The following is a 60,948-nucleotide window of genomic DNA, read 5'->3' as shown; positions in this document are numbered from 1 at the left end:
GAGAAATTGTTTCACTTTCTCCATAAATCAAGCACAAATTTTTAAATTGTTCTTCAGTCAGATCTGGTTTCGCATTTTCCTCATAATATACCTCTCATGCATTAAGCTTTCACAAGCTTTTGTATACTACCACAAACGAAATCTTCGAATGATGAAAAGCCATTTTAACCACTGAAGCAGCAAGAATTTCGTTACCCTAATGTTCAAAATTTAAAAGAAAATTATGATTTACAAACATGTTATAAAATAATTTCTAAATCACCTAATTATTCACTTTAGCCTTACACTTCTCCACAATATGAACACCTTTTTAACTTGCAATAAATTTGGCAGCATATTATGCAGGGAAAAATACGGTAAAGAGAATAAAAAATTGGCAACCAATTAAAAAAAAAAAGGTAAATTCAAAAAAGGTCATTAAAATTTTCTAGCATAAAAGCATGGGCCTATTTGGTAAGAATATATAAATATACATTTTTGTTTTGCAATCCATAAAATAGTGGGTCCCACACTTGAAATTATTGTTTGGCTAATATTTTCTAAATACAGTTTTAAAAAAACTGTATTATATTTTCCTGGTTTAAAACAAGATTTTGAAAACGGCTAAGGAGGTGTTTTCATAATACATAAAATGTTTTTAATGACATAATTGTAAATAATTTTTTCTTTTTTGTAATTTTTTTTTTTAAGTAATCCTAAAAATAGAAATGGTCTCCCAAACAATTATTTTTTGTTTTTAGTATTTTGAAAATTGTTCTTAAAAGTGGAAGCCAAACACGTATAATATAAAAGTATTATTTGAAAACTATTTTTAAGTTCAATTTTTTGAAAAATATTTTTATACTGTTTTGAAAACAAAAACAAAAATCCTTCTACCAATCCGGCCCTATAATAAACAGCTTTATCGATTTATAGGTCTAACTGACCTTGTTGTCTAATTCTTCAATTTTATCACGAACAACTTTCAGTGATGGTAGATCATCCTTTATAAGCACACCCGCTTTAACACAAATCTCCATCAACCAAGCAGCATTTTCTTTCTCATCCTTAAGAATCTTCAAAACCACTTCTTCTTTTCTAGTCTCGCATAGACCAACCATTGTGCTGACTATTGCACTAGGGTAGTTCATCTGCCCTTCATCCTAGGTTTCCTTTGCCCTCACAAACAACTTGGTTTGCAATCAACCCTCTATTTTCAAGACTCTTCACCCCATATGCGATGTATTTCCCTTCCATTCCCTATCCCTTATACCAGTTGCATTTGTAGTTGTTAAAAATTATCTGTACTGCCTTTTTCTATCCTTTTCCTCAAAAATAAGAACAAAAGCTAAGACCCCATCCCACATTCCTACCACTGCTCCTCTCATATTACGTCTGATACAAGGCACAACAGCCTAGGTACCACTCTAATAGAAGTAGTGTCAAACCATGCTAACTGGCAACAAAATTCTCTCTCACTATGCTTGTGGCTCTCATGTATGGTTCTCTTTTTTTTTTTTGCTAAGCCTCATGTATGGTTCTCAATAGCACAAAGAAGATGATCTATTCTTTCTAAAGTAGAGTTGTCTCAGATTTGTCTCTAATCAATATCAACATTCTCTCTTAGCTATTACTAATGACCAAGAGTCCCCAAATGCAACTACTCCTTCAAGCAAACTTCAGCCATTCCTAACCGCAAAACCTACATTCTAAATCATGCTTACTTTAAACTCAATTCAAATGAACAAATTTTCTGACCCTGTTTTGATTCATGATTTCATACCTTATTATTTTGAACAGTTCAACCCACTTATAGGTGTGTTATTTCAACAACAGAGTACGAATTTAAAACCATCCAGAAAGCCATTATACAGGTTGTACTAAGTTCATAAATGGCCATATTTGCAAAAAAAAAAAATTAAAAAAAAAAAAAAACACTTGCATGTGCAAGAAATCCACAATATTTTGTCATTCAGGTTTCATAAATAAATAATCCACAAAAAAAAAAAAAAAAAAAAAACCAGAACAGAGAAGCAGATTCAGGCTTACATTGAATCTTGAGTTTGAATAGCAACAAAGAAGCAGAGATTAGATGGGAAGAATCACCGTATATAATGGGACTTTGGTCTTGGTGTGCTCAAGAAAGACTCTCGTGGTGAATTCTTCAAATTACATAATTTATATGGAACTTAAATTTATTACTCTCAAATTTTATGTTATTTTTCCACGCGTAAATTAAAAATTTCTTCATTTGTGAAACCAAACAAGGACATAAATAAATTCCACACTCCAAATTCTGGCTACAAAGGCTCTACCCAAAGTCCAAACACATAGTTAGAATCCATTCTATTTGATTCCTTTATAAACTCCTGAACATAGAGTAAACGACTAAGGAATTATGCAAACCATTAAATTTCTTTCCAAAATGAAAATAATTTGCACGATTGACAACTTTCCAGAGAACTAGAAATTATATTTCATCAATTATTTCATAAAAGCAAATTAACCTAGGCAAATATCAGTTTTGACGATTCCAATGTGAACGACAGAAGTACCATTACATGATTGTCATGCCACACTGGCTAGAAAATAAAGAAATGAACATAAAAAATTTAAAGAATCAAATTCACCTCTAAAGCTCAGGTCCAGCTTTCAATCCACAAGAGAGGATATTCATCTTATGCCACAGCAGGCATGTCCTTAATCCATGGGTCCAATGGCTTCCCAATTGAGTACACAATGAATCCTATCTCCCTCAGCTTCTTGACATTCACAATGTTTCTACCATCAAATACAAATGCAGGTTTCTGCATATTATCAAAAATCCTTTGGTAATCAAGGGTCTTGAACTCATCCCACTCGGTTAGAATGCAGATTGCATGAGCATCCCTTGCAGCCTCATAAGCGTCCCAAACTATGCTCACTTTCTTCACAGTACCAGGGCTCACTGGCCGGAGATGAACTGGATGATCCCAATCAAACTTGTCCATCGAGAGATCCCTTTGGATCTGATCCATGGTGACTTGTGGATCATAAATGCTCAACCGTGCTCTATCTCTCAACAGCTCTTTGCACACATCAATTGCTGGCGTTTCCCTTGTATCCCCAGTATCCTTCTTAAAGGCAAACCCAAGTATGGCAATCTTTTTACCAGAAACTGTGTTGAACATTGAAGAGACAACCCTGTTCACAAACCGCTTCTTTTGGTAGTCATTCACCTTAATGACTTGTTTCCAGTAGTTGGCAACTTCAGGTAGGCCATTGCACTCACAAATATAGACCAAGTTGAGTATGTCTTTTTGAAAGCAAGATCCACCAAAACCAACACTAGCATTAAGGAACTTGGATCCAATTCTGGTGTCCTTACCAACAGCATGGGAAACCTGTGAAACATCTGCCCCAGTTGCCTCACAGAGAGCTGACATAGCATTGACAGATGAAATCCTCTGGGCCAAGAAAGCATTGGCAGCTAACTTGGAGAGCTCTGCTGACCAGAGATTGGTTGTGATGATCCTGTCTTCAGGCACCCAATGCGCATATACATCTTTCAATGTTTGAATTGCCTTTTGGCCATCAGGGGTTTCTTTCCCTCCAATGAGAACCCGATCAGGGTTAAAGAGGTCCTGAATAGCTGTTCCCTCAGCAAGAAATTCCGGGTTTGAGAGAATTTGATAGTTGATGCCCTTGCTATTGAAAGAGAGGATCTTTTCAATTGCCTCGGCTGTTTTCACTGGGACTGTTGACTTCTCAACGACAATCTTGTTGGATGTTGAAACATCAGCAATCATCCTGGCTGCACTCTCCCAATATGTCAGGTCTGCAGCTCTGCCAGCTCCAAGGCCCTGAGTTTTGGTTGGGGTGTTAACTGAAACAAAAATGATGTCTGCCTCTGCAACATTTTTTTCCACATCAGTGCTGAAAAAAAGGTTCTTTCCTCTGCACTGCTTCACTATATCTTCAAGACCCGGCTCATAAATGGGGAGCTGTTCACTGTTCCAGGCCGTGATACGAGAGACAGAGATGTCAACAACAACCACTTGAATTGAGGGGCACTTGAGGGCAATGACTGCCATGGTAGGACCTCCAACATACCCAGCTCCAATGCAGCAAATCTTCACCATTTTCTTAGGTTAAAATCCTGAGGGGGCAAAAAATCATGCATCATATATAATACATCAAACTAAGCTCTCTTTTTTTTGTTGCAGAAACTAATTTTTTGCACATATACAGACATGTAATGCAAAGCAGGTCAAATATTACACTTGTTCTATTCACAGTCAACTACATTGATGTCCCATCACCATTGCTAAAATGCTACCTAGTTTGATTCAACAGCAACTGAATTATAGAATATGGGTTAGAACCTATTAACTATCACAGAAGGTTGAGTCATATATGTCCATGTTACAAGTGAAACCAAAGCAAGCATATTTGGATCTGAACAGGAACTGAAAGAAAGGACTAGAACTTAACGGTTGGTTACTGCCCAAAACAAGATAAAATATAACATTTAATCACTTTGCCCTTCCAAAGTCAAATCTTATGTGAAGTTTTACAATAAGAAAGTGAACATACTAATATATTGCCTATGTTTCATGGTTTTTTTTTTTGGGAAGAGGGGGGGGGGGGGTGGTGGGGATCTGAACCAGGAGGTAAAAAAAGGGCATGACAATAAATCTTAGAAAGCCCTTCTTAGGCTACTAGTCTTGTATCAAAATAAATTCCCAATGGTCACAACAAACACAACCCGGCAAAACTTTAATTACCAGACTCATTAACAAGAAGAAAAAGAAAAATTCTGCAGCAAACACTCAGAAATAATAAGAATAATAAAGCATTCGACCAAACCTTAAACAAGTGTACAAGTGTGTATCATGTACTAAAAGGGTTGGAACTTTTGTTCTGATAGAACAAAAAGTACCTTAATTATATAAACTCCAATATGAAAGAAGCTGAAGAAGGGAACATATGTACTAGAATACTATTCAGAGTAGAAGAGTGAGACAAGGAAATAAGGACACCAATACCTCCTTAAATACTTCAAGCCTATACTAAAAACCAAAGCTAAGTCAGATTTAAAATACTTCAAGTCTATACTACAAACCAAAGCTAAGTCAGATTTAAAATGTGGACTGGAACGTTCAACACGTTTCCAAACACACCTTCAAATAACAAACAAGGGAAGTTTAGTTCCAGCCACCCACCATTTAAGACTTTTATATATATCAAATCATTATCAATATCTTTACAAATCCATTTATTAAAAAAGGTACGTATGTGTATAGTAAAACCCAGATTTGAAATAAGGATAAGCACAAAAACAAAATATTTTCAGAAAGAAAATATTCTGAAAATATTGAGTTTTCAGGATAAAATTATTAAGAGATATACTACAAAAATGAGTTTTGTGCAAAACCCAATTCTCACAAAAAGCCAAAAACTAATTTTTATATTAATAAAACACAAGGTACGCACACGACATTTTCTTAGGCGGTACTTTTTCATGTGATGTGACATGTGAGGCTTTAACTAATCACCAAAAATTTAACAATTATGGGTGCTATTGGATAATTAGTTTAATTGATAAAGTTCTCTTTTAAATTAGAGATTTGAATTTCAAATCCTATGTATATCAAAAAGAAATTATTAATGTCTTAGCTTGATAATAAACTCTGTTAGTTGAAATTCTTCAATCTCTTAATAAAAAATGTAACAATTCTAGTATACAAAACGTTTCATGGCCCAGAAACAACGTGCTTGGTGGAGTTGAAAAGGTGATTGAGTGGGATCAAAGCCATGGGCTTAGTGCTTATATAACTATAAATTAAATAAAAAAAGTGGCTGTTAAAGAGCTTGATTTAAAAGGAACAAGTGAAAGTTAACGTGTTGATACCTTAGAAAATGCCCACAAATCAGCAGCAAAAGAGTTTGATGGAATGGAAAGCGTGAAGTATACTAAAAGAGAGAGAGAGAGAGAGAGAGGTAGTTTGCTTAGAACCAAATTGCAAGCTTCTTTAAACTGTGATTAGGAATATATAATGTTGGTTAGGAAACTAAAAAAAATTAATTCGGTTAAAATGGGAGGTCTAGAATCATTAGAGAATTGCTATGTTCGCAACATTTTCATAGCATTTTCACAACAAATTTTAAGTGGTTCATTAAAAAATAAAAAAATAAAAACAAATCTTAGGTGGTAAATTATTACTGGTTTTAATTTTAACCCACTACTTAAATTACTTTTTTGTTTATCAATAATAATCGGTAACAACTTGCCATTTAAAATTTGTTATGAAATTATAGCAAACATAGCATTTCTCTTATTATTCAGCGTATTCATTGTACTTGCTTTTGAATGCACCTCACATATATGGCAGGTAATTTGTTTTTTATTTTTATTAAAATGCAAATATAGTAGGTTACTTATGTAGGATTCATATGGTGTGATATGTACATAACTCTTAATAAATAAATAAATACGTAAATAACCAATCTTTTACCCCCCCCCCCAAAAAAACTCACCAATATAAAAACTAGGACTATCCAACACACCCGACGACCCGCCCGCACCCGACCCGCGTTCACCCAATTTGATTGCTTCGGTGGTCGGACGCGAGTCCCCAACTCCAAAACCCGACGTCGGACAGGTCGGTTTTGAGTCCCCTCCTTCAAAACCCGTGAAACCCGACCTGCCTGACGACTTCAAATTTTGGCGAATTCTCCAGCGATTCCAACGAGTTTTCAGCTTGATTTGGCAAATTTCGATGGCCAAAACAATCAAATCTGGCATAGATACACCAGATCTGGCGATTCTCGGCACGATTTGGGGGAAAAATCCTCAAATTTAACGAAATTTTTACCGGATCTTGGCCGTGTATTCCGTTGATTTAGGCGATTCTCGGTTTTTTCGTCGATTTCTTTCCATTGATTTAGGCAATTCTCGGTGTTTTCCGTCAGGTTTTGGCCTCACCCGAAACCGATGCCACTCGCCGGCAAAACCGACCAGTGAAACCCGACCCTCTTAACGGGTCGGTTGCAGGTTGGGCACAAACCCGACCCACCCGACCCGTGGACACCCCTGATAAAAACAAAGAATTATTTTTTCAATGCAAATATAGTAGGTTTCCATGTTTTTTTGCTTTTTTTTTAATGCAAATATAGTAGGTTACTTATATAGGAATCTTATTGTGTGACATGTACACCACTCTTAATGAATAAATAAAAATGTAAATGAGAAATAGCCCATCTTTTACCCAAAAACCAAAAAAAAAAACAAAAAAACAAAAAAAAGAATAGTTATTTTTTTTTAATGCAAATATAGTAGGATACCTATATAGGGATCATATTGTGTGATATGTATAAAACTCTTAATGAATAATAAATAAATATAAATGTGTAAATAACCCATCTTCTTACCCTTAAAAAAAAATAAAAAAAATCAAAGAATTCACCAGGATCAAATAAAAGAATAGGGTCTATAATATAGCCAAGATTAAATTAAATTTTGTAAATTTAATCTTGACCTGAAGATGCAACGGTTTAATAGGCAATCAATCACTGGAGCACACGAGTGGAAAAGAGGGAAAGTGGTATACTGTGTGCCGCGTGGTCCAATTGAATTACATCTTGAGGTTGACTTTGTTATATATTTTATTGTCAAGTGAAAAATCCTTAGGTAGTTTCGGAGTATAATGAAATGGTGTTCTCTCCTCTCACATTCATAGTGGACCCCACTATGAATTTAATGAGCAGACTCCACCATGAATGTGAGAGGAGGAAGCACCATTTTCCGTACTCCGAGAGTACCTAAGAATTACTCTTGTCAAGCTGTGTTCCTTGCTTTGGAAGTATGTCCATTAAAGTGTGGTGGTTTGACATACATTCATGTGCTTTGTACTTCTCTGCAAATGACATATATGCAATATTCTTATGCTTCCAAACATGTTCTTATGCAATATTTAATTTTTCCTTTGTCGCATGGAAACTCATCACTCACTAGGTCAAACTTCAATTTTATGGTTTTTAATATGTGACTACTTTTTTAAAGAAAAAGAGAACAACAAAGGATTAATCACTATAGTCAGTGCTTTGCTTAACAGGAAAAAAAGATGACAACACAGTCATTATTAGCATTATAAGTATAAACTTTTTTTATCCCACTTTTTTTTATTTCATTTTATACTTAGCTAAATAGTAAAATGCTATTTTAGAGTTGCAATTTGTGTTAGTGGGTTTGTCTTTTGTTGTGTTGTGGGTCAATCCGTACCCGACTTATTTAATAATAGTAATATTAAAAAAGCCTTTAACCCTAACATAACATGTTTATTAAGAAGGTTGACACAATATGACTCACGTAGCATACTTAATAAACATTTTTGGTTTGTTTAACTCAAACACAACCTATTTCAACCCATTTTACAGTATTAACATATTTTTATAATTTATAATCATTTAAATAATTATAATTATAAATAAATATATTCTACATAAATTATATTTCATAATAACATCAACTAAAAGTACTAATATAGTAATATTATATAATCTAAAATTTAAAAGTTACTTTTTTTATATAATGAAGTTCCACCCAAATTTTAAAGAGAGGTGCTACATCCACAATATTTTTACAACAAATTATAGGTGATTAGTTACTATTGGTTCAAATTTGAATCTAACACTAAGATTACTTTTTTGCCCCAACAATAACAACCAGTAATAACCTACCACTTATGATTTGTTGTAAAAATGTTGTGGACACATCATTCCTCAATTTTAAAATACACAATCTAAACTAAGTCATTTCAAGTTGATTTGCAAGTAACTCAACATGAAATAATTGCATTAATTAATATGAATCCACTTACACTAAACACTAACTCGTAAAAACCATATCGTGTCAAATATTATCACCTCGCAATTACGTATATGATTTTTGTCAATTTTAAATTCAAGTTGTTTTATAAGTAAAGGTTAAAAAATATGTGATAAATTGCAATTAATGGAGTATAAAAAAATTTATAGAATGCTTCGAGAGTACAATAAATGCATACTCTCTCTTCTCACATGTTTTTTTTTAAGCGCTCCTCTCACATAAATAGTAGGTCTCACAATGAATTTAATTAGTAAGATCCACTATTATGTAAGAGAAATGAGTACACAATTAGTATACTTCTAGACATTCTATAATTAGTTAATCACCCTGTAAAGTGGAATAAATAATTTTTATTTATCATAGCAATGAAAAGCCCACCTACCCCCTTTATTCCCCTCTAACAAAATTAAATTGGAACAAATAATTTTGGCTAAAATGCAAAATTGATCCTCTAAGTTTCACCCTTTGTCATTTCTATCATCCAAGTTTTAGTTTTGTCATTTCAGTTTTCTAAGTTTTAAGTTTTATCAATGCAGTCCTTCGTTAGTATTTTATTAAGTGACACCGTTTTGGTTAACGACGTTGTTTTGGATTTTTTAATTTAAAAAAAATTGAAAAATGTTAATTACAAAAGGGGGAAAAAAACTACTAAGGGCTCAAGGAACGACATCGTTCTCCTGGCCACTGAAAGTCAAAAACTATCTCCACCCCCACTGAGAGAGAGAGAGAGAGAGAGAGAGAGAGAGCTCTAAAATTATTTCTTGGAGAGATCTTCTGGATGATCCGAAACAATGGTGGGAAAATTGTGATAGTAAGCACGGTGGATTGGTGTGGACACCTCTCTTCATGTGATTGATTTTTTTGTTTACAGGCAAATCCAAAGAGTCCTGATTTCAAACATAAGGTTGGTATTCACTCTGTGACTTACTGATGCACCAAGTTGAATTTTTTCAGAACTTGATAGAGTGAAATTTGATGTGTAAACTTAAAAATCAAAACAAGTGAAGCAACATAGAGGTGAGAACGGAGACTTTTGGCTTGGCAAGAAGACAAAAAAAGAAGAGAGGTGCTACGTCCACAACATTTTTACAACAAATCATAGGTGATTAGTTATTATTGGTTCAAATTTGAACTTAACACTAAGATTACTTTTTTGCCTCAACAATAACAACCAGTAACAACCTGCCACTTAAAATTTGTTGTAAAAATGTTGTGGACATACCATTTCTCAAAAAAGAATCACTTGTTTTAAATAATAAAAGTGATAGTATGTATCTCTTCATCATTCTTTCAATGCTTTCATGAAAAATCATGAATTTGGGAGTTTATATGGATAACCATGAATTTGGAAGTTGAATCATAATACCGAGTACTATCTAGATTTTGACATTCAGTGGCTAGGGGAACCGCGTCGTTCCCTGAGCTTAGGTTTTTTTTTTTTTTTTGTGATTAACATTTTTTAGTTTTTTTAAATTAAGATATTAATAAAAATCCAAAACAATATCTTTTTGGCAAGTAAATAGCAGCACTTAACAGAATAATAATAACAAATGATAGAATTGACAGAACTTGAAACTTAGAGGACTGAAATGACAAAACTGAAACTTAGATGACTAAAATAACAAAAAGTGAAACTTAGAAGATCAGTTTTGCATTTTAACCAAGAATTTTTATTTATCATATAAATGAAAAGCCCACCTAGTCCCTTTATTCCCCTCTGACAAAATTAAATTGGTCTTTAGGATGAGTAAGTATTAAATCTCAAATATATGACCATTCTATTGTTTGGTCAAGTTCTAATATATTGTAAGTAAAAAGAATTAGAAACTTCAAGAGTTGTTCCTTAAATAATAATTAAAAAAAAATCCTCAAGAATTCTTAGTAATTCAGTACCAAAAAAAACTCTACGAGTATTTTTATGGTAACGTTCAAGTATTGTACCCTCCTGTCTGATTTAGAACAGCACTAGCAAAGTGCCTCTTTTGGCCTTGTTTGTCACGCCAAATATAGCCTTTAGTTAACTCTCACAATGTCCCTTAATTAAAACACGGCAGATCATATCAAATTGAAGCGTAGAAAACAAGGCAAAATTCTTGTTGAGCGTGCACCTAACCGTTACTTACAAGGCATCTCCATACATAAAATAGGAACACATTCAAACCAATACAACCCCAATATGAGAGGCTTCAAACCAAATATACTACCTGTCTACTTCCATGCAACTCCTAATGGAGAAACAGGCATCATCAATGACCCCTCAAACTCATGCCCAGTTCCGGACACTGAGCCCTATCAAGAAGCTTAAGCTGAGCTCCACGCATGATGGCAGCACCCTATATGACTCGTTCGAGCTACACGCTATAACCCATCAGCTCAACAAGGCTATTCAAGCCTCAAATGTGTCTTCTCCACCATACCTGTGCCACCTAAAAAATTCTCCCTTCTACCGCCAACAGCTAGGCCATATATACAAAGAAAATGCACAGACATCACGGAGAGCTTCATCTTCGCTACCTGCTCATGCAGTCCTTGACAAAAGGATGAGCACGGCAGAAACGAATAAGGGTTCAGGAGGATTTGTAACACAGCTCTGGAAGAAGGTTAAACAAGGATTGCTAAGGAATAAGCAGAAAAAGGATCATTGACATGGATCATAATGAACCAACTCTTTATTTGCCAGTTTCTGAGCTCGTTAGCTGGAAGATTAACCAAACTTTGCAGTCAACTATTGTACATAATGCAACTGAAAGAAAATCCAGCTTGTATAGCGTTGCTCATGGATAAATTTGTGCAGACTTTGTATTTATTTTCAGCCAGGCAAACTTAGCATGTAAAAAGAACTATTCAATCAAGTTACTCGTGTTTCAGGCCAGTATTTATAACAGTATTCAATTAATGAACCACCTACTCTTACAGATAGAAATCAGAAAGTAAGGTTATGGATTCAAAATCCAATTAATGTAAATGTGTACCTTACCAACCAAAAATATTAACTTGAATTTCTAGCCATGTAAATAGAGGACCAAATGCAAGTTACAACTTTCAACACCCGCAAGCCTCTAGCTCAGAGGCTGGATCCATAGGCAAGGTCCTGCACTTGAGAAAAAAACTGTCAGTTTGATCAATACACAACTTAATATCCTTTTTCTTAACATTCAGGGCATATTTAACATCAATAGTTCCTCTACATCCACGGCCAAGATACATTAGTACCTTCTCTTGTAAAGAGAACCAGCACAATAAAGAACTGCCCTACAATCTTAAACAGGCCAAGCTTAAATTCAACCCAGAAGAGTACAGAACATTGAATGCAAATTCTCATCTTATATTAGTCAAACACAAGAATTTTGTGAAGATGATTCTGAATACTCTTTCTATTGATATTACATAAGGTTTCAGTTAGAAGCAAACACAATAAAGAGCTGCCTTCCATTTTAAACAGGCCAAGCTTAAATTCAAACCAGAAGAGTGCAGAGCATTGAATTCTAATTCACATTGTATCTTAGTCAAAACCCAAAACTTTTGTGAAGATGATTCAAAATGCTTCTTTCTATTGATATTAAATAAGGTTTCATTACAAGCATGCTTCACATAGAAGCAGTACAGAACCACAAGATATGACACCTGAGAAATGGATACAAGTGGTTTCAAAAATACATGTAAATATTTTAATTAGTAAAAAGAACTACTGCAACCAAAACCTTAACCACTAACTGGAGGAACTAGTGAGCGTTTGGATTGGTTGTTTTGCCCAATCTGCATGTTCACCTTTTTTTAGTGAGTCCCGGTGGTACTGTTCACGTACCACCAAGCTCAATTTTTCACAGATTTCTAGGTAAATTTAAGTCCCATTGCGCTTCAGACGATCTGGCTAATTAGATATACTTCTTCTATTAGAAAGGCGAACCCATAGGCCTGTTTTAGCGCGTTTCCAAAGGTAAGCGGTTATAGGTTGACTTTGTCACTTTCTTCGCATCCATAGCGAGTGGACCTAAGGTACAGTTACGACTGGGAGATAGCAAGACTCCCTGAAGAGTTTAAACTAAGGATTGAAAGTAGCTAAATCGCCTGTATAACAGATCTACGAATAGCCAACGCCTCTAACAACGTATTTAAGGGGGTTAGGGCGGTTCCTTAGGCACCTTCACATCTACATCTACTTATAACAAGCACGTACACTATTCACACCTTTAAAAATTATTTTGCTACAATGTTTTCAGCAATAAGTTTTCAGTTTTCAGCAAATAAGCGATATCCAAATACATCCCTAGTAAAAAAAACTCTAGGACAGCCTCAGTGCCATTTCTTGTAGAAGAGATCGCTTCTGTGAAGCATTGATGACATGATTTGTCTCAGCATTCTCAAGCACATCAGTGATTATGGCAGCCGCATGACCAAGAGGTTCCTCAGCCACCCTTTTCAACATGAAGGCCTGCAGAGTCCAAAGTAATTAGAAAACAATCAAATTATAAAGAGGATTAAAAGTAGTAAAAAGAAAAGTTTCAGACAAACGTTTTTGCAAAATAGAAACCAAGAAATGATTTGGGCATCAAATAACAACATAGTGAGAAAACAACAGGAAACCTTTGAAATCAACAGAACCGGAATTGATTAGAGCAAAAATTGGAGAACAATATTCTAACAATTACAGGAATTTTTTTGTTTATTTCTTCCCCCCACCCCTTTTTTTTTCTCTAATGATAAGTACATAATAACCACCAAATTTGTACAAGGAGATTATTGCATAGATTTCTGGTGCACCAAAAAAACAATTGTGGGTTAAGTCTTATTATCTCACAAGATCAGATAATCCAATTTAGTATGTTAGCCATCAGCTTTTTGTTTAGCCTTTTAGCTTATTCACTTAAGCATAGGTTTTTGAAACCTAACTTTTTCTGGGTACAAACATAACCCACTTCTAGCAAAAAGCCAAATAAGCTGGTGCTGACATGACAGACATGTAGATGAAACTCTCAGCAACTTGATAGTCAAACAATTTCAATTAATTGATAAAATCATGGAAAAAATGAAGTGTTGTGACAGCGGATGTGCTGATACTAGTTTGTTGGAATTTGGGACTAGCATGAGCATATGGAACATGGTTCAGCCAATTCCATACCTACATCGGCGGGTAACATCAACTAAATCCATCATCAATATATGAATTACACTCTCAACCAAATCTCACTAACATATTCTCACAAACAACTCAAAACCTCTCACAGACACAAACATCCAAAAGCTATAAAAAACACAAATTAACCAAATCCCAATACACCCAAAACAAACTTGAACTTACTCACAAACTTGACACACTCACAAGTCCAAAGCCCCTTATCAAAAAAAGGTCCACAAAGCACCAAAAACCTATTGGCACTCTCACTCAAACAATAGATAAAACTCTTAATTCACACGCATGGGTGTTCTTAAACACCAAAAGAAATACCAAAAAATTCTTTGAAGAAACCACACCATCTTCTTCTTTGAGCATTCCCCTCCTCATGTGAGAATAACCACTTGGCCAAAGCCATCAAACCTTTTAGTACAATACCCATATATAAAGCTCTTAGCTATAACTCTTACTACCTATCAAAATAAAGCTCTAATTCCTATTACCTATCAAAATAAAGCTCTAATTCCTATTCCTTAGTGAACAAGAAATACAACATTACTTCTTTGACAACAAATAAACTTTCCTCCACACCAAGGAAACCCAAATAGATAACCAAGTCAAAATAGGAATTTAAGATGATATCCAACATAAAGGGGTAACAAAAATCCAAATATTGCAAAGATAATAAAAATACGTAGTGTAATAGAGGTGTGGGGGGAAGGGGGACCTGGCCATGATGGGATATTTTCAATGTACATGGAGGCTGAATCCAAGGCTCCCCATCAATTTGAACAGGCAATTCAGCCAAGAGCTGTATCTTAATCATTTGCCCTTGTGCAAGTCTTCGAGCACGAGAAAGGCCAACCTGTTTACAAAAACAAAGCTGTTCAGAGGCATTTCACAAGCTCAAAATCGAAAGTAGCACCAAGATTCCAGATCCAAATAGAGGCAAAAAAAATTGTCTACCCTATGATTTAGAAAAAAATGGAAAATCAATACTGCCAAATAGAGCATAAACTTCTGTATCTCTGCCAAAAGGGCATTGGCTTCACCTCCGGATTAAATATTTTATAACCAATTGCTTTATGTCTTCACCACCATGATGAAGCGTGTTACTCTAGGGCTACTTAACTTTCCTTAAATTCCAAACTAAACCCTCATGCTGCACCAGCTAGAGAATAAAAAGAATACAGATCCCCCTAATCCAGAAAGAAATTCAAATTTGACAAGAATACATCAAGTACATATATATGGGTGAAATTCCCTCCAAAAAAAAAAAGTACATATATACAACTTTTTCACATCAACAGAATTATTGAATTACTCAAAAGTAGAAAATAGAAGTGTACACATCAGTAAGAGAATGATGAAGAAACCGCTTTACCTGAAGCTTCCCAAGGTGCCATGTCCCTGAGATGCTCACAACCTCAAGTACCCTATCATGCATAGATTGTGGATCAAAATTATCATAAGTTTCATCCTCATTTTGCCACAGATCTACACCACCCATGTAACTTCCAATGTTTGCAACAAGTACACCTTCTGCGTCCTGCAAATATTCAATATAATCATATAATTTGTAGGAGTAATAGGATACATTTTGAGAACAGTAAAAATTCAGGATTGAAAATTATTTCAATGATGATTTTGCACCAAAATCTTTAGTTCATAGGGGGAGAAACAAAGAAATCCAGCAATAAATGTCTATAAAGAAACCTCAGATATATAAAAATGTATCAAAAGAAAAGGGGCAAGAAAGAGGGTGAAAGAAGTAATACAGGCAAGGCGGATGGGATAAAAAAAAATGTTAAAAAATCTAATATTTTTCCAAGTTTTATATAGCAAAAGAGAAGTTGGATGAGGAGGAGGAGATAAGTGCATATTCTCATCTATAGTAATCATTTACAGTTAGAGAAAACAGAAAATTTTGAGACATTTGTAAAAATTTCAGGGTCACTTAGTCACAAGCGAAGGGGAAAAAGCACATCAATTGTTTCTAATTCAGAATACTTGAAGAAAGACAAAAAAGAAAACAGCAGAGTTAAGAGAAATTCACAAGGATTACAATTGCATTTGGTGAAAATTTTACCCCTACGGTTCCCTTTTTATTTTTATTTTTTTATTGTACTCATATTTCACTAACCCACAACCAAACCTTGGAGGGAGTTCCGTTTAAGTTAGATCTCATTGGCAACAGTACCCAGAATTTATAAAATCCATCAGTGTGTGTATGTATATTAATAATTTAATATATCATAAATACTCCAAATTCACCAATAATGATAAAGACTGTCCAAAAACCTAAAAGCCCAACCAGTGGTGACAATTTCTTTGAAAGCAAATGGCATTTCTACAAGCATATAATTACTATTACTCACCTCAGGGACCTCCACCTCAACCCCATCCACTTCAACACGAACTTGCCAAGGGAAATCCTCAAATGTCCTATCCATTATGTTCCTGGCACCCTCTCTAGCGTAAAGAACTTTATTCATAAACTGCACATATATTTTACACATATTTTACTCATTTCCGTAAGTCAAAATTATCAATCAGAAGAAGATAAAATCATCCAAACAACAAATAATAATTGTGAGAAGATAGTCTGCGTACGCAAAAGTTTTTATCACCCCCCTCCCCCCCACTCCTTTTTTTTCTTTCTTTTGTTTGGGGAGAGGGAGTCAGGAGCTCAACAACAAAAAGTTCATTAAAATACAAAAAGACTTGGCAATTAGATTTGTGCCTAGACTTTTTTATTATTATATATAAGTAGATTTGTGCCTAGTCATGACATGTCAACAACCTTTTTAGCAATTAGATCTGTTTCTATGCATATGTCAACAAAATTTTGGAAGTTTGAAATTATGATATTTCGTAGACAATTTAGCTAGCATAATGGGCTCTATTTCTCCATATAATTTCAAAAATAAGTGGCGTGTTAAGCATAATGATTCCCGTCTTTATGCATATGGAAAGAAACTTCGCACCAGCTTACAAGAACTAATAATATAGACTGCAACTTAGATGATCTAGCACAAATATTCGTTATCTTTAACAACTGCTAGTAACCATATAAATACATATTTTCTCTCTTTTTAATATAGATAAATTACACATGCATCTAATAGGTTTTCAACCCATGGAAATGCTATTTAAGATAGAGCTCATATGTGTTATTTTCTCACTCATTCCCTAAATATATCATCATGAAATTTCAAGTAAATTATTTAATGTAATAAAATATCTCAGATGCAAATCATGACAACTAGAAAAGCATATACCTTTCCATCCATAAGGAAGTTTAGGGTCAGTTATAAGCAAACAACTATTTGGATTCAGGAGAACTCCATGTAATGTCTAGTATATTCCAAATGGGAAGTTCATATGCCAAGTATTCAAGACTTATCATAATTGAAGTTTAAGTTACCTGATTATAGAACTTCTCTGGATTCTCTTCTCGCAGATTATGAATGTCCAGAGCAACCTTTGCATCGCACCCAACTCCTGTAATCAATGCATGCTGAATTGGTTACCAAATGCATGAGTATATGCATCGTAGAACACTCACCCAGGGGGGGATAAGATATAATGGAAATAAATCATACGAAGCAGGTAGTAGAAGCTGAATGTGATTGGACCCACCCTGAAGTTGTATGCCAATATATATATATATATATATAAAATCTACCCAACCATTTTATACCCAGCCAAAATATCCACAGGTCCATTGGATTGGTCACTTTGTAATACTCAAAAGAAAAATTAGGGTGATACCATGGTCAAGTTTGAAACTCAGAATATACCAAGTAACCCAACAAAATTACATACATTATCAATACATAGCATAAACAGAGAAAGATCATAGTTTGTTTTCCTTGTTCGTTTTTAAGAATTGGAGTTAATTCAAACCAATTGATTTTTTGCCCAACTGAACCAAGTGAATTTAGAAACCAATACTTGGCAGGAGCAGGATGAAAGGTGAGAATTGAAAATTTTCATTTAATAATTGAGTAATCTCAAGTTAATCATGTGTAACTTCAAGTAAAACATTGCACTGAAAATGCCTACAGCAGGCCAATACCATTTATGAACTAGAATTTATGATCTGCTTTAAGGGAACCTTTTTTCTACTAATAAGTATACACAGTAACTGAAAAAAAAAAAAAACTAAACTCACATACCAAGATAGTTGTTCATAAATTTATGTGGTTGGAGTTGTTTTCCTTGTTGATTTAACACTGCCACCTTCCACCGGTCAAGAATGGTTACTGCAGCATGTTCAATGTGGTGCAACACTGTGCAAAGGCCTCCTTGTCTCTCCACTGATCCCAAACCACCTCCCCAGGATAGGACCCTGGCAAGATCATTTCCTGTCCCAGCAGGAAGAATAGCAACTGGAGGAGGAGAAACAAAATTTTGCTTGTCTATGGCATTTAAAACCCAACCAACAGTGCCATCTCCTCCGCATACAAGAACTCTAAAGTGAGGTACTTTTCTAAATAAATAAAGACCCATCTCTGGACCCTGTGTTGAGCTCAACTCAAAAACCTAAAGAGATGCACCAGGAAAATCCTGGTAAAAATCAAATGGCAAAATAATAATAATAATAATAATAATAACAACAACAACAAAAAATAAATAAATAAGTTGTACAGATAAGAGAGAGCACAAACATGATCCAAGTTGATAACATTTCAACACTGATAGTTTAAGGTTGCATGCTACACCAAAGATGCTGACCATATTATGAATTTTTCAATTGCCTCCCACTGACTAAAAGGAAGTCAGTCCACAAAGAAAATAACAAATAAATGCCCTGTTAAATGAGCTTGCTTAATTCCATCCAGTTGGCACCATAAGTGATGATTATGACCAAACTATAATGTATTTCGACAAAGGTAATATCAAGGTATAAACCCCCTACAATTACACTTACAAAAAGTCACATCATGCCACCTCAAATGGGGAATATTAATTAATCTTTCAGACATCATCCCCTGGTCCAAAATCCCATTATTTCAACAAAAATGTCAATTCAACAGAAACAAGGGGCAGATTCCATAGTTTTATATATTGTAATAATTTAATAAGTTGATTCAAGTTACACCTGGTGTAATTTTAAACAACGTTACATAGCTTAATTTTTATTTTACTTTTTTATTGAAATGTGGATTTTGAAAAATCCATTGTTGAATTACATTTTCATCTTATACCCTCCATGCTTGTAAAATTTCAAAATGATCAAATCTCTATAAATAGGTCATCTATCAAATGTTTAAATTTTAAAGTTTTGCATTTTAAAACTATGCATAAAAGATGAGTTTATGAATCAAATAATAACACATCCGATTGGCGTGCGTGTAAAGAAAATATAATCCAATGGTGAGATTGTCAAAATATTAGATCAAAAAAAAGTTATGAAGTGGTGTAACATTGAACCCAACTCTAATTTAATATACTTCAAAGTTAATGTATTGTATATTCACCATGCTACAAAGTACCTTGTGCGCCATTCTCTGAGTGTACTGGAATATTACAACTGCTTTACAATAAAAGGAAAGAAAAGGGATACACATTCCACTAAGAATATCCTAAAACTTTTCAAAAACCATGATCTCAACCAAAAGCATTAAGATGATACTTCCAATTCTACTTGTTCAGGAAGATGAAGAAAAAAGTTGACACATCTCCCAAAAAGTAATAACCCAAGGAACTGTGTGATAGAGAAATCAAACCTGTACAGGATTCAAAAGTAGATTCAAACGTTGCCTAAGTGAATCCCCACGCTGAGCCCCGCTCTTTTTGTTGATGAAAACTAACAAGGGCCTTGCATCTGAAGACAGATCAATTATCTCATATCTCTGTTTCATCCTCAATGACTGAGTCTCATCCTTCTGATTCAATGACGAACTTCTTTTGAAACTGGGCTTCCGATCCAGTTTGCTATCTACATCACCATTTTGATGTTGAACCTCCACATTCATGCTACCATTACAGTTTTCCTCTATTCCATTAGAACCATTAACCATTTGGTGAGTATCAGCTGTACTTTCTGTGGACATGTCTCCTGTACTACCACTATTTCCAGTGTCAATAGAAGATTCATTTCCATTCTTGTACTTCTTGCTCTGACTCCGGATACTTGCACGAACTGAAGATGCAAGCTCATTGGCTCCATGAGTAATTGAGCTCAAAAATCCACCTGAGGATAACTCCTTAACATGGAGAGGTGATAATATCAATCTTTTGAATGGGCCTAAATCACAAACATCACCTGTTTCATTAGACATATTACTGTGGCAATCAACATGTACCAGTCGTTGACACCACAAGCAACACCATATAGGGGATCCACCCAGGAAAGACCCACTACATTGTTCCTCACAATAGCTACAGAAAGAAGTTTCATCAGGTTGATCTGTGGTCTCTGTCCATCGAACAGCCCATTGGTGCACGACATGCTCATATCCAATCATGGATATACATTTGCAATCCTTATGGGCGCTAGAGGAGCAGCTTAGATGTGCTGCCACACCACAAATGTGACAACGGTGAATAAAACTATCAGAAGCCACCATGGGGCCAAGAGTTTGCGACGGGGACATGGACTTCAAGCACACACAACAATTTAAATTTTTTCCGCGAGACACAGATTCTAGAATCCAAGTATGAGGAGCTACAGGAACTTTGTGTCTTGCCTTTGGATTTTTCTTTGACCTGGCTATGGCTTTTGTCCAACTTAGATTGATGTTTCTCCTCCATTGGAAAGCTGTATAGGCTATAGTCAAAATTCCAACTAGGGCAGCAATAAAACAAGATACAATGAAAAACCTATCTGTAGGATTCTTGTTGCCCCAAATGGGAAGTAACATCTCAATATCTCTATACTCATCCATTCCTTACAATACAACTTTTACCTATTCTATATACACAGATATGGGCGGCAACCACCACACCAATGACAACAACAACCAAATTCAATCAATACAACAACCTAAATATATATCCTCCAATATGGTACTATCATTTACAATATCTCAAACCCACTTCCAAACCCAACTTACCGGTAACCAAACCACTGAAAGTGCCAATAAGAGTAACTATTTGTTGAAAATATGTTACTCAATGCAATTACTCCACCCTGTCAATCCCAAGGTCTTAACTGAAAAATCTTACACGTTGATCAGAATTTGGGGCCAAATCTAACATCCAAATACCTGTAGAACACAATAATAACTTTCAAATGACAGCTTCAAAAATATTAATACACCGTAGTTACAAAATTTCTTTGTTTTTAAAATTTATGTCAATAATCTTTCATAATTTGCAAGAACTTCTTAGACTCAAAGCAATAAGTACTCACTGTTGCAGCTTCACTAGTAATAGCATTGCAATATACATCTCATACAAAATTAGAGAATCACAAGCACATATATATAAAAACTAACCACTAAAAAAATAAGCTTCAAAATATGCGAATTTTCAATTACATACATAAAATTATGACCAAAATTTACCTTAGTTAACAAAATTCCTTTTTTTTTTTTTGGTTGAAATTTATGTCAATAATCTTTAATAATCTACAAGACTGGAACACAAAGCAATTAGTGCTCACAGTCACAGCTTCATTAGTATTACAATACATATACAAAATTAGAAAATTAAGTTGCACATAAATATAAAAACTAACCACAAATTTTTTTTTTTTTTTAAATATGTGAAATTTCAATCACAATTAAGAAAATTGCAACCAAAAAAAGAGCCCCATTTGGTTTCTAAGAAAAAAAAGGTTAAAATTTTAATCGCTTGGATTACACAAAACCGCCATTCCAAACCGCACAGTACATTAAGCAAAGTCAAGAGCAAACACAGCACTTTCAAACTCAAAAAACTTTCACTTTTACTTTCTTTTCTCCGCTCTTCAACAAACAAAAACCAAACAGAAAATTTGAAGAAAAAAAAATTAAAAAAATTCACAACATACTATTATATCAAACAACAATGGCATTCATTAATCAACAAAAAAAAAATTTAAAAAAAAAAAAACTTTAGAAAGAAGAAAACTTACAGTGAGAGTGGGTGTGATAGATCGATCTGATGAAGAAGAACAACCCTAGTTTTGATGATCTTTGAATTATAAAGAGAAAGCAGTGAAAACCTTATAAAAAGCCATATAGACAAAGAGAATCAAAAAGCTAAATTTTAAAAACCTCTACAGCTTTTCAAATTTCGAAATCATGAAAAAAGAATTAAAAAAATATTTTAATTATTTCTCTTTTTCTTTTCTTTTTTCAATTAATTATTTTTTTAAAATTTTTTTGGGGAGATTCTGAATGTGTGTGTGAGAGAGAGAGAGAGAGTGTTCAGTGCGCCGTGCGCGACGAAGGCATAGATACGAATCTATTTGGGTTGGCGATGACACGTGGCGGGGAGTGATGGCAATTAGGTGGCAAGTTTTTTTTGTGTGGAACCCAATGTCTCGCTTTTACGGTGGCCTGTTGGATACTGACAGCTCACCGGGTTCAGACACGTGGGACTTTATTAGGCGTATCGTATTATGGGGGTGGGGTACATGTCTTTTTAGAGAATTTGTAGCAACTTTTCTAGAAATTACCTCTTTTTTTTGTTTTTTTTTTTCTGTCTGTTTGGCTTTAATTTAAAAAGTTAGTTTATTTTACTATTTTATTTTTTTTTAATACTATTTATGAGCCTATTGCACTTTTTGCTCCTATTTATGAGTTCTTTTATACTCTTTCAACTAATTTTTACCTTTATTTACAGTACTTTCAGTAAAAAAAAAAAATAATAATTTCAGTAAAATAAGCGAATTTCAAACATACCCTTAATATAATTACTTAATTTTTCTATTTTACATGTATTATTTATTTTAGATTTTATTTTATTTGTAATAATCATTTTTTGTTCATTTATTATTATTATCTTCATAAGGAGAGAGAGAGAGAGAGAGAGAGAGAGAGAGAGAGAATTTAGTGAGATGTGAGAGCAATAGAAGAGAGAAAATAAAATAAAATATTGAAATACATTGTGAGCAATGATATTGTATATATCCACTGTAATACCTCAATTTTGTTTTTATGATTATCACTGCAACTTGTCATTTTTAATATAGAGTTAAGATATTATATGTGTGTGCACAGTAAGATAGGAGTAGACAATTTTGTGGTGCTGCAAATATGTGAGAAAATTAAAGTTTTAGTGCAATTAGTGTGGCAATTAAAATAATAAATAAATAAATAAAAGAGAAAGATGTTTTATGGACTTCTTGGAGACTAAAGAGATAAGCTCAATTGGGTTTTAAACTCCAACTCACTACCTCACCAAGCCCACATCTTTGATGCGTTAAAATATAAGGTGGACGAAAAGATAAATTAGGATTTTCATAAGAAGGGTTTCATCACTAAGGAGGCTAGAAGTTGTATTTTTCCTTGAAGTTAATCGAAGAGGCAACCAATTGTTCCAAGCATGATTTTTCATCTATTAGAAACAAAGAATTTTGAAGAGTTAGAATTTGATCTTGGAAACATTAGTGATATGTAGATTTGTTTCAAAGGGATATTTTTTTCCTAGAACTGTTGTTTACACTTTTAGGTTAGTGTTTACGGACTTCATTCTTGAATTGAGCCACGAAATTACAAGTTCTAATCTATTATTATGGCTTATGTTTTTCTTTCAGATATGTACACACACATATATATATATATATATATAATAAGTCAATGATATTGCCCACCGTTTTTCATTGAGCTTATATGTTGTTAAACCCATTGGGAGACATATTTGTACATATATTAAATCTTAGAATTGGCCTGTCTGTGTATGGCTTTCACGTTGTCCACTGTGGGTCCCTAGAACAAGTGAATGTTGCCTCATGTTTTCTTTCGGATTTGTATATATTAAGTCCTTTTAGTTTTGCCACGTTTTCTTTGGTTATATATATTAGGATGGTTTAACGTTTTTTTTGGAGTTTTATATTAAATGCTAGGTCAATGATATTTTGGCTAGTGCCTTCCTCATGGCAATATGAGTTTCGATTAATGCAAGGGAATATTATTGGTTAGAATATCATTGGTTAGAGAAACTTTAATTTAGTGTTAAAAGTATTATTAGTTTAGCAAAGTATTTTCCTTGTGAGTCAGTTTGTATAATTCGATAAATTTCATACTTTGTTGAGGATATTAAGTAATTTCCATGATTGATTATATGTCATATTTAAGTGTGTTATGAGGCTTTTTGGAGGTTGTTTCAGCTGGACTTTCAGAGTAATTTAAGTGCTATAAGTAATTATGCATAATATACACAAATTTTGTTATGTCGGTTCTTAGAAATTAAAGGTTTTCCAAAATTATATTTTTAAGCTTACGTTTTCTAAAATTTATCAAAAACATTTTTATATCATTGAAAGAGAAACTTCGACTTTAAAAAAAATGTTTTAAAAAGAAATTTCGAATTTTAAATAACGTTTTGAATGTCTGAATCTCATTTAAAAGATAATTTCTAAACTAAACTATTTTCCAAAAAGAATTGAGGTTCAAAGTAGGTTTTTTAAAAAGGTTCTTATTCTTTAAATTTGTTAAAACTAAGTGATTTCAAAGTCATATTCTTATTTTCCAAATGGTATTTAAAATGATTTTTTAGCAAATTGAATTTTTAGATTTACTCAAGAATTGTAAATATGTATATAAACTTCTTAGTTCCTATTCGTTCCCTAAGAGAGCCAAGCATCTTTTGATTTATGTTTCAATTTGATGTTGTGATATTCGACATGTCTTTATTGTTGGAATAATTGTTAATATTAAGAAAATTATTCTATGTTGTATAAACTTTGCTTTTTGTGACATGTGACTCAAAATAAGTGTTTTTAGAATTGATTAGGTATATGTGTAAGCCTGCTCACAGGGTTGTATGTGAGAATAGGTGTTGATCCCTCACCAACAAGGGTTACATGTTGGTATCCGCTTATAGGATTGTATGTAAGAATATGTGATATGTATATATGTGATACTATGCTCTGATTAATTATCTGTATGTGTTTTCGAATGATTTTAAGGTGAGATTACATATGTATTAAGTGATTCTTTATATGTTTTAGAATAATTATATTTGATATCATTGAGTAAGTTTGTGAAAAATCAAAATACTCGTGCTTTGCTTGACTTTATCTTGTTGTGTATTGTGTATAATTGCTTACTGGATGTGTGGCTTATCCCATTAATTATAATTTTCAGATTAAGGCTTAGTTGGGGAACAAAACCTTTGGATTGTTTCGTAAGGTGCAACGTAGAGTGTGGGAGTTTCTAGGCGAAGTCAATAATACTTGAAGTTCTAAATGATTATTAGTTATTTTTATTCCGCTTTAGATCTCATAGTATTTTGAAGATTATTCTAAATTGTGGATTTTAATATTGTAAAAGATTTATTAAGAGCATTGTTTATTTGGAGTTTTATTGAACCATGTTTAAATTATTTATGTTTATTAAGTTATGTAAGATTAGAAAGTTAGTCATGCATCTAAATTCATAATCCATGGATTTGGGTCATGACATCCATGGTTTACTATAGCAACCATGTTTTTTTGCAAAACTTTACATTGTTTAAGGTGGATGAATTTTGAGTTTTGTTAGTTAAAATGTGATCTTATTCTATTGTACAAGCACTAATGCGAGTACTCTATTATCCAAAGTAGGGTTGTCCAGTGACCTGAAACCCGCCTGCCCAAACCCACCCGAACTGAAGGTCAACATGTGGCTTTGAAGTCAGTTAGCAGTCGGTCACGGGTTGCAATACAAATAATTGAATAATTCAGTTCGGATTCGAGTTTAAAAATATTTCACCCAAATAACCCTAACCGACCGAATTATTTATACAAACTTACAAAGAAAAGATGATTTGACATGCCCAGACTGTCAACCCACACGTTTTGGTATCAGACTGAGAAAGGGGAAACGTGTTTGACCAGCATATGAGTGTATCATCTCATCAAACATCAATAAACAAAAGTTACTTTGTTAACACAAATTCCCAATATACAAATCAACGTTAAACTTAAATTAAAATTCAAAATCAACAGTGTTGATGAGAGTGGAAGTTGAACACTCAATGATTTGATTGATTGCAGTGGCACAAGTACCTAATTTCTAAATCAATGGTTATAATCCAAAATCAAGACCTAATCTAACGGTGACAATTACATATCAAAGATCTGATATCTCTCACCATCTCTAATGTGTCTTTCACTTTAGAGTTCAGATTGCAAAATTCGTGGGTCATGGCTTCACCTTCACGCTTCCTCCCCTCTTCACCCTTCCTCACCTTTTCACTTCTTCAGTTTAAAGCTTTACACTTTAGTCAATCTCAAACTTTTAGAGTCTCAGTTCTCTTGGCTTTCTCAAACTCTCTCAAACCTTTACTTCTCTATTTGGTTGGATCTTCAATTCTCTCTAAATCAATTCTCCACATCCAAACCCTAGCCGCCTCCAATGCCGTAGTCCACTCCTCTCTTCGTCTCCAGTGCCTAGTCGCTGCCGCCGCTGTCCACTTTGTTCTCCCTCCAAACCGCTGGTGTTTGTCCTCATTCCGCCGGTGTGTTGTCCTCACCCTGCCGGTGTTTGTCCTCACCCCGTAGGTAATTTTTCTCTATTTCTCATCTTTCTTTTGTTGTTAGTCTCGTTTGTTTCATTTGTTATGGAAATCAAATGTTAAAATCAAATATACCCTAAGATTTATAATATGAAACCCTAACTTAAAAAAAAAAAAAAACCTTGAACCCCTAACTATTTTACTTTTGTTTATTTTTTTTAATCAATTTTAATCTTATTTTAATTTTATACAGGATTGAAAGCTAACTCCAAGTAGAGTTTTTTGCCTTCAAGTTTGAATCTCATACACTCACGGTATTCTTTAAGGTATGGTTTTTGCTTTCCTTTATGTTTAGTGTATAAGTTGAGATTTTTTTTTCTTTTTATGTTTGAGTTGCTGCTTGATAAGGATAATAGACCAATCTTGTGTAATCTTTTATGTAAATCATATATTATGTTTGGTTGTAATAATCAATTGTAAATCATATATTCTGTGTTTAGTTTTTAAATCATATATAATGTGTTAGTGTTTAGTGATTAATCTGCTATGTAAATCATATATTATGTTAGTGTTTAGTGTTTAATCTACAATATAAATCATGTATTATGTTTGTGTTTAGTGTTTAATCTGTTATGTAAATCATAAATTATGTTAGTGTTTAATGTTTAATCTTCTATGTAAATGATGTATTATGTTTGTGTTTAGTGTTTAATATGCTATATAAATCATATATAATGTTAGTGTTTAATCTGCTATGTAAATCGTGTATTATGCTTGTGTTTAGAGTTTAAGTTTAGATTTTTTTTTTCCCCTGTTCGAGTTGATGCTTGTTAAGGATAATAGACCAATATGGTTATGCTATATAAATCATATATTGTGTTTAGTATTTAGTGTTTAATCTGCAATGTAAATCATGTATTATGCTTATGTTTAGTGTTTAATCTGCTATGTAAATCATTTATTATGTTAGTGTATAGTGTATAGTGTTTAATCTTTTATAAAAATGATGTATTATGTTTGTGTTTAGTGTTTAATCTGCTATATAAATCATATATTATGTTAGTGTTTAACATGCTATATAAATCATATATTATGTTAGTGTTTAATCTGCTATGTAAATCATGTATTATACTTGTGTTTAGAGTTTAAGTTTAGATTTTCTTTTTCTTTTTCTGTTTGAGTTAATTCTCGTGAAGGATAGTAGACTAATATGGTTCTGCAATATAAATCATATATTATGTTTGTGTTCAGTGTTTAGTGTTTAATCTGCAATGAAAATCATGTATTATGTTTGTGTTTAGTGTTTAATCTACTATGTAAATCATATATTATGTTAGTGTTTAGTGTTTAATCTTCAATGTAAATGATGTATTATGTTTGTGTTTAGTGTTTAATCTGCTATATAAATCATATATTATGTTAGTGTTTAATCTGCTATGTAAATCATGTATTATGCTTGAGTTTAGAGTTTAAGTTTAGATTTTTCTTTGTCTTTTTCTGTTTGAGTTAATGCTTGTTAAGGATAATAGACCAGTATGGTTTTGCTATATAAATCATATATTAAGTTTGCGTTCAGTGTTTGTTATTATTAATATTTGTTATTGTTTAATCAATTCTGAGCATCACTGTTTTGGCTTTTATTATTAAATAAAATTTCAAGCTTATGTTGTTTGTATTTGGTTTTTTTTTTTTTTTTTGGTTTTGTTTTGTTTTGTGTTTTGTGTTTTTTTTTGCATAAGTAGGATGCTGTTTTTCCTTTTTGGTTTGTGTGGTTATTATTATTAAAGCTATTAATTATCCTTGTTATTCTAGTTTGCTAATACGTATCTTTGATTTTTTTAGGTCATGGAAACCTCCACTAATGAACCCTCTGTCTAAACATCAGTTGCTACACAAGCTGATGGTGCTATTCCCACTCAAGTCAAAGCTTCTGCTACTATCCAAGCTGAAATAGCTACTGCTGCTGAGTTGCCCCCAGTTCCACCATGCAAAGTGAGTATGACAATTCCTGTTAGTGTTGTGTTTATCTCTTCAATTTAATAATATTCAGCGTATTATTCAGTTTCTCGTTGTGTTGTTTCCATTATTTTTGTGTTTACGCCAACACTAAGGCTAAAGGAAATGAATAATGAGTTAAATATCATACCTGATCATCTCGATCTATTTCCTCCACGGCTTGATCATCTCAATCTATCTCCTTGGCTTGATCATCTCGAACTATCTCTTCTACGACCTCCACGACCTGATCATCTTGAACTATCTTCTCAACGACTTGATCATCTCAAACTATCTCCTCCATGAGGTGCATGAAAAGAGAGCAAGAGAGTGTGTAAGAGCATCCCCATTAGCTCGTACATTTTTTTTTTCTATTTTAGCATAAGAACATAATTTTTCTATTTTACATACTCATTTTTTAAAACACCACACATCAAATTATCTATTTTACACTACATTTCATTAAAATATCAATTTTTCTTTATTTTTTTAATTGTTTCCCTTTTTTCACACACAACAACCATCATTCATTTTCTTTCTTCATCCTCAAGATACATAAAGAAAGAATTAACAACTAAATGCAAATGAATAGTGTTAGTGTAAATTTATACGGATTAATATGGATCATTTTTAGGAAAAACTGTTTAAATTCTTAAAAAAAAAAAATTTCTATCATATCTGTACTAATGTGAATGCTTTAAAAGGAAAGAAAAGCAAGGGAGTTGAAAGACAATGGTAAAAGAGAACTTGTAAACATATAAATGCATGAAGTTACACATGAAGAGACTCATTAGAGGAATGGTAAAATTAGCAGGACAAAAGGTACGGACAAAATAAATGTGAATATAGTATTTTTATGGAAAGTTCAAGTTATAAGTCAACACTACAAGCGAAAAGACCTGTTACAACAAGTACTATTGCAACAACAAAAATAATTTGGGTAATATATATATATATACACACACACACACACTATTGCATCTGTGGATTGTTTTTTGTTGTAATAGTAAGTTAAATTTATTACATCAATTTAATATTGTTGCAAGAATTACCTTGATACATATAAATGCATTGTTGTAAAAGCTAAACCTTATTTTATGTTGAAATACGTTGTTGCAATAAGTAACCACTTATTTGACATCAAAATATATTGTTGTAATAGATGAAAAAAGTGTTGCATCAATTTAAGATTGTTGCAAGAATTATCTTGTTACATCTAAATGTGTTGTTGTAATAACTAAACCTTATTTTATGTTGACATATGTTGTTGCTATAAGTAACCACTTATTTTACATCATTATATTTTATTGCAACGGGATTTTGTGTTGCATAAACCTACTGTCTTGGAGCTTATTACAACGGCTTACAACAACTTTTTTGTTGTTGCAATAACACCTTATTACAATGAATTTGTAGTTATTACAACAATTTTTCCCGTTGTAATATGCCTTTTTTCTTGTAGTGATATCCCACTCTCAAGTCGAAAAAGAGGAAGGTTAGGATGCAAATCAATCGTGTACCAATCAAAGAGAGAGAGAGAGAGAGAGAGAGAGAGAGTTCTTTGTGTTTTAAATCTAGCTCTGAATCGTATCATAATTTGTGGTTTCATGTGTATCCCAAATTTTATAATATATATTCTATTGAGTGAATATCTCAAGTTTAATACGTGGCTTTCATTTTTTGTATCATATTCCCTGATCTTATCCCATTAAAAAGCATATATAAACAAATTTTCTTGCGTGAATACATGGAGACTTTGTAGCATCTAGTAGGTTGAAGAGGTTCAATGTATAATTAGTATCATCTCCACGGATTCTATTAGACAAATTGATGGAATTGTGAGGCGTTTATTTTTATTTTTTGGTTTCCAATAGTGTTCTTCAAAGTTTTCAACTAGAGACTAATCACTATTCACGCCGGGTGGACCCACGAAGGGGTAAAACACTGGCCCAAGAAATTCTTTTTAAAGTGTAGGTAGCAAGACTCGAACTAGGAAGTATACCCAATTAAGTCCAGTACAAACAGTTTGAGAATGAGAGCCTAACCAACTCGACCAACCCCTGAGTTATTATAAGGTGTTTATGAACATTGAATTTGATGAAAGAATTATTATTTATTTATTTATTATTAATTTTAATCAAGACAAAGTATGGCAATTATGTGAGCAATAAATACCTAAGCCAGCTGCAAAAGCCAAAATACAAAAAACAACTTTACAGCCCACACGAAGAACAAGAAGCTGCAAAAGCAGCAAGCACAAGGTACAAAGCCAGAGAACTAGCTACGACCAGCCAAAGCTAATCCCACAACTCAAACTACAATAAAACTAAAAATAAAAATAAATTCCCCACAGGTCTAGCATAATGGAAAAAAAAAAAGATTTAGCTTTAACCGGTAACATAATGAAAGGATTGTCAAAAAAATAAAATAAAATAAAGGATTCTATTTTTCAATTCTCCACAGGTCTCTTTGGCATTTTTGACAAACATTTTGACTATTCTCTTCTTTAAGTTTTTAACATTCCACGGCCTCTCCGTCTCTCTACCAAAGACTACTCTCTTTTGACAAACATCTCCATTGCTCTTCATATCTTTCTTTGCCTTTGCCATGGAGAGTGAAGCAAATTGAAGCCCATTATTTTCAAGCAAAAGATGGTATGAACTACATCATCCAAAATGTCGACGATGTGAGGGATGTTGAAGCACTTGTCATAATATAAACATGGATTAGAAATCATCTTGACAATCGATGAGAGTTTTGCTTTGTGGTCTCTGTAGTCACGCAAATAACAACCTGTCTGATATTTTGGAATAACGATCTGTCTGATATTTTGGAATTATAATTGGAAGGGTCCCTATAGTCACACAAGTAGAGGATGTGAGGACTGAGAATCCGTTTATATTATTCTATTAGGCAACCTTTTGAGTTGGGTAACTGCTATTCAAGGATTATAATCCACATGTACTTTTTTTTTTTTTTTTTAATATAGAAAAAAGGAGCCATGCACTTCTGTGACAAGAACCTTGAACAACAATTTGCTACTATTTATAAACCTTGCACTTTTTAACACTATTTATAAGTCCACTGTACTATTTCAACTAATTTTTACCTTTATTTACAGTACTTTTAATAATAATTTTTCAGTTTCAACAAAAGAAGCATTATCCAAACACACCCTTCAAGTCATAATTTTAGTTCAAAAAAGTGTGTAACAATCATTTCCCAAAATGTAATTGGACAAACCACTTAAAAAACCACAAACTACATCCTTGTATAAAAAGAACGGTATTTTAGTTTTGAATAAAAGCTAAATCAAATTTCAAAGACAATTAGCCAAACAATTCACCCATAAAGCCTCAAGCCACAACACTGCCAACGGGGTTCTATGGCCTATCTAATTCGTGTATTTCTTACTAGCAGCACATGAGTGTTGGAATGTGGTTTGTAATTATATATTAGGACAAGCACAAGACAATTATATAGCACTGGAAGCAAGCCAAAATATAAGCCATTTAATGATTAATAATATCAAAAAATAGGTTTAGCAATAGGACAACAAAGTGAAAACAACCAGCATAGTGAACTCTCCTAGAAGCCATGTTCATCAAAAAAGTATTGAAGCCAAATCAGAAAATAAAAAAAATAACAATGTCTTCTTATATCAACTTCAAACAACTACATTCTAAAGTTCTCTAGTATCTTTTAATCCTCAGCACGCCTGCATTAATCTCTCTAAAGGGCAACTGCAATCCGTCCAGCAACTTGGTCAAGATCTCGCTGACCAGTGGATGTGATCTTCCTCCCACTGGCATACAAGAATAGAAATAGTTTTAAGTATCAAGTATATGAGCTGTTGAGTTGATGAAAAATTGTCATCACATAATATCTCAAAAGTTGGCAAAGTAATTTATCAAACAATATTTGACAGAATCATGTAAATAAAATTCATTCAGAATCTATTGTCGAAGAAAATTTGTTGTTCTAAAAACTGATTCGCACACTGAGAACAGTAAAACAAACTGAGATTCATTCCAGAAAGAATTCTTTTATGTGAAGCTAGAAACCCAAGATAGGATTTCCCTAATTTCCTTGGTTAAACAAAAATAAGTTCTCTTGGTGCTTCAGATTTGCTTTGAGCAAAAATATTGAAAGGAAATGTTGCCATGTTTAAGTCATTTGGAGAAAAGAAGCCTTTTCTGCACAAAATTACATTTTTCATTGAGAAAAAAAAAAAACCTTTTTTTGGATATATTTTACCTTGGTAAATGGAGCTTGATATTTTGTTACAAGGAAAAGAACCATATCAGAGGAGTAAATGAGGCAAAAAACAAAAAGAAAAAAAGAGAGGGGTTGGGTGTTGAAAATCATACATTAAATCAAGAAAAAAGAGTCATCCATTCATTTTTTTATTTGTTAATCATGAAACCAAAATGATGCCGGGGATACTCACCCCTTTGTGTCAATCTCAACAATATTCATTTTCTGCAATTGCTGAAGTATGTGACGAGCAATAGCACCACTGCTTTTACAGAAATGAGGTGGACGACTGCCATTCCTCTTGCTTCCTCCATAGATCCTTCTGAAGGCACCAACACCAAGACCCCCCCTCAAGTAGATCTTCCTTGCCATGGAAGCTGCAGTGAAAATTTGGTTAAGAAGATGCAACCACAATACACAGTTATACTATAAATGTAAATGTGCCCACCAGCTCTAATGTAGTACCAATCAGGGTCGTATGGAGCAAGCTCCTTAAATGTTGCAGTCTTGACAAGATCAGTCCATTCAGGGAGTTCGACCTATAATTAACCAAGGAGATGGAGAATGGAAACATGAGAATACCAACGCCACCGCCTACTAATATACAAAAAAAATCCAGAGCCTAGCCATGATTGATAAGTCAAATAACAGGCTTCAGCAGATAACCAAGGCATGAGGCAGCAAAAGGGCACTAGCCCAATTCAAGTGAGGTTCCAAAATCTAGATATAGTTATTATACATACAGAACTTAAATCATATGTATTTAATGTATTGAAATACTATAATCAAGTGTTTTTGACACGTGTTGCATGAAGAAATTAGGTTTATTAATTTCTATCAAAATAGGCTTAACACAGTTTAGACTCTATTAATTATTCTAGCAATAGGTTTTGCAACAAGTTTCTATAAATTAATTGATCTAACAACAAGTTTCACAACAAGCTTCTGTTAATCAACTAGTTTTAACAATAGGAAATAAGCATAGCAGCATGGCTCAAAATTGTTGCTTATATCCTAGTCCAGCAACAGATCAGCAAAAGACATGAAACAGCAACCAGACCAATAAACTAAAAAAGTGTTGCTCCACCGTTCTTTACAATTTAAACTGCATTTCCATACCATGAAAAACCAAAAAACATCAACAATGTTCATAATTTTTATTGCCTCAAAAGTGAATCAAAGTTCCAAAATGCCATCTTTGAATCAAATCCAAAAATGGGTACTTGGGTTTCCTTGAAATAACACATTTTCAAATTTTTTCTTTTTCAATTTTAACAATCACATAAAAACTAATGTCATTGCCCAAAACATAACCATATTCTCAGAACACCAAAAAAGAAAAAACCCACCCATTCAACTCAAATCATTAACAACATTATTCCTTGAAAAATTACACACGTAAAAAAAAAAAACCACATATAAGTGTTAAGTTTCAGGTTCATAGAAAAATAAGTGTTTATGAATATAGAGAGAGTGCGAGAGAGATGTATATACATGGCCAGAGCGTTTGAGGTGAGCGGCATAGGCCTTGACGAACTCGTGGGGGGACACGTCTTTCACGTTTCTCGCAGTCTCCATTTTCTGCTGCTTCTGGGTCTTGCTGCTGCTGCTGCTGCTGCTGCTGCTGCGGCGTGCCTCCTACAACTCTGCAAGATGTGAGCGTTTGAGAGAGAGAGAGAGAGAGGAAGGAAGAACTTGAGGTTTTACACATTAGGGTTTTAATGTTTCAATGAGGACTACGATATTACTTATTTGTCCCCCAACTTAAACCCTATATTCCATTTATGCCCTCACTTCTCTTTCTCTTTAAACCCAAAAATAAAATAAAAAGGATAATTACAATCTTCTTATGAGAAACTTGAAAGATTTTTTTTTTTCACATTCGATTTACCAAATTTTATAAACTTGAATTTTGACTCTTGGCTTCCACTCTACAAGAATTTTGTACCTATGAAGAGATTATTATAATAAGGATGCACAGTGATAGAATTTGTTAAATTAATATTAAATATAGTTCTTCTCAAAAAGAAAATTTTAAAAATAGTGTACACTCGCTTGCTCTTTGCTTAAGGGTAGGTTTCAAAATAATTCTCCATTTCATAATTAAAATGAATAGTTTTAAAATTTTAATTAAAGTGTATTTTAAAATATTAAGTATGAATTTTGCTTATTATTATTATTTCTTTTTACCATAAATTATGGAGAGATTTGTCATTGCAAGTGTTTGGAGTTTGATAAATTTAGAATATTTCAATACTAATATAAATAAAAAGAGGATGTTAATTTCTTTGAACCTGAAGGGAGAAAGGTATTATTCTCTTCAGTTTTAGGGTATAGTATCATTCCCCCAAACCTGTCATATGGTAAGGTTATACATAAGTAAATATATTTTTATGTTACTTATGTATCATTCACTCTTTGACAGATTTAGTTAACCTGGATGGCCTTTAAGAATTACCATCTTTAAGAATTACCCTTATGTAAGTGCACAATTGCACCTGGACCCAAAGACAATCACGGGCTCAGGCCCAATGAGCCTTAAACAATAAAATTTGTAGAGTGTGGGCTTGAAACCTAGGTTAGAAGTACTGGGAGCTTGATAACAGGCTTTTATGAACAAACACAAGTAAATAACGAACGATAATGACAAATGGATCTCCTCGGACTCGAGCCGAGGACTACTTCTTTATTATTTCTCTTTCTTCCTTCAAGATTACAATTTCTTAATTTCTTTCTTAGTTTTTCGATCCCCCTTTTCTTTGGCCTTTACCCCCCTTTTATACTTCCCTCCCTGATACCTTTTGAACAGTGACTAAAAGTTTCCACCTCACTGTTCAGGGGTCACCTCCCCATTAATGCGGCCAGGGAGGTAGGTGCAGAGCCTTTAATGCGGAGGTGGCAGCCTTTACTCTTGATATTTTCTTTAATACTGGTGCATCTAAAAGATTCAGGATGTCCCCTTTTAACCACTAGTCTTTCCAGAGTTGTGCCCTGACCTTTATAATGAAATCTTGAGTTCTCTTGGATCTGTCCGAGGTGAAACTCTCCCTCGGCTGTATCCTCGGACCCTCGGCGTATGGGCCAACTCATAGAGTTTAATCCTGGAGCAGGTCGACCCTCCATGTTACAGCCCAAAGGCCCATATGCCCACTTGGGTCCTTTTACTCCCCAGACCTTACATCTTTCACCTCAAGAAAATACAAAAACAACTTTATTACTTTCTCATATTTTTTAATGGTATTTCTTTCAATACCAAAGAATAAAAAACTTTCAAAGATAGAAGTTGAATAATACGTAAAGTTCATTTTATAGTTTAATAATTGGCAAAACTACACTATTGGTCCCTGAAGTTTACCCTATGTGCACAATTAGTCTCTCAAGTTTGAAGTGAGCACAATTAGTTTCTTAAGTTTTAAAACTGAGTTGTATTGGTCCTTTTACTAACTGTTGTTAACGGTGTTACTTATGTGGCTAATGGAATAATGACTTGACATTTTTTTAATGATGTGACATGTTTTTAATTAAAAAAAATTACAAACTAAATTTAAGAACTAAGAACCCACAACGTAGTTTCAAAAAAAAAAAAAAGAACTTATAACCGCCGCCACCTGAAATCCCATGCCCTTGCCGCTGCCGCCAGTAATAGCCCAAGTTGTAGCTGCCGCCGACGACAGCCGTACCCATGTTTTTTTAAAAAATTAGTACAACAAAAATGAAGCCAAAATTATAAAAAATAAAAAAATAAAAAAAGGTGAACAAAACAGTAATATTAGAAATACCCAAAAAGCTAAATCCAAAGAATTTGAAAGAATGATAAGGAAAACACAGATTAAGAACAAAGCCAAGATCAGAAAAAAGAAAAGAAAAGAAAAAAATAGTACCAACATCGTAGACCACGTTATCGCTGAGAAACTTCTTGTCAACAAGTCCACCGAACACGACCACCTTCGATTTGTTTTTGTTTTAGATTTTATTGTATTATGAAGGTTACTTTTGGATTACTCTTTACAGAATATTAGTTAAGCAATGCTAAATAAGTCCTTTTTTTTTTTTTTTTTTGAAACTACGTTGTGGGTTCTTAGTTCTTACAATAGATAGAAAGTAATTTTTTTAATTTACCTGTGAATATTTTTTCCCACATGTAAATTTAGTTTGTAATTTTTTTAATTAAAAACATGTCACATCATTAAAAAAATGCCAAGTCATTGTTTCGTTAGCCACATAAGTAACACCGTTAACAGTAGTTAGTAAAAGAACCAATACAACTCAGTTTTAAAACTTAAGGGACTAATTGTGCTCATTTCAAACTTGAGGGACTAATTGTGCACACAAGGTAAACTTCAGGGACCAATAATATAGTTTCGCCTTAATAATTAATTCTAATAATCTTCTAGTTCAATAATTCCATAGAAGAGGGAAAAGCAAGTGTGTATGCATGTTCTACATGAAACATTATGCACGTTCTACATGAAACATTAAATAAGTTAATTAAATCACCTTTTCATACAAATAAAAATAAAAAGTTAATTAAATCACCAATAAATGTAAGTGTGCATTGGATTACCTTTTTGCTGAAATTTGAAATAATAATATAATTGTACTTAATTTTTTTTTTTGGGATTAAAAGGAAACTTCATTAAACCAACAAACAAAGGGGGAAGGAGGGATACTTAAAAAAAATTAAGTTTTAAAAAGTTATACATAAGTAAATAAGTTAAAAATTAAACAAAAATGAGGAGTCAAACTCAATCTAAAAATATATAGAGATTTAAAGTAACATGTTATGTAAAAAAAAAGAAAAAAAAAGAAATAAAGAAATAAACTCTATAATTAAACTAGGGGTAAAAAAAACCTACTTAATGTTTGACATTGGAAACATTTAAATTTGAGTATTACATGTTAAGTTAACGAGTAATGTCATTAATATTTTCATCTTTGATATAGAAAATATAATACAACTTTAGTATACAAATATAATAGTATACTTTGAAAATGAGTCAATTAAAAAAAATTAAAAATAAAAATTTAACATAGAGGATTGGGAATTGGTTGAGCCAATATATCTAACTGATCAAACTAAAACAAATTACTATTCCTATTACCCATACCCTTCATGTGGGTTCGAGTAGGTAATCAAGGCCAAGTCCAATTTGCTAGGTTTAATGATCATCCTACATAGGCACTACAATGGTTTGTAATTGTTAGGAATCAATAATAAGTATCTTATGAGACTGTCTTACTATTCCTATTACCCATACCCTTCATGTGGGTTCAAGTAGGTAATCAAGGCCAAGTCCAATTAGCTAGGTTTAATGATCATCCTACATAGGCACTACAATGGTTTGTAATCATTAGGAATCAATAATAAGTATCTTATGAGATTGTCTTATAAAGCGTCTCTCTCATATTTAGTGAGCCTCACACACTTATGAAACTCACATGTTGTAAGAGAAACGCTCTAGGAGACAGTCTCATAAATAAAATTTTGGAAAAAAATGTACAAGAAGTATAGACTAGTACACAAGGAACTAACACAACTACACAAGTGGGGAATTTTCAGGTGCACCATCAAATGGATTGAGTTATAACTTTACCTTAGCTCTTAATATCTAGTAGTTTTAAGCTGTAAGCCCTTAACCAAAAAAGAATTAAAGAAAAAAAGAAAAAAAAGGAGCCCTTCAAACTTGGTTAGTTTTAACTTTTAAACCCATGGAGTTGTCTGAGTTGGTTAGGCTCTCGATCTCAAGGTGCTTGTACTGGGTTCGATTAGGTGTGCTCCCTAGTTCGAGTCCTGCTACCTGCACTTTGAAAACAATTTCCTAGGCTAGCGCTTTACCCCTTCGTGGGCCCACCCGGTGCAAACAATGATTAGTCTCTGATTGAAAGTCTTGAGGGGAAACCAAAAAAAAAAAAGTTTTAACTTTTAACTATTTTGAACTATACCAGATCTCAAACCTGACGAAAAAAATCTCTTTTAATTTTAATATATATATATATGTATTACTTTATTAAGCAAAAAAAAAAAAAAAAAACTATAGTCTCCACTTTTTGACATTTTTTTGAATGTTGATGACTCACATGTCCAACAAATTGTGTCTATAAGTCATTTTGGTCTCCCCCTAACAAACAAACCTTAGGCCCATTCTTTACCAAAAATAAAACATAGGCCCATTAGACAAAACCCAAAATGCCATATGAAAGGAAACAAGTAGCTACGCATAAATCGATGCAATTGGGTCAGTGGCTTTTTCGATCTTGGAACTTCTTGGCCTTCAATCGGGTTTTTCATTCTCGTTTATGTGACCCCATGAGGTTGGGAGGAACCTTTGGACAAAAGTATAGATTAATAGAATAGAGAGCTACAATGGCTCTACAAGCATGGAGAGCTACTATAGTAATTGCAAGTTTTGACTACCCATAAGTTAGTTTGTTGCTATTCTCGAAAAATAATAAAAGTTGGAGTCTGTTGGAGCTGTGATTTTGAGGTTGACTCTCCAAAATTTGGATTCAAAGAGGGTTTATCTCATATGATAGAAATGTTAACAAAGGTCTAGCTAAATTTTTTGCTAGAAAGTCACTTTTCTATTTTAATGGCTTATTTTTTTGGAATTCACTATTCAACAAACTCTTTATATTTTTTCTTTGTTTTACCTATGTTTTAAAAAATTTCTAACTGCCACACCTTCTCTCTCTTACTCTCTCCTTCGCCACACTACCACCACCATGGCTAACCCCACCACAACCACTCCCAACAGTGGCGGCTTCAGGAATTTTTTCCAAGGTGTTCCTAAAATTTTTTCCTAGGAATTTTTTTTGGATACATGGTTTTCTTATCAAATATTTGTCCATAATTCTAGCAAAAGAATAAATAATAATTTGTTTGTCTTTTATAAACTATAATTTGTTATATTGTTGTTTCATTAATTATAAAATTATTAATTGTTGTTTAGCCTAACAAAGTAATAAAATTTAATTTGTTTGTCTTTTATAATGTATTGGTTAATTAAATTATTAATTATTGTTTATTAGTTGCTTCCTCCAATTAATTATTGGTTAATTAAATGATTGTTTATTAATTATTAGTTGCACTAGCACACAGCCACACACCCATGTGCATTTACCCCGGCTTCATGCCCCTATTCACCCCCCCCCCAATTCAACAGACAAGCCCCAATGCCCTATGACACCAATCACAAGACTAGAGCCAATCAGATAAAGCCAATTGATTGTATTTCACCAAAAGACACCAACACTAACACTAAAAGACAATTAATTTATCTCACCACACCAACATCAACACCAATGGATAACTCCAAAAAAAGGGCAAATATTAATAAAAATTTATAAAGTAAACTAAGCAAAAGGCAAAAGCAGACAAATGACAATCACATTTATCAGTTCAAAGTCTTAGAGAGAGAGAGAGAGAGAGAGAGAGAGAGAGAGAGAGAGAGAGAGAGAGAGTCTGAGTCAGTGATTTCATAATATCATTTTTTTCACTTTCATTCTTCCCTCTTCAAATAAAGAGCAGAGAGACTGAGACTGAGTCATAGAGATGAAATACTTGAGGGGCGGCGCTGTTGGGCACAGTGGCAAGGCGAGGAACTGAGGAAGACTGATTGGGCAGGCGGGGCAGCACGTCGAGATGTAGCTTCCGTTTGAATGGGAGATCAAGTTTGAGCCAGCCCGATATGGCGATCTCCTACTTTGTCGTCCATTCCGTTGGTTGTTGCGTCTATGAAGTGTGAAGTGTTTGAGGCATGATTTGATTTCAGTATATTAGGTTAGGTTCTTCTTCTTTTCTTTTTCTTTTTTTAAAATTTTATTCCGAGAATTTGTGGGTTATTGCCTTATTGGGTTTGCTACCATCTGTTGGGCTTGTCATCCGTTGTTTTTTTTTTTGAGAATCCGTGGGCTTGCCGCTTGCTCTGTTACATTTTTTTTTTTCTCTTGAAAGTAGAAAAAATAATTTTTTTTAGGGTGTTCCTAACTTTGATTGAGGGTGTTCCTAATTTTTTTTAAAGGGTAAACAAATAAAGAAATTTCAGTTCAAGGTGTTCCTAGGAACACCTTGAAATGGACGTGGCGTCGCCACTGACTCCCACAACTCAACCCTTCAAAATCATTAGTTGAAGTCGTTAGATCCAGTTATTGTTGGCCTCCACAACTCAACCTCCCCATTTTTCTTCGGATTCGAGACTACCATCACCATAAAAAGCACCATTGCACAATTCTCACCTCCTTCATTAGATATTATTGACTTCAACCAAAAAGAATGGCTCATATTTCTATTTCGCATCCTCGTTTGGGCTTGACTACCTTATGGCCAGTTTGGATGGAGGGTGAATAAAGAAGAGTAGAGTAGATTTGATCAGAATTTGAGTGAGAAGTTAGTTGTGGAATTGTTAAAGAGAAGTCGACATAATGAGATCGAAAGATTTGGGAAAAATTTAAGAGGGAGATTTGTCACTCGGGAATAAATACATATTGGTGAGAAATAATTTAGCTTTGCTACAATACCTAACATTGTTGTTGAGTATTGTAACTTTTGAATGCCAAGTTAATTGTGAATGGTCTTGTAATTGATTGGATTTTTTTGGCCTAATGTACACAATTATGTCAAAATTGTCGATTGATTTTTCTTTCACATAATGCCTCTACAATATATACCTATTTTTTCTTAAAATATAGTCACTCTTGATATTTGTACCACTTAGAGTGTATATATATATATATATATATATATATATATATATATATATAGCCAAATCAGAGAGAAATTTTTTATTTGAAACCCTAGAGATTAAAAAAAAAACCCTAAAATGACTAATAATACACCGAGTGGTATAGAAAACTTTGAACAAAATTTAATCATAATTCTAGAAGAAATCAATCAAGTTTATCAGTTTTAGTCCTACAGTTAAAAGATTTTTTTTTAAACCTACAGTTAAAACTTAAAACACTTCTTGGATAAATTATAATATTTGGATATTCTATTTCACTTAGAAATCCACCTCCATCCAAGAAATGAAAGTTTACTTTTTTGAATGAGTAAAAAAAAGTGATATTGTAGTTTTTTTATAAAAAAAATTATACACTACAAAAAATCTGTACTATTGTGGCAGGTGCAAAAATTGCCGCTATATATCACATATTGCGGCGTTTTTTTGAACCGCTGTGGTAGTTCTAATATTTTACGGTGCACTACAGTGGCGGTACATAGAACCACCGCAATATATGTGTTTTAGCGGTGTTTACTTAGATATAGCAGCGCACCAAAAACCTGTCGCAATAAATATAGCATTTTACGAGGATACTATAGTGACGGTATCGAAAACCGCCGCAATATGTAAGTTGTAGCAGCACTTTTTCTTAGTTATAGTGTGGGGTTGGACTGCTGCAATAGACCTTTAAATTTCTCTCTTCCCCAAAAATTTCCCTCTGCTTTTTTTTTTTTGCCTTCCCACTTAGGTTTTCAATTCAGCGTCGTTAGCCCCAAAACCTCACTCTCTCAAAATCTCTTCACTCACAAAACCAAGATTCAACTCTCACAAAACCAATATTGATTAAATTTTGATTGTGCATTTCTCTAAATTCAACTGTTTAATTGTGACCATAATTTACCAGAATGAACCTTTCATTACACTCTTTAAATCCAACGGTTAGATTTCATATCTAAGTATGGCATGTGATGGACATGTGTTGTGTACCTATATGGCTATATATATTCTCTCAATCTGACCATCCAATTGGTCTCAAATTTCACCAGCATCAATATGTCACCATACTCTTCAATCCTAATGATCAAGATTTGAATATGAAGTCCAGTGATATCGGGACCATCTGTTAAGTTTGATCGGGTTTGTCCAACTTTGACTAAATTTCGACCACACATTTCTCTAAATCCAATCGTTTGATTGTGACTATAAGTTACTAGAATTAACCTTTCATTTTACTCTTCAAATCTAACGGATAGGTTTCAAATCTAAGTATGGTGCATGATAGATATGTGCTGTGTACTTGTATGGTTATGTTTACTTAATTTGACTATCTAATTGGTCTCACATTTCACCAATACCAGTATGTCACCATACTCTTCAATCATATTGATCAAGATTTGAATATGAATTTCACCAAGTCCAGTGGTCTTGGGACCATCTATTAAGTTTGACCGAGTTTGACTAACTTTGACTAAACTTTGACCGCGTCTTTCTCTAAATCCAACCGTTTGATTGTGACCATAATTTACCAGAATTAACCTTTCATTACACCCGTCAAATCCAACGGTTAGATTGCAAATCTAAATATGGTGTGTGATGGACATGTGTTGTGTATAGGGTTGTAGCTAATTCGGTTCGGTTGGTTTTTTTTAACTGGCCAACCGAAATCGAAATTTTTGTTTGTAAAATTCTCAACTGAAATCGACTGAAATAGTTGAAACTCAATCGGTTTCGGTTTGTTTCGATTTCAGTCGGTTTTTCGGTCGGTGTTCGGTTTTTGCTCCTGGAGTTTGGGCTAGTTGGGCCTTTGGTTTTTTTTTTCCAAATTTTTTTTGTTTAGGCTTTTTTTTTTTATTTAAAAAATGTAGTATTCAAACCAATTGTTTTATGGCCCTTTTATGCTCTAATTAAGCCTTTTTTAGAAACCTGTTTTGGGCCTTTTTTAGGAACCAGTTGTGGCCCAGATTCAGGCCTTCTCTATTTTGGCCAATGGCCATCTTTGGACCTTTTTAGCTTTTTGGTTTGGCCCTTTTGGCCCAGATTTGGGCCTTTCCTATTTTGGCCATTTTAGGGGCTTTTTACACATCCATAAGTACAAATAAGAAAAAATCACAACCTGCTTTGCATTTTACATATTTTATAACTTGCTTTTACTTAACATAAATCTAGAAATACACATTATAGCAGATTCATAAAAAAAAAAAAATCACAACCTGTTACAGATTCATAAATCCAAAAATACAACACATATAGTAGATTCATAAATCACAACCTGTCATAAATTCATAACTTGCTTTAGAGCTTCTATTATACTCATTAAAATACACATCACATATTCATAAATCCAAAAATAACCTGTCAACATGATATAACCTGTCAACAATACATTTGCACAAGCACAACCTGTCAACACAATTTCATAAATCCAGAAATAATCTAGAGCAAAAAATTGCTCTAGTGCTCAAAGCCTCAAACTAATTTGCAACTTGTTACCATCAAATACAAACAAGATTAACAAATAAATTGTACGAGTCAAAATAAAATAACTAGTTTAGATTTCATTATTTCATTAATAATATGTCAATGTCCATGATTGTCCTTATATCAATACCTACATAATAGCATTATAGCCAAAGACTGAAAATAAATTGGCCATATGTCAATGTCAATGCCAACATATACTATTTATATTTAATATTTGGCCAAAGACTCAAAATAAACTGGCCATATGTCATTACCTATTGTCTAATATCATATATTGTCTATGTATAGGCCACTGTCAAAACACAAAATAAAAGCCCATATCTATATGTAGGCCACTGTCTACTAGTGTCTAATAGCAAAAAAATGCAAATATCAATATGTCAAGTTGCTGTCAGAATAGAAACTAACAAAACCCTATGTCATCAATACCACCCGTCCAAAGAGCAAAGAACAATCTTCAACCATCAACTTCAATAGGTGTTGGTGTGGACATGCCTAGTTCCAATGTTAATGCAGCATCATTCACGTGTTCTATAAACAAAAAATGAAAAAAAAAAAAAAAACATAAAAGTCACTTGTACAATAAAACAATAAATATGCCAAGAATCCAAGATATTCTATTTTTTTTTAATAAAGAAAGAAGTAGACATGTAAAATGTACAATAAAACAATAAATATGCAAAGAATCCAAGACATTCAGCTTTTTTTTAATAATAATAGAAATGCAGAATTTTTTTAATAAATAAAGAAATAGAAATTCATATTTTTTTTAATATAACAAATAATAGTCATACCTCCATCAAGCTTTTCAAACTCCTCAATATCATCCATGGCAGCATGAAGGCAGATTGTAGCCGATGAAGGACGGAGCCAGTTTTGACCACAAATGAGGGCTTCCACTATAAATGGAGACAATGAACTCCGGAAAGGATCAAGGACATGACCAGCAGTACTAATGGCAGATTCTGAGGCCACTGTGGATACCAGAATTGCAAGAACATGTCGTGCAACTCTTGAAAGCACACGGTATCGTGGAGAATTAACTTTCCACTAAGCCAAAATATCAAAATTATTATCAAAGACATCTTTACAACTCTATAACAAGTATTTATCAACCTCTGATTTGGTATTTGAAGAATCAATACCCTTCAAGTGCTTTTTAAATCCCATCATCCTCATTGCCTTCACATCAACCACACTAGAACATCTCCCTCCATTAATCCACTTGGTTTTTGACCTTAGGCTTGTGCAGCAGCACTAGTACTACTACTCCTTACTTGATTTTGAGTATAAGCATTATACAAATCCACCAAAATAGCCTTTACTCTTTTTGCCATATCAACAACCTTTTGGTTCTCATACAAAGTACCAAAATAGTACTCAAGATACCTCATCTTGTATCAAGGATCAAGAACTAACCCTACATACAACAAGTGATTTATATTATCAAAGTTCCCCTAATACTTTTCAAATTTGTTCTTCATGTAATCAGTCATTTTTCTCAACAAATAACTATCTTTTTCATACTCCAAGTCAATCGTGTCATGAATTGACATGAGCTCCAAAAAGAAAGAATTGCTAGTGACATAATTAGCACCTGAAAATCGCAAGGTTGCATCATAGAAAATTTTAAGAAATTTCGAAAAGATCCTAATTTTTTCCCATTCCACACCATCCATTCCCCAAGCAACCTCATGTCTATCATTTCCTTCTTGCTTTGCCTCCTCTCTAATTGTCATAGATAATTTGGATCTTCTTCCTCCAATCTTTCAAAAGCCTTTTGATACTTTTCGGCCTTCTCCAACATAATATAGGTGTAGTTCCACCTAGTGGGCACATCTAAACACAACTGACTTTTAAAGTCAACTTTCTTCTTCTCCGCACATAACTTAAATGTGCTTTGTCTTTGTGGAGATTGAAGGAAAAATTCTGGTTTTGTATCTCATACAAAACACATAGCGGAAGCAACAAACAAGGATCTATTTCGTTCATGATTGATAATGTGCACTATGTAAATTTCAGAATTTAAGAATAAGATGGCGTACCTTGGTGTGGAGAAATTCAAAACAAAGATTAGAAGTACCTGGGAACACTTTTAATCTTCACTCCAATTCCACTTTACGCCCAAGATGTGTGGTCTCTCAATCAGTTTTTCAAAGGGAGAATGAAAGTGTGTCTTACACTCTCTCATACACCGTTTCTTATTTCTTTTCTTTCTCACTAATAAAAATTCTGTATGTTTCTCCCTTTATAACTAACTGATTATCTAATTGGGTTGGCCTATTGGGCCTTTTCAATTGGTGTTTAGTGTGTGGCTTGGAGTGGGACAAAAAAGGACCAATAAGACACTAGCTCCAATGGGCCTTGGGCTTTTCCGTCAACTCTTGACAAGTCCAAAGTTACCATTAATTATATTTAATACTACTATATAAATATAATTGCACTCTAGGCCTTATTAATAAATTATATCCCAAGACTTTATTATACACGTAACCCCTTCATAAAATATTCGTAGTAACACAAAGTCATAAATGTAGACTGTCACTTTGTAAATTACTACATCTTATCCTTGAGTACCCGGTTTAATTCTTTAAAGTTATTCATTATATATTTATGAAATCCAATTTCATAAATATATACTTTAGTAATTTCTTACTAAAGTGGTTAGGCATAACTCTCTGAATAACTGAACCCATTAAACTTATCTCAAGGGAATATTTTATATCTCCATCAAGAAATTATGAATTCCATCTTGAGAATATATGTTCCATCAACACTAAATGTGGCTGCCCAACATACTGAAGTTTTGACCGTCACTTTAGATCTCACTCCTAATATATCAAAGTAACCTACACCTCATGATCAGGTCCATTATTCTCTCAGGATTAAGAGTTCATGCAAATAGAAGTCGTGAGATTTATTATTCATTTGACAGTCGTTAGGAGAATAACAAATCTCACAGCGGTCCTGTTCAATATGTCTTAACTCTTAAAACATATCAACATATCAACTAGAAGTCTCCACTTCCATGATCAAGACAAATCATCTTAGTTGATACGTTATAGTCTTCACAGATGAAATGCCCAATTTCATCATCGACTACGAACTATAAATTCTGAGTTTACAAAGAACTTGTGATTTACATCTTCTGTGACTTTTCACATTAATCACATACAATGTATCTCATGGACTATATGATAATGTCCCATATTCATGTTACCATTATTTTAAATAATAATAAAATAATTTTATCAATCACAATATTAAGTCATACATAATGTCATACATAATATCATACATAATATCACACAATAGGATTTAAGGGCACTAATCCTAACAGAGATGATCTTACTATCGCACAAATTTCCTCACCTTCACTATTGTCTTATCCATTTCAATTAACCATTCATGAACAATTAAGTTCAAGATATGAGCACTACACCTCACATGCAAGTATTTATGCCCTAAAATTGTTGCCTTCCTATGCTTAGTTTTTTTTTTTGAATAAAAGAAATTAGTCCACTATTAGAGGCAGCATTATCAACTGTAATAGTTAGAATCTTGTCTATCCCCCAATCAAGTAAACACATCTCAATTGCCTTCCCAAGTGTTTCACCTTTTAAATTTTTCACTAAACAAAAACGAAGAATCCTCTTGTGTATTTTCCAATCACTATCTATAAAATGGGTAGTGAGACCCATGTAATTCAAATTTTGAACTGATGTCCATGTATCTATGGTAAGGCAGACCCGCTGCTCTTTTAGGGCTTCTTTCAACTTTTGTTTCTCATCTAAAAACACCCTAGAGCAAGTTTTGGCAATTGTTGTGCGGCAAGGGATTGGATTGAACCTAGGTTGGGTAACAAACATTAACTTCCTAATACCAAAACCCTCCACAAACCTAAAAGACAGCTCATCTAAAATAATCATCTCTGCCAATGCTTTCTTACATTCCTCAAAATTAAACACCCAAGACATAAGTTTACCACTACTTTCTCCTTTTTCTTAGGTTTGAATGCTAGAATTGATTGATTTTTTTTTTGGTCTTCCCTATAGGGATATTTAAAACATTGTGATTGTATGTGAGTTCTCATGGTTGTAGTGTCATTTAACTTAGTGTCACAAGCATAGGTTGTGCCACAGTAGGTACAAGCTGCCCTAGGTTTTCCCCCCTTCAATAACTGTGAAATGACCCCAAACAATAGATCTTCTTTTTCCAGTATTACCTACATTTGGTGGGAATGGGGATTTGCCTTTGTCTTCATGCACATTGGTTGCCCCTTGACTCGCTTCATTGTCTTGACCCTTAGGATTTCTCTTGTCTCATTCATCTACAATATAGAATAAAACACAATAAGTCAGCAACTATAAAAATTTTATGCCAAAATGAGTCTAGTCTACAATAAAAAAAAAAAATACAGTAACAATAACACAATAAAAGTGAGCAAAAAAAAAAAAAAAGAATGAAAAGGACTCTTCACTCTACTCTAGTATACAATAACACAACAAGTCAACAAGAAAGAAAGAAAAAAAAGGAATGAGAAGGACTCTAGTATATAACAACAAGCCGACAATAAACACATCAATAAGATAATAATAAACACATCAACATCAAGGCAATAATAAACAGATACCCCAACATCACAGTCAACTATTAAAAAATACACCAACATCATAGTTAAGCACATGGGGTTATTGATTTTCAAATCTGTAACATTAATAAGAAAATAACAACTTAACATCACAGTCATAGATCCACAACATGTCAACAACAATAAAAAAAAAAATATCAACAATAAATAAATAAAAAAGCAGCTAACTTTATATATTCGAACTCAAAGGTAATCAGCTAACTTTAATAAAGAAACCAACCAGCACAAGCAGCTAAGCACATGGGTTATCGATTTTTTCAAAACCCTAACTTTCTTCGTATATAAAACTTGAAGAAAAAAATATACATCTTGATCTTATGTTGTTACTACAAAACAGAGATTCAGTCTTTTAAAAACCCTAACTTTATTGATTTAGTATTAAACAAAACCCAAAATACAAAATAGAGAGAGGGATATCGAGATTTTCAACGAGCACATGAGACAAAGGTGATCAGCTGAGCTAACTTTATTAGAGAAACCAACTAGCACAAGAAGCCAAGCACATGGATTATCGATTTTTTCAAAACCCTAACTTTATTTGCATATAAAACATTAAAACTTGAAAAAATAAACATCTTGATCTTATGTTGTTAGTATGTTACTACAAAATAGAGATTCACTATTTTCAAAACCCAAAACACAAAAAAGAGAAAGGGTCAGAGGGTATCGAGATTTTCAAAAGAGAGACTCACTGTGAGATGAGAAGTCGATGATCAAGCCAATATGGGGAGAGCGGAGTGTGGAGGCGGCGGCAGAGGGAGATTCGGCATGAGAGGTAGGGACTCTGGAGTGGAGGTTGTCTGAAGTCTGAACGTGAGAAAGAGTGGAAAGTGTGGGGTATGTAGGGAGGGTTTTCCAACTTTTGATTTTATAGTCTAATTAGTTTTAGTTTAATTAGTTTAATTAGATATTTACTTAGTTTAATTATAGGTGATTAATCTAATGGGTTTTAAAATGCCATGTTTAAAAATATAAAATGAAAACATTGAAAAGCTATTAAGCTAGGCCAGATCATTTGATGACAGAACAAAAAAAAGGCCTAATTGTGAATTGTTTTAAAATAAAATGATGGAGGTCCAACACAAAATTGCCAAAGCATGTTTGACTCAAATATTTACAAATTTTATATTATATATTTAATATAAAATAAAATATAATAATATATTTCAGTTTGAATTGGTCGGTTTGGTGCATTAAAATTTGCCACCGAAAACCGAACCAAAGTTTTCAGTTTTTTATATAATAAAACCGAAACCCAATCAAAATTTTTGCATCAGTTCTGTCGGTTTGAATTGGTTTTTTCGATTCCTTGGCTTTTTGCATACCCCTAGTTGTGTACTTGTACAGTTATGTTCTCTCGATTTGATCATCCAATTAGTCATATTATTTTTTTTAAAATTAACTGTAGTTAGCTACATATTAAAATTCTTACATAAATTTAATAATAGCTATAATCATTTTTTATTTATTTTTTAATAAGATAGAACGTGTGATAATTTTTGTTGTGTGGTATTTTTTTTTGAAAAAGTTGTGTGGTGATTTTTATTGAGTATATGTGATTGTTTTTTGTTTTTAAATTTTATTTCATAGCTCATTAATATTAGATTCCTAATATTTTGCACTCATTAACTCACTTAGATATTTTAATGTGTTTGATCCATGTACAATTACAAAATGCATGACATACAATTACAAAATGCATGACAAAATGGTAATTGCTAGTCAAAAATGGTAATTAATTAAAATTGTCTTATTTTATTTTTATTTTTTCCTCAAAATAAATCTGTCTTCTTTTATTTTTCCCACCCAAAATTTCCCAATTTTTTTTTCCCCTCCTAACGTATTTCACTTGGCTTTTTTCCCCTTAAAGCCAAAATCTGACTTTTTATTTAGGTCTTTTTCCCCCAAAATTTGTTTCCCTCTCTCTAAGCTGTCACTCTTCTTCTCTCTTTCTCTCCATCCTCACTGGCCATCCTCACCAGCCACCGCTGCCAACTGCCCTTCCATCAACACTAACCTCATCTTCTTTCTCATTCTTTCTTTAATCTTCTTCTTATATATAAATTAATTTCACAAGAAAGTTCCTGCTAGTCTAAGTGCCCAAAACCAAAGCCAAAGCCAAAACATTTTAATTGCTTTTGTTTTGTTTTCTGAGAAAGAGTGAGCTTGTCTGCCAAAATGGGATTGGAGGAGGGTAGTGTGCCCAAATGGGCATCAAAGCCTTGCATTATGGGCATTGACGAAGCTGGATGTGGCCCTATTTTAGGTTTCACATTTTTTCTTCACAACCCACTTTGTTTTTCTCTTTTTATAAATTTGTGGTTTTTTTTTGAAATTTTTTCTCATGATCTCTAGAGCCATGGTGTACGGCTGCTTGTATTGTGCCCTCTCCTATCAAAAACTCTTTCCTCCTTGAACTTTGCAGGTTTTCTTCTACTCTTCTCATTGGGTTTTTTTTTTTTTTTTAAAATAAATTTTAATTTATGGTAGAAAAGTAATGGTTATGCTTTCTTGGGTCTTTGATTTTCCCTTAGTAATGTGAAGTCAAAGAACGTACTATTTAAAATTTTTAATAAAAAAAGAATCATTTTTGACATTCATTTTAACTAGGATCAAAGTTACACATTAATATTTAATTCAACTGAAGTTGATACAAATAAGTTGTTGTGAGACTTTGAAAATATCAATCTTGTCTTCAAAGATGAAAGTTCATAGGGGAGTGGTGGGTGACCTCTTAAGCTTTCAATCTTGGTACTAGGTGCTCAACCCCCTTCAATTTTCTTTTTTGCTTTCTTCTTTCCTTTTTTAGAATACCCATTTTAAGCTTTCTTTTGCAAATGGGTCAGTGTGTATTGTTTTGTTTTTGTTTCCTATTCTCAAAGCTTTAAGAATTCTGATATGTAAAAGAAACTATTAATAATTGAACAAAGTTATACTATTTGAATTGTAAAAAAAAAGAAAAGAAAAGAAAGAAATTTGTGGAAATTACATTGTTAATCTTTATGACTATTTTTTTTAATTCCATGAATTTCATTAATTTGTTGCAAAATTGAGTGATTAGCTCAGATGGGTATCTGTTATTTCCAACGTTGTAGTCTTTAGAAGCATCAAGGAGTCTGCAACTGTAAACAATATTTTACTTTGATTTGTGAGCTCAAAGGAATATGACAACAAATGAGGTTGAAGTATAGCAAAAGTATTTGTTGTAGGGTTTACTGATATGTTTCTATTGTAGTTCACCAATTGATAGTCTATGTTAGAGATAATGGGTCATGTTCTGAATGTGGAAGTAACAATGGTCTCTAGCCTAGATGCCTCATGGGCAGAGTGGAGCGAAGTTTAGAGGCACTACACTGCTCACTCTTGTGGATGTAGGCACAGTGCCAAATCATGTAAATATCTGTGTTAATTTTCTCTCTTTTGTTCACTGACATTGCTAAGATATGAAATCTGCAACAGTTAGTTTATGATACCGGGCTTGACTTTCATGGTTATAGATGGTCATTTTATCATCTCGGGTTTGGTTGATTTTTTCATTTCCAGTTTTTCAATTTATAATTTTTTCCCCTTTCAAAATATCTATGTAATTCTGAATGACATTCTTAATGACATTTGTCTACTTTTGCAATCCTTTGTGCATTGGTAGATCTTATGATGACAAGACGAGAAAATGGATGTGCACGGATATTGAGGTGCAAAGATATGTGGTTCGCTCAATTGCTGCATTTCTTGATTCTATTTCTGGAGATACACTACACCATCCACTTGTAAAGGTATCAAAATTTTCCACATTTTAAATGTTTGATGGTAAAGATGGTGTCTTTTTTAAAAATCTTCGTGCTTATGGATACTTCATAGTAATTGTTTCTTACCTTTTGATTAATTTTGACTATTGAAATCTTGTTTTAGTATTTTGTATTCTATAACTATATTATGGTAAACTAAAGCATAAGCTCTCACAATATGACTCATTTATCAAGGTCTCAAAAGCCAGGTTACCAAAAATTTATTCTTATTTTGATTTGGTGGGCTTGGGGATTCTGGAAATGCCTAATTCCATACAATTTAAGTTATTCTTAAAGTATTTGCATTCATATTTTGTGGACCAATTTTAGGATTTAGTTGCTGATAAGGTTGGGGCATTGGTATGGATTCTTCATTTTAAAAATGGAGTCATACTAAATATAGCAGCAAAAGTGGTAGTAAAGTTGGTTAATGTTTTACCTAGTTTAGTAATGCAGCCTTATTTGTTAAATCTTGTTCATCCTCTCTCATCCTTGTTATCTTTACAACATGTAGAAGTGGTTGTATCATGTGCTACTGCTTTGAATTAGTTGTAGTTTATTGGTATTATTATAAGAAAGCACTTTATGTTTATAAGTTGTGTAATTTTGCAATCTGATATTGGGGTTGTTTTTGGGACTCTGGGAAAGCTTATCTTTAGACAAGCCCTAGGCATTGGCTAAGGTGGTAAGAGACTAAGGAGAGATTGTAGGTTTAGTTCTCACTTAAAGTAGAGGAAGAAAAGGACATTACAAATGAATTTATGTTTATATATATTCTTTCCTTGTTGGTAGATTGCAAAAAGAAGAGGCATTACAGGTTTATGTGGAGAAAGCAAGTGAACTTGTTTATGTTAGACTTAAGGCACTCTCTCTCTCTCTATTTGTGGTGGGTTGTTGAATTGGGGCAAGCAAGTGGCTTGCATGGAGATATAAGGTGGTTTTAGATGATATTAGAAGTGTTGACTGTTTTGTGTAATATTGGATGATTCTTGTTGAGTTATTTTTTTATTCGATTAATTCATTCTAGGGGCTTCTCTCTATCTTTTTCACACATGAAGAACACTAAAATGAAATTGGATATTTAAAGAGATGCCCATTCCTAAAGAATATTGCTAGTAATGATGTTATAGTTATCAAATGTGTTGATAACTTTTGTTTGCGTTTAAATTCATTGTTTTCTAAGGAACATAGCTGGTTGTTGGGTCACTTGACTAGTCAATTAGGCCAGCATAGATATGATACTACTCTCCTTAGCTTACTTTGGAATGTGATGGACATTTTTATAGTATGTTTACAGTTTTGGATGCTATTAAATGATAGTAGCAGTTTGTAGTATGTTAGGTTCTTTGCTTTTTTGTCTTTAGAACGCTCTATTATATTTTGATAAGTTATATTCCACTCTAATTATAGCAGCTAGCATGTATGGTATGTAGTTGGCTAGTAGCATTTATCCCATTTCAATTTGTTTTGAAACTAAGCAGCCAATCATGTCATTTTAGTTTGCAAAACCATAACTTTAATTGGTTTGAGATTTCCAGTTTCACACAGTAACATGCCCCAACTATTAGACCTTCCAACATTTACTTTAAAGACTTATTAAAAGTAATTCAATTCTTAGAAATGGTGGAACTCTAATTTCCATAATAGAGACCTTAACCTGTCTCAGTATTCAATTTTTATGATGGTTGTACTTGTTTATTTTTTACGCATGCCCCTCTAGTTTATTGAATATAGTTTTCACTATGCTAATTTCTTTAGTTAGCCATTTGATATTTATTTACCAGGTGCACTTAATTTCTTTAGTTAGCTATTTGAAATCAAAAGTTTTGTGCAATGCTGAAAATAGATTTGATGCTAGCTATTAGCTGATATGACTTTTGCAAGAGCCCTCAGTTTAGTAGCACTACAATTCTATCCAAATCAGTTAGATCACACACACACACACACACACACACACACATATATATAGGGCATTGTTTGAACTTGTTCTCATTTTTTGCCTTGGTAATATTTTCTTTTCATGCTATTCCATTTATATGCACTTATTGAGTAATCATAATTTGTATGTAGGATGTTCCTTCGGTCCAACAATCTCCACCTATCCAAAAATCATTAGCTGCATCCCATCACCAAAGAAGCTTATAGATTTTATCTTGGTGTTTGAGGACTCTTTTGTGTACAAAGAACTTCATTGCTATAACCACATTTTTTGCAAGTGTTGGAGGATATTTTTAAACATTTTAGAACTTTGATTATGATATTAGCTTATATTGAGTGGTTGTTTTATTCAAAGGACCACATCTTTTTTTGTTAATCTTATTATGATGGTAATAGACAATGTTATGTATTTGATAATATATTTCTATGTTAATATTATGTTAGTTTGAAAACATTTGTGGTGTTGTTAATTAGTTATGTTTGTGGTATTGTGTTAATAGAGTCAAAATTATTATAGGTTCTTTGAAACAGCTCTCTAAATAGGTTATTGGCAAATAGTGGTTTTAAAACCCAATTGAAACCCAAGGAACTAAAATTGACAAGTATTGTGGTATTGTTTCAGTAAAACTAAAATTATTACAGGCTGTTTGTAATAGGACTATGGTTTTAAAACTTAGAGGAAAAAAAAAATTAACCTATAGTGGAGGACAAAAACTGCCGCCAAAAGGTGCATATGGTTTGTTGTACATGAAACCCTATAGCGGCGCTTATTGCCTGCCGCTAAAAGGTCACTTGACCCGAATTATAACCTCATATGGTGGTGGTTTTTAGCCTGTCACAATAGACCAAAATAGTTGCAAAATGGCAGATCTATTACGACGCTTTTTGTTACCGCTGCAATAGATTGATAGCAGTACTATAATAGTGGCGGGAAGAACCGTTGCAATAGCACCCACTGCTAAAGGTCAAATGTACCTTTAGTGGCACTTTTTTGGACGTTAGCAGCGGTTTTGGCCCGCTGCAATAGTACAGATTTATTGTAATGATAATTTACTTTTTCATGAGACTTGAGTAATATCAAAATCATCGCTAAGTGTATGTTTTATTAACTTATACTATTTTGGTCTGTTTGGTTGTTAAAATTTTTTAATCACAAGGATGTTTGAGAATTTCACAGGAATTAAATTGGTAAGAGTTGACATTTATGTTGTTCAATATATTATACTTCAAATTCAAAAATGTAGAATCCTATAGAAAACACTATATATTTTTTTAAAAAAATTTGGTTGTTAAAAATTCTTATATAAATTATTTTAGAAACTAAATAATTAATAATTATTTGGGTGAAAGATAAATATAAGAATAAATAAGACATAACATAATGAACTAAAACTTCTTAATAGCCCAAGTGGAATAAAGCAAAAATGATTTTCCGTAATAGTGGCAAGTGAAATGAGAGCAACCTTAATTGTGATTTTTTTTTTTGTGGGTTTTAAAATGAATTGTTTATACTTAATTTAATAAATAAAAATATTAAAAGTTGAATTTCATTATTACCTTAAAAATTCTCACATATAAAACATTTGTGGGAATTGATATAAGGTAGGGTTAAGCATTCCTGCATTTCATGGGAATTGATGAGATGTTCTTGGAAATTGCAATTCTCGGGAATTTTATGAAACAAACAGCTAAGTTTTACAAACTATTGGGAATTAGAAATATTATCCTAAATTTTCACGTAGCAAACACACTTTATGTGACGTTCTGTTTGCTTCAATTAAAAACCTTATGTGAAAATAGTTTTTCGCATTTTCTTAGTAGTATTAAAAAAATGAGATATATTTCTAGAAAATAACTTTCTAAAAATGATTCATTTTTTACAAATGTTAATGTCGATTATAAGACCATATAACGATATATAATAAGATTATTTATGTGTATTATTTAAAGAAATCACATGACTCATTTAAAAAGTCATATGACCAGAAATACATGTCAATGGCCACTTTAACAGTTTAATCACCACGTGGTAGGTTGGAGGAAGTTTCCTCCAAACCGGTTTGGAAGTAAACTTTTTCTAAATTAAAAATACTTAGGAATGTTTTTTGAGAACAAAATACTTGGGAATGTTTAAAGTTTTATGGCAAACTGCGTAAAATCTTCCAATAAGAAAAAAAAAAAGTAATTATAGTGAGATACTAAATTTAAAAAAATAAAGATACTGTAACTCCCTAAGTTAATTGTATTTAATTGTTTCTCAAAAAAAGTAAATTGTATTTAATTAAGCTTAATTAAGTTTATTGATGTGCCTTTTAGTATACCGTACTAAGAGCTAGCGTATCAAGGGTGGAGATATAATCCTTTCAAAAAAGAAGAAGTAAAATGGAGATGTTATGGTAAATTAAAGCATGGAAATATGTCTTCCTAATCAGACCTTTCTCCTTTAATAAATCACCTTCATTTGGATTCTTTCTATAATTACTAAAAGCATTCTATATTTAATCATCAGAAAAAAAAATTCTAATGTTATTTTTGAGACAGTTTACCAACCATGTTGGTTTTCTTATTCTATTCTTCTTCTTCACGTAATATTAATGAGGAGTACTTGGAAAGGGGTCAATGCCCAAAATTGCACAACCCCATCATAAATTCATTCATAATTGATCCTTTGTTTTCTGCGTAGAATAATGCTACAAAATTGTTCATTCATGTATTAGATTCTTACTAATTCTTATTTAGGCAAACGATTGACATCATTTTTTAACTCACCAATAACTACTTGTCATATTAACAGTTTGTAAACAAATTTGTAACTCAAACATTTTCCTTTTACGTATACTTTCACTACCAATCACCAAAGAGTACTTTATTGGAATTTTATTAATTATAAGGAAAAAATAATTCGTCCAATCACTAAAATATCATACATTAATTGCAATTATATAACCGATGATTTCATATATCTACTGAAAAGTGAAAAATAGCCATAAGGGCCATAATAATGTAAATAAATAAATTCCAATTCGCTTAATTTTCTTCGTTAAGACCTATAAATACTATTCTTAATACTCTCTCTCGCTCAAAAGAAAGATTGATTCATCATTAAGGCAAAATGGCTGGCCTTGGAATTGTGGCTGCTTGGGCTATTATTGTGGCTTTGGTCTTTGCGTCTAATGGTGCTCATGGCTGGGATTATGCTCATGCAACATTTTATGGTGATATTGGAGGCGGTGAAACCATGAGTAAGTACTCTTATTGTCGTTTTTCATTATTTGGATCTTGCTTTAGAAATATATATACACTAAATATACCCAACCCCACCACCCCTAGGTACTTGTACCTAGAGAGGTGACTCTAGATCATTCTCATTGGCACTCTTAGGCTGTGTTTGCTTATATTTTAAGTATTTGATAGTGTTCCCAAAAATTCTATGAAAAGCATATTTTTACTATTTCCCCAAGTTTTTTCATCTCCCAAGAACATATATATATATATATATATATATATAGAATTCTAGATTAAAAAAAATTGTGATTAACCAACCACTGGTAGAGAAAGTGGTCAGCGGTGGTGGTTGACTCTAGTGGATTGTGGGGGTTGGGTGGATACAAATAAATAATATTTTTCATATTTGTGAGTAATCACAAATATGAAAAATATTTTCTAAAAATCAATTTCTATCTAAACAAACACAACCTTATTGTCCTTCAACCATGGCAATTAGAAGTGGTCTACTAATATTTCACCAGCATGACAAAGCGAATGCCATATGAATTAAAAACATGTTGTTTTGCATTTGTAGTAGAAGCCTAGAAGGCACTATTGGTGATAAAACACATTCGCATGCATTCTTTCATATTGAAGAGCTTCTCTCCTAACATGGAAGGCCCTTTTACATAAAAAAGAAAGTGGCATCTTAGTCTTTGGCTCGGATGAGACACCCCAGAATTCCTATAGATCAATAGTATGGTGGATCAAATTGTCACGTACTAAACCAATAAACCTACCGGTGGGGTTACCTTCCTGTTATTGATAATGAAGAAAATTGATATATTTTGATTTTGTTTTTGTTGTAGTGGGAGCTTGTGGTTATGGAAATCTATTCGATCAAGGTTATGGTCTTGAGACAACAGCATTAAGCACTGCTCTTTTCAACAATGGGGCTACATGTGGTGCTTGCTTTCAAATAAGATGCATAGACTCACCATGGTGCAAAAAAGGTGCAGGTATAATTCGAGTAACAGCCACCAATTTTTGTCCTCCTGACTATTCCAAAACCGAAGACATTTGGTGCAACCCACCACAGAAACATTTCGACCTCTCCATGTCAATGTTCCTAAAGATTGCAGAATACAGAGGTGGAATTGTTCCTGTTATGTATCGAAGAGTCATGTGTTACAAGAAAGGTGGGATTAAGTTTGAGTTAAAGGGAAATCCATATTGGTTGCTGGTTTTAGTGTACAATGTTGGGGGTGTTGGCGAAGTTAGTAATGTGAAAATTAAGGGTTCCAATACTGGTTGGATACAGATGTCTCGTAATTGGGGCCAGAATTGGCAAACTGGGGTTCGTTTAGATGGTCAAAGCTTGTCTTTCCAAGTGACTGGTAGTGATGGTAAAATAGTGCAGTCTGATAATGTTGCACCCTCAAATTGGGAATTCAATAAGGTATATGAGGGCAAGAATTTTTAGGAATGAGTAACTGGATTTTTTTTTGAAATCTTGGCTTCTAGCTAGTAGATCTTGGACATGTTTTGTTTGATTAAGAACTGTCTATGTACTTATGGTTTATTTGAGATTTAGGGGATTTAGCATGTAATGGAAATTCAAAGTCTGAAGAATAAATTTTGATTTTGTTATGCTTATCAATGATTTTTTTTCCTGAACTGGGCCAAGAAAACTGCCCAAATCTATGGTCCATTTATTTTTATTTATTTATTTATAAAAAAATTAAGAATGTTTTAGGGAAGTTCATGGTATACATTAACATCACACCTATTGATTATTATTTGGTAAGATTTCATGTTGACCTCTTACATTATTTTTTCAGAAATAATAATTATTTCTAAAGTATGTGATTATGATATTCTGGAACTGAGAAAGTAAAGCCTTTGAATTTTGAGATATCAGAATGAAAAGTATCAATAGAAATTTATAGAAATAATCCGAGATCCCTATTCTCCAGCGTAAAAATGCCAGAATCCTAACGTATATAAGAAATATACCAGGAATATTAAAAAAAATAATGGTAACCCATTTATTTATAACGGTGATCAGTAAAATATTACATTCATAATTGGGTCAACCAATATGACCAAACATAAATCATACTTGATGACCAAGTTCAAACAATGAAGAGACATACCAGTCTCTTCGTTGTGTGCGTCTAGTATTCGTTATTTATAATCCCAATCTACAACAGTGTCTAGTATTCGTTATTTATAATTTATTAGCTGTGCATTTGTGCATTTCTGTTTTAATGAAATAAAGAATTAATAATTTAATGAAATAGAATATATGATAAAAAAAAAAAAATCAAATATGAGTGTTTTGAAAATGGCTAGCTAGAATATAAAAAATAGTTCTTATTTTAGAATAGATAGAATTTTTGACTAAGCCAATGTGACTACTGCTCTATATAAGTTATTGGTCTTTTAAATTTTTAATGCCAGGGAGGTTTAATTGTTCCACGCAATCAGAGAATACTATATTGACCAATTTGTATAAAAAGTGTAACAAGTTCAACTCTTTAGTTCCATTGTGGGGATTTTAAATTCTTTACATTTGTAATATATATATATATATTTTATCAACTTTGATTTATGAACTCATATTTTAGTGGGATTGATTGCAACACTTTAGTATTCATTTTCTATTTTTCTGAAGGAAAAAATGAATTCTGTAATGCTTAATGGAGTTTATAAACAATTACTTTCACATAAACTTATTACTACACTTTTAACTTTGTATACGATAATTGTGACACGAAAGTTCAATTACAAAACTTTTGACCAGCTGTGTGTATGAAAAAAGCCGTAGCAGTACACATGCTTTCGACTTGGAGATGTTTGACCTCTTAGAGAAATCTAAAATTGCATGACACAAAAAATTTAAGAGGGAAAATTCTTAGAGAAATCAGTTTGTAGTAATAGACTAATAGCTACGTCGTGACCTAGTTATATAGTTCGACACTATAAACAAGACAACAAAATTTTGAACTTAGAAAATTATGAATGCAGAATTTTCAGCCAATAGAATTAGACCCCACAAAAAAAAAAGAGAAAAGTCAGGCAATAGGAATGGGTCAAGCCAGACAGCCATTGAATTCAACATTTTTCTGTAGCTGACCCAGTTATCGTTCTACACTATAAAAAGAGAGTTGAGTGCCTCATCACCTTCATTCAAAACCTTTCCTTTCTACAACATATATACACACAGAAAATCTCTCAACCAAATGGCTTCAGTTCTTCAATTACCTTCATCTTCTTCTTCATGTTGTTGTTCAAGGAAAATTAATGCTGCTATTCATGTCCCAAAGCTTCCAAAACTCACCCTCTCAGTTCCA

General features: G+C 33.0%; 6 protein-coding genes across 9 annotated transcripts in view; 3 read left to right on the top strand and 3 right to left on the bottom strand.

Annotated features, from left to right (window-relative positions):
- Positions 1 to 2,439: 2,439 nt before the first annotated feature.
- Positions 2,440 to 5,895, bottom strand: LOC142630633 (UDP-glucose 6-dehydrogenase 1-like). 3 transcript variants are annotated; one of them, XM_075804659.1, is made up of 2 exons: positions 5,873 to 5,895; positions 2,440 to 4,117 (listed from the first exon to the last, which is right to left on the bottom strand). In XM_075804659.1, exon 2 carries the CDS (start codon positions 4,098 to 4,100, stop codon positions 2,658 to 2,660), a length of 1,443 nt encoding a protein of 480 aa, XP_075660774.1. In that variant the 5' UTR covers positions 4,101 to 4,117; positions 5,873 to 5,895; the 3' UTR covers positions 2,440 to 2,657. The 3 variants fall into 3 exon arrangements, with proteins under 3 accessions (XP_075660774.1, XP_075660772.1, XP_075660773.1); XM_075804657.1 differs by lacking the exon at positions 5,873 to 5,895 and adding an exon at positions 4,901 to 5,039; XM_075804658.1 differs by lacking the exon at positions 5,873 to 5,895 and adding an exon at positions 4,828 to 4,907.
- A 7,147-nt stretch (positions 5,896 to 13,042) lies between these two features.
- Positions 13,043 to 22,323, bottom strand: LOC142631530 (diacylglycerol kinase 1). Of its 2 annotated transcripts, XM_075805698.1 has the most exons (9): positions 22,030 to 22,304; positions 21,026 to 21,178; positions 19,697 to 20,730; positions 18,143 to 18,509; positions 17,389 to 17,465; positions 16,340 to 16,459; positions 15,346 to 15,510; positions 14,689 to 14,826; positions 13,043 to 13,280 (listed from the first exon to the last, which is right to left on the bottom strand). In XM_075805698.1, exons 3-9 carry the CDS (start codon positions 20,564 to 20,566, stop codon positions 13,131 to 13,133), a joined length of 1,887 nt encoding a protein of 628 aa, XP_075661813.1. In that variant the 5' UTR covers positions 20,567 to 20,730; positions 21,026 to 21,178; positions 22,030 to 22,304; the 3' UTR covers positions 13,043 to 13,130. The 2 variants fall into 2 exon arrangements, with proteins under 2 accessions (XP_075661813.1, XP_075661812.1); XM_075805697.1 differs by having other exon boundaries at positions 19,697 to 21,178; positions 22,030 to 22,323.
- Positions 22,324 to 32,033: 9,710 nt separating this feature from the next.
- On the bottom strand, positions 32,034 to 34,548 carry LOC142631081 (small ribosomal subunit protein eS19x). The gene is made up of 4 exons (XM_075805153.1): positions 34,305 to 34,548; positions 33,259 to 33,349; positions 33,004 to 33,187; positions 32,034 to 32,358 (listed from the first exon to the last, which is right to left on the bottom strand). The coding sequence occupies exons 1-4, from the start codon at positions 34,386 to 34,388 to the stop codon at positions 32,286 to 32,288; spliced, it is 432 nt and encodes a 143-aa protein (XP_075661268.1). The 5' UTR covers positions 34,389 to 34,548; the 3' UTR covers positions 32,034 to 32,285.
- A 15,986-nt stretch (positions 34,549 to 50,534) lies between these two features.
- LOC142630892 (uncharacterized) lies at positions 50,535 to 54,839 on the top strand. Its single transcript, XM_075804950.1, has 4 exons — positions 50,535 to 50,928; positions 51,018 to 51,087; positions 52,309 to 52,435; positions 54,518 to 54,839. The coding sequence occupies exons 1-4, from the start codon at positions 50,841 to 50,843 to the stop codon at positions 54,590 to 54,592; spliced, it is 360 nt and encodes a 119-aa protein (XP_075661065.1). The 5' UTR covers positions 50,535 to 50,840; the 3' UTR covers positions 54,593 to 54,839.
- Positions 54,840 to 57,497: 2,658 nt separating this feature from the next.
- On the top strand, positions 57,498 to 59,075 carry LOC142632786 (expansin-A23-like). Its single transcript, XM_075807125.1, has 2 exons — positions 57,498 to 57,627; positions 58,462 to 59,075. The coding sequence occupies exons 1-2, from the start codon at positions 57,498 to 57,500 to the stop codon at positions 59,073 to 59,075; spliced, it is 744 nt and encodes a 247-aa protein (XP_075663240.1).
- Positions 59,076 to 60,837: 1,762 nt separating this feature from the next.
- Positions 60,838 to 60,948, top strand: part of LOC142630207 (putative F-box protein At4g22030) — a 1,250-nt gene continuing 1,139 nt past the window's right edge. Inside the window, exon 1 of the mRNA XM_075804174.1 lies at positions 60,838 to 60,948. This exon is cut by the window's right edge and continues 1,139 nt beyond it. Coding sequence (XP_075660289.1) covers positions 60,838 to 60,948 — 111 coding nt within the window.

Source organism: Castanea sativa, chromosome 4 (assembly GCF_040712315.1).
Source record: "Castanea sativa cultivar Marrone di Chiusa Pesio chromosome 4, ASM4071231v1".
NCBI classification, from domain to species: domain Eukaryota; kingdom Viridiplantae; phylum Streptophyta; class Magnoliopsida; order Fagales; family Fagaceae; genus Castanea; species Castanea sativa.
The sequence above is the reverse complement of the archived record's forward strand: the minus strand, read 5'-3'. Positions and strand labels throughout refer to the sequence as shown.

Coding starts and splice junctions, on each gene's coding strand:
- LOC142632786 (XM_075807125.1), top strand. CDS start 57,498: ATGGCTGGCCTTGGAATTGTGGCTGCTTGGGCTATTATTGTGGCTTTG. Junction 57,628..58,461: donor TGGAGGCGGTGAAACCATGA/GTAAGTACTCTT, acceptor TTTTTGTTGTAG/TGGGAGCTTGTGGTTATGGA.
- LOC142631081 (XM_075805153.1), bottom strand. CDS start 34,388: ATGGAGACTGCGAGAAACGTGAAAGACGTGTCCCCCCACGAGTTCGTC. Junction 33,350..34,304: donor ACCTCAAACGCTCTGGCCAT/GTATATACATCT, acceptor GGTTAATTATAG/GTCGAACTCCCTGAATGGAC. Junction 32,359..33,003: donor GTTGAGATTGACACAAAGGG/GTGAGTATCCCC, acceptor CTTGTATGCCAG/TGGGAGGAAGATCACATCCA.
- LOC142630892 (XM_075804950.1), top strand. CDS start 50,841: ATGGGATTGGAGGAGGGTAGTGTGCCCAAATGGGCATCAAAGCCTTGC. Junction 51,088..52,308: donor TTCCTCCTTGAACTTTGCAG/GTTTTCTTCTAC, acceptor GTGCATTGGTAG/ATCTTATGATGACAAGACGA. Junction 52,436..54,517: donor TACACCATCCACTTGTAAAG/GTATCAAAATTT, acceptor ATTTGTATGTAG/GATGTTCCTTCGGTCCAACA.
- LOC142630633 (XM_075804659.1), bottom strand. CDS start 4,100: ATGGTGAAGATTTGCTGCATTGGAGCTGGGTATGTTGGAGGTCCTACC.
- LOC142631530 (XM_075805697.1), bottom strand. CDS start 20,857: ATGGATGAGTATAGAGATATTGAGATGTTACTTCCCATTTGGGGCAAC. Junction 16,460..17,388: donor CAGAGAAGTTCTATAATCAG/GTAACTTAAACT, acceptor ATATATGTGCAG/TTTATGAATAAAGTTCTTTA. Junction 14,827..15,345: donor GGCACCTTGGGAAGCTTCAG/GTAAAGCGGTTT, acceptor TTTTGTAAACAG/GTTGGCCTTTCTCGTGCTCG.